This window comes from Lepidothrix coronata, unplaced genomic scaffold (genome assembly GCF_001604755.1).
Source record: "Lepidothrix coronata isolate B3197 unplaced genomic scaffold, Lepidothrix_coronata-1.0 Scaffold123, whole genome shotgun sequence".
Lineage (NCBI taxonomy): Eukaryota > Metazoa > Chordata > Aves > Passeriformes > Pipridae > Lepidothrix > Lepidothrix coronata.
The window spans coordinates 127,831-199,661 of NW_016690303.1; the positions used below are offsets into that span (position 1 = coordinate 127,831).

The 71,831-nt window shown below is 41.5% G+C and overlaps 2 protein-coding genes and 1 long non-coding RNA gene across 5 annotated transcripts; 1 reads left to right on the top strand and 2 right to left on the bottom strand.

The window, feature by feature from the left end:
- The first annotated feature begins 8,629 nt into the window (after nucleotides 1–8,629).
- Nucleotides 8,630–10,198, top strand: LOC108502695. Of its 2 annotated transcripts, none has more exons than XR_001876568.1 (3): nucleotides 8,630–8,663; nucleotides 9,530–9,667; nucleotides 9,996–10,198. It is a non-coding gene; the product is annotated as an uncharacterized LOC108502695 (long non-coding RNA). The 2 variants fall into 2 exon arrangements; XR_001876567.1 differs by having other exon boundaries at nucleotides 8,646–8,859; nucleotides 9,607–9,667.
- Nucleotides 10,199–28,763: 18,565 nt separating this feature from the next.
- Nucleotides 28,764–45,350, bottom strand: LOC108502693 (p53 apoptosis effector related to PMP-22-like). 2 transcript variants are annotated; one of them, XM_017825854.1, is made up of 4 exons: nucleotides 45,288–45,350; nucleotides 44,884–45,199; nucleotides 30,915–31,058; nucleotides 28,764–30,676 (listed from the first exon to the last, which is right to left on the bottom strand). In XM_017825854.1, the coding sequence occupies exons 2-4, from the start codon at nucleotides 45,086–45,088 to the stop codon at nucleotides 30,462–30,464; spliced, it is 564 nt and encodes a 187-aa protein (XP_017681343.1). In that variant the 5' UTR covers nucleotides 45,089–45,199; nucleotides 45,288–45,350; the 3' UTR covers nucleotides 28,764–30,461. The 2 variants fall into 2 exon arrangements, with proteins under 2 accessions (XP_017681343.1, XP_017681342.1); XM_017825853.1 differs by lacking the exon at nucleotides 45,288–45,350 and having other exon boundaries at nucleotides 44,884–45,263.
- Nucleotides 45,351–52,736: 7,386 nt separating this feature from the next.
- Nucleotides 52,737–63,733, bottom strand: LOC108502727 (p53 apoptosis effector related to PMP-22-like). The gene is made up of 3 exons (XM_017825946.1): nucleotides 63,405–63,733; nucleotides 55,795–55,938; nucleotides 52,737–55,178 (listed from the first exon to the last, which is right to left on the bottom strand). Exons 1-3 carry the CDS (start codon nucleotides 63,613–63,615, stop codon nucleotides 54,943–54,945), a joined length of 591 nt encoding a protein of 196 aa, XP_017681435.1. The 5' UTR covers nucleotides 63,616–63,733; the 3' UTR covers nucleotides 52,737–54,942.
- Between the last annotated feature and the right edge of the window lie 8,098 nt (nucleotides 63,734–71,831).

The following is a 71,831-nucleotide window of genomic DNA, read 5'->3' on the forward strand; positions in this document are numbered from 1 at the left end:
TACTGCCTGACCTGTCTGCCATTCTCCATTACTCTTTCTTCTTAACTGCAGCAGTGCATATCAGAATCCCCATGAGTGACAGTAACCAGGAAATCAGCCTTGCTGGGCAGAAAAATTTTTGGTGCCACAGTATTCTTCCAGAAAACCCCAGTGGTCAACCCAGGGCTTTATTGAGTGCTTACATTTCACTGTTTTATGTAAAGAAATAGGAATCTATTTAAAAGATTTTATCAGACACAGATACAGAAGCGAAGTTTTCCTATCACTGGGCACTCATTATAATGCTTGGCAATTGGGACACAGCATTGCTTCAGCTCAGGCAGAACTGCCTTTAACTTTGGCTCCTCTCTTAAGATGAACCCAAAAATTTCACATTTTAAATGTGCAAAAAACTGTTAAAGTCTTTCTATTAAAAACATAATACTAATTACTCTTCTTTTTCTAATCTATGTAGAAATTAAAAAGCTGGTTTACAAGGAAAAAAAAATCCTTAAAACAGGTAATTTAGTTGCCTGGCCAGAAATGCTTTTTAAAAGAATTTGATTTCTAAATGGTAATAGAAACAAGCCAATGTTTAATACACAATGTTTCTTTCTCTATGAGTGTTATACTTCCTTTATGGAATGGATCAACGTTTTCAAATATGGCAGACTAAAGCTAAGTATGTATATCCATGCATACGTCACCTCTGAAAATGCAAAATTAGCATTTATTTCCCTCAAAGAAGATGACTGCACTTATGCAAAAGAGTAAAAATGGATGTTACAGGGCATAGAAATCCTCATTGACTAAGACATTGGCACCTCTGCTTTCACACACACACAGAGTAGATATGAGGAGCCAGAGAAGCACTTAAAAGAGAGGAACGTATTTTCTGTTAGTTCTTGACAAATGAAATGGCAGATGAGAAAAGTTTCGGAGGATGGTAGCACTTTGCTGCAGTCAAGTAGCATATTGGAAGTTTTATCCTCACTCTGCTGTCCAGGGACATTGTGTTATTATTATGCCTGGAGTGCATTAGAGTTGAACGGGACTGTTGTAATTTATGACCTGGTCTGAGAGGCATGACCTGGCAGTCACCACCTGACAGTCACCTCCTCTGCCCTGGGGTGCTATGCCCCTTGCCGTGCTTGTGATTGGCTCAAAGCAGTGTGGACATGCTGCCAAGCCACTGGGAACTATTGAAATAACTCACCTGTAGGCAGCTCACCTATACAGTAGGCACACAATTTCATTTTCATCAGTCTTAACTTTCTACCTGCCTGATTGACTGAAATCATTGCATCATTTCAAGTTTTGTTGCAGATATTTTATGTTCTTGCTAAGTATGGACAACATAACTGGATTAAAGTTTTACTTTCCAGGTTGCAGTGGCCAGAGATCTCTTGCTACTGACTTCCACTGTAAGTCTAACTGACCACAACAATAATTTTGCTGTTGACAGAACTATTTTGTTTCGTTTCTCCAAGAACAAAAGCTTGCTGCGAATCTCTAAGTGTGAGTCATTAGTATGCTCTTGAGAAGTTTTTGGAAGCACTCCTAAGCTATTTTAACCTTGATTTGGCATGAGGTGAGACAAGCCTTGGTCAATTTTGGGGAAGAAGTGTTTCAATAGCAATGCAGACATGGCCAGTGAAATAATACTGCATTCCCAGATTTCACAGGAGCTAGTATGGATGCACCAACTACATCCACATTGCAGGCCTTTCCCTTCTTTGCCTCAGTGTCCACTTGAGGTCTGGTCTCAAATAATACCCAGTGAACAAATTGCTTTGGCAGCTTTGAGAAGACCCCTCCATCACACTAATGAACTCCATAATGTCTTTATCAGATGTATCCCGTGGGTCTTCAAGGCCGCTCAGGCAAGTGGCCTTACCCACAGCTGCCTTTTCTGTCATTGTAGCATACAAAACTGAGGAACACGGAGCAAAGAAACAGCCAGATCTACAGAGCTTCTGTACATGAGGCTGGCCTGATGTTTTATGACTAGGGCTGTGAATCTAGGATTAGAGATAGCAAAAGATGCAAGCCAATCACCCCTTGATACATGGCAGATTGGTAAAGCTGACAATGATCAACATGGGATTACTGAGATAAAATAGAAAAAATTTTTTTGTTTACTTATGTCCACAGAAGTGTAATAGAAAAACATGGACAACCATCTTTGACCTAGGATTCAGGACACAAGTCTAGCTTTAGCACTGTAGAGCCATGATTAAAAAGTATTCTTGGTCACTGTCTGCTAAAGCATACAGACAGGGGATCCCATGAGAGACAAAAAAAGGCACCTCTTAGCTATCAGCTAATCAATGGGGCCTCTCTAACAGATGCCATGTCCAACAGCTCCCTTGCTCTGTTGGCAATGATGGATGAACACCCCATCAACTCAGGACCATCACCAGCAAGCAACGGCTGCAGGGAACCTTCCCATTGGCCTGGACCATGCTTCCTACAAGCTCCACAGCTAGCTCCTGTTGGCACGATGCTTGGAGCTCTGGCTCTGTGTGCCATGACTTTGCCAGGCTTTCATAAGAGCCTAGGGTTGGCAGATTAGCATTTCTGCACACCCACTCAGAGGCATTGAAGAAAGTCCAGATGTGCCCAGGCTGTTCCTATGGCAGTAGAAATGCCAGAAGCCCTTTCCAGTGCACCCAAGGGCAGGCCCTTCAAAATTGATAATTGAAAGAACGCTCAAAGCCAAGTAGACACACTAGGTATTTCTTTTCCATGATTTCTAGTGGGAGGAGAGACTGAGGAGGAGGTAAAAATGAGGGAGAAGCAGCAGAGGGAACATCAAGGTCAGAGAAAGGAGGAAGAGATGCTCCATGTGGGACCCCATGCAGCTGGCCAGCAGCCCATGAGGGACCCACACTGGAGCAGATGAATATTCCTGAAGGACTTCAGATTGTAAAAAGCCCATACTAAAGCAGATTTTTCCTAACAGCAACTGCAGTTCATGGGCAATTCACAGTGGAGCAGAGAAAGTGTGAGGAGGAAGGACTGGCAGAGAGAAATCACTATATGCTCACCATATCTGCCCATGCCACCCTGTACCACTTGGAGTGGGTAGAAGAGTCTGGATTGAAGGAATTGGGTTGAACCTGGAAAAGTGGGGAGGAAGAGTGTTGCTTTAATGTTCTTCTTTTCCCAAATCTATTTTAATTGGCAATAAATTACGCCGATTTCCCCCAAGGAGCCTGTGTTGCCCATAACAGCGATTGGCAAGCAATGTTTCTGTCTTTATCCTGGCCTATGATCTTTCTCATCCTCTTTTCTCCCTGTGTCCTACAGGAGAAGGAGGGCAGGGAGGAGGGAGTGAGCAGCTGAGTGGGCATTTGGCTGTTAGGCAAGATTAACCACCATAGCTTTCTTTTGGCATCCAAGGACTTCTCCTTTGTGGGAAGCAGCAGAGGTGTCCCACTTTTGCCTTACCCTTCCTCTGCCACCCAGAAGTATGGCTGGCACAGCCATCGACTGACCAGTGCTCCATATCTGGGACTTCTAGCGGCATCTCGGACTGAGTCAGGGGTGTCTCCCCTTGGTCCTGACAGGAAATATCATCCTTGACCTCTGTTAGAATTAGGCTCTGTCTAGCACTAGAGGACAGCTCAGAACCTACATGTTCAGGATCCATGCTGACCAAGCTGTCTTGCTCAAGCTGGTTTTGTGAAGAGCTATGACAAAACTCTGCATGGCACTGCACCCTACATTCCTCCTTGTCTGGGGTAGTAGCCCAACTACTAATACACAGAATAACCAAGATTGCTAACATAACCAATAAACTTATCAGGGTGGGTTGTCCTGCCTCTTTGGCCTGTCCACATAAATTTGACCATGAAAAGGCTAATTGAACTTATAAAAATAATACTGCATCTATAATACAGATTATAGCAGAAAAAGGAGGTATGTGCAGCCTTTTGTTACTGAATACAGCCATCTAGTGGTTAATTTTTGTTTAGTTTTCAAAAGAGAACAGTGCTGACAAGAGACCAAGAGAACAAGGGTGCACAAGTAAGAAAATTCCCTTCCTCCTTGTACATCACATAGGATTACCCTTGAGGTCTTGGCCCTCTTGGCTACTTGGCCATCTCAACTTGTTGTTATTGGTAGGTTTTCTAAAAAGGAGCCATAGTGAGGTCTGAGCACTGAGCAATCAGCGCTACTAGATGGGGTAATACCTGACAGAAATGGCAACAGTTCTATTGCTCCTTGCATTAATTCAGTGTTTATGTGATTACATATCTACTAAAATCCCATACCTTAAACAAACACTTAACATCTTGGTGTACTTTTTATCCTTTCCTTTTACACATAACTAGGACATTTCCTAAATAAAATATTTTGTTACTTATTTTCTGAAAAAAATCCCAGGCTATTTTAGCATTTCCATTACCATTTCAGAGAAATGCTGATTCAGGACTCTTAAAGAAATGCATGAAAACAGAAATAAAAAAGTATGTAACAGAAATAAAAAAGTATGTAACAGTTTTATTTCATATCACTTGCTTCACACATCCTAAACAGGCTGTGTGGGAATACTTACAATGTAGATAATAGTCAAATAATGAAATAATAAAAAGAAATTGTAGTAGAAACTGAAGAAATATCTAACAGTAATCTAATTCATATCACCAGCTGAATACTAGAAAAGCTTGCTGGTAGGTCTGAGTAGAAGCTTCTACTTCCTGTTAAATTACTATCACAAGGTAATAAAATTCAACTATTTTTCCACAACTTATCACTTCCCCTTCCAAGAGGATGTCAGCTCGTCCCTGATGTGGGACAGGTACCACCCACACACCAATCACTCTCCCTTGCACTCAGGAAACATTCATCCATGCACCACGCAGAGGATGGAAACGCGGGAAACAGGTTTATTGCAGCAAAAGAAAAGAAAAGGAGGTTTTGATCACTTAGGTCTATCCATAGGTCCCCCAGTTAGATGCTTGCCTATGTGCTGTATGAGCTATTTAGGGGCCCCATATAGCTGTAGCTATGTGTGAAAGGAGGCAAGACTCCCAGCTGTGTCTCTTAATGCTGTTTGCTTTAACCAGGAACATGCATTACAGCCAATAAAATGTCAATAATAAAATGAAACCTTTAGCATCTATGTTTGTATTCTCATACTAATGGATTTTGCTCTACTTTGTGTGGCAATCTGTCTACAGAAACAAATCAGCATTTTAATACAAAATACATTCAAATGAGTCAAGTCCTTTCTTAGCAGGTGACAGCCACATTATGAAGGCAAGTGGAACAGAGAAAGTGTGAGGAGGCACATGTTATTAACATAGGAGAACTGGAATCACATCAGCACTTTATTTCACTGTTAGGCTTTGCTTTGACTGTGACTGAGTGTGAATATTATTACTGCAGTGGGCTGGTCCTCCTGAGCTCCCCATTTGAGCTCACACACTCACAGGCCAGGCATGTTTCTGCTCCCCATAACCTCACAGCCCAGGGATTCAGCTGCCTGCAAGCCAAGGCCCAGGTTTGCAAGGCAAGATTGCATGACTTTGGTGCAACTTTAGTGAGGAGCTGTGGGGTAAATAAGCTGTGGGGGATACTGATGCTAAAGTTGTACCACATAAGAGAAGTAAAAGCAAAGACAGGAGTAAAGGTGTTCAGGCAAGATTAACTCCTAACAAGAGGACTCAAGTGACAAGTGGCAATTTGAAGCAGTATAAACCCCTAAGAAATAAAGTAGAGAGTCAAAATGGCTCAATAAGACCAAAAATCAGCCTGTTCCAAGGTCTAATGGAGGCTGCTACATCCCCTTGGCACTGAGAGTTGCCAGGCCAACAGGGAAATGTCACAAGTCTGCATCCCAAAATACAGTCCAGTAGCACATTAGCCCCAGCAATCTTCTGTGTATTTTAGTCACTAGGTTATCACTGTATACTCATAAAGTTGTGCATAATCTGCTTACAAAACTTTTAGGCAAAATAGATGACTAAGAAAAAGCAAACCAGTGAAGAGATAGTTACAAATCATACTGAGCTGAGAACATCCTACCATCCTACTAGGAATGTAATATTGATACAGCATGATCTTTGCATCAGGATTTCCAGTAAGAAGGAAGGGTTCAGGGCCTTCCTGATGAACATTCTTTTATTTTTGTGCTATTTGGTGTCACTGAGCTTTGGAGTATTATAGGGCTGGCTGGGAGCTGACCCCACAGATGTGTGTGTGTGTATGTGTGCTCAGCACCCAAAAAAAGATATGCCACAAAGCTGCAGGAGGGGTCATAGCCCACCGCTCCTCTGAGGACAAGGTTCAGCTGCAGTGGGCTTCCTGGGTTTTCTTCAATCAAGTGGAACTCTTCCCATGCAGCAAGCCTACGACATCTTCCTCATCTTAGGCAGAGGTCACCAATCCATCTGTCTGTCCCCATCTGGGGAAGACCTAGATTTAAATCCAAGGTGTTTCTGGGAGCCTGTCCCAGGTTTCATATGAGTGGTATGTGGCAATCAGAAAAGGCAGTTTCCAAGCTGCGTGAGGCAAGAAGGCAACCTAAGGTGTTGCCTGGCTGCTGCTAATTCCTTCTTTTAGGCAGATGAGGAAGGTGAAGCTGGGCTTGCAGGCAGTCGCTCAGGAGCCCTGTGGATGCTAGAAGGAGGGCGGCTCCGCCCACGCCCAACGTGCCGCAAGCGAGGGAGCTCCTTCCCCCCGGCCACAGGCCGTGCCGGTCGGCTCTGCAGCAGGAGCCTCCCGGCCGGTCCCCTCGTGCCGTTTAACACCTCACAGAGAGGCGAAAAACTCTGCCCGCCCCCCTACGGCCGTGGGAAAGCCCCAGCCCGGGACGAGTTCTCAAAGGCCGATTGCCCAAAGCGGAAAGGTATCTGTCAGCCTTTGTTCTGCCTTTCCCTTGCATTTCAGACTCGCCCGCCCGGCGAGGCCTGGCCCTGTCCCGCCCTGCCCATCCCTGTCCCGCCCTGCGGGTCTCGGGGAGCGCCGGGCCGGGCGCCGGTCCCGGTTCCGCTCCGCCCCCGCGGCTCCTGTGCCGCCGGGCGCCGCCAGGGGGCGCGCGGGATTGGGAGACAGTCCCGGTGGGAAGAGGCGGGGAATCCCGGCGGGCGTGCAGCAGCACCCCGGGAAGCAGTTCCACTGTGCAGTGAGTGCCTGTAGTAAAGTGCTGCTTCGTCCTCGTGGCAGAGATATGCAGACACTCTCCCTCCTTCTCCTCTTCCCTTCCCTTCTTCTCTCTCGCTCTCCCCCTCTCCCTCTCCTTCTCTGCTTCTTTCCCGGGGCCACTGCAGCATTTTCTCACAAGCCCTTCCCAGGCCAGCCCTCCTTTCTGCACTGCAGCTCTCTTGTGTCTGAAAGTAAAGGTTTGCTGACTGTCATGACACTGGCTAAAGGAAACAGTCAGACTCTTGTTGGTCTTGGGACAGGACAAAATTTGCCACCTCTACATTATGGCATGGTTTAGTCTCAAAGACACCTGGTCAGCTCAGGCATTTAGGAAAAATTTCTTCATTGAAAGGGTAGTCAAGCATTGGAACTGGCTACACAGGGAAGTGCTGCAGTCGCTGTCTCTGGAAGTGTTCAAAATATGGGTAGATGTGGTGCTTAGAGACATGGTTGAGTGGCGGACTTGTCAGTGCTGGGTTAATGGTTGTACTCGATGATCTTTGAGGTTTTTTCCAACCTTAACGACACTATGATTTTCTAATTTTTCTGTGCAGTCACTCCTAATTTTTTTAGTCCCTGGGATCTCGCTCTTTTAAAAGAAGCACCGTGTCTTTATCACCTAAAAAGAAGCAGGCATGAAACAACATAATTCCAGAGGTACCTTACAGGCTTGACGTTCAGCAATGCCAAGTGCAAGGTCCCGCACATGGCTCAGGGCAATCCCAAGTACAAGTACATGATGGGGGAAGAATGAATTGAGAGCAGCCCTGAGGAGGACGTGGGGGTGTGAGAGGATGAAAAGCTTGATGTGACCTGGCAACATGCACTTGCAGCCCAGAAAGCCAACCACAGCAAAAGCAGCATGGCCAGCAGGTCGAGGGAGGTGATTCTGCCCCTTTACTCTGCTCTCATGAGACCCCACCTGGAGTACTGCATCCAGCTCTGGGATCCCCAACATAAGAAGGGCATGGACCTGTTGGAGCGAGTTCAGACAAGGGCCACAAAGATGATCAGAGGGCTGAAGCCCCTTTCCTATGATGACAGGGTGAGAGAGTTAGGGTTGTTCAGCCTGGAGAAGAAAGAGAAGGCTCTGGAGAGACCTTGTAGCAACTTTCCAGTACCTAAAGGGGACCTACAAGAGAGCTGGAGAGAGACTTTTTACAAGGGCCTGTAGTGACGGGACAAGGGGGAATGGCTTCAAACTGAAAGAGGGTAGGTTTAGATTAGATATAAGGAAGAAATTCTTTACCGTGAGGGTGATGAGGCACTGGCACAGGTTGTCTAGAGAAGCTGTGGATGCCCCATCCCTGGAAGTGTTCAAGGCCTGGTTGGATGGGGCTCTGAGCAACCTGGTGTGGTGGAAGGTGTCCCTGCCTATGATGGGGGGGTTGGAACTAGATGATCATTCCGATCCCTTCCAACCCACACCATTCTATGTTTCTATGATCTCACACCAAAAAAGGATGTCATTTTGCATGGCAAATCTCCCCATGGTGTCAGTCAGAATTCAGTAACTATTTCAGCAAAAGGTGAAAGTGGCACTTGCTGCAGTTTGTGACACCTTCAAAGAGCAGCTCACCACCTGAGTGCCTCACTGTGATGGGCTTGCCAGTATCACATAAGTTCACAACCTTTCAGTATATTTATACCTCCAATTTGCTCATAAATATTCTTTGAGCTTTTGCATGAGAAATAATGTCGAGGACTCTAAGCTGTGAGCCTGAAGTAATTATTTCTCTAACAAACAGAATCATTAGAATTAAGTCTGGCAAGGACACTGTCCTAAAGTAGACAAAGCCTTGCATGGGGAAAAGTAATTCAAATTAATTTGGCGAATGACCAATTTAACCATATTAGGGATAAAATTACATATTATCATGTAAGCCCTTAGGGTCACCATTTTAAGGCAAAGGAAATAATATAGGTTTTTTGCCAAATTCCACTCTGGGTGGCTTCATCCAGTCTACTGGAATTTCCCCTGTGGGTTCAACCACTGTTGTTGCTGCTAATGCAACATACAGGTACCTTCCTACTTCTACCACTGCTGTGATATGCTGTAGATCAGCTCCTTTATTACAACCTAGGCAGTGTGGAAAAGTAACAAAAAATATTCTTGTACAAAGGGGTGATACTGAATTCCCTTTGAAAGAAAGCTGCTATAGTGAATACATTTCTCTATGTTTTTTCCAAAGAGATGTGCAGGTACAAAATTAATCCCCAGTGCCAAATCCAGGCTACCCTATTCCTTTCCTGAGTCTAGTCTAACTCCAGAGTTAGGGCCCTGGAGTGTAACTGACAGAAAAGTGAGATGAGGAAACAGTATTTCAGTGCGGAGTTGCAACTCTTTGTATTAATCCCTTTGATCCTGTTCTCCTTCCTGTATGGGGCGAGGCAGTGTGCTGTGAGTATGGCTCCAACAAAAGGAGGCAGAGACTAATCTCAAGTCATTGAGCCACTTTACCTTTTCTTCAGCATGTGAACGTGCCTAACAAATTTGAGGAGATGTCAACTTCCACCAAGGATAAAATCACAGGTAATTCCCTCAGTGCAGAGAAGCTTAGGAGTTGGAAATGAGGAGCTGGAGACCTGCACATGATTTCTGCTTTCTGTGCATGTGGGAAGACAGGATGGGCAGATTGAAAGGTGCTTTCTGGCTGAAACCACTCCGATTTGGGTGGAGCAGGCTTCACACAGCTCCAGCTGGCAGTTTCACTCTGTCACTAGGCCAAGAGAAGCAAATTAAACTGCCTGGAGTTGCTACGATTAGATATTAATCTCTGCCTTGATTATTATTAACTCCTTTAATGCCACACTGCCTACCAAAACCTATGTCTACTGTCATAAACATGGGTCTCTAACAGCTTACTGCCCCTCCTGCAAGCACAGAAGCAGGGACTCTTCTTCCCAAGTCAATGGCTTTTGTTGTGGACTTGTCAGAAATGGTACCATCTCCTCACCCCAGGATTAGCACAGAGCTGTCTGGGCCAGAGACAGCAGCTGGAGAAGACACCTGCTCCAGGAGAAAGGATGCATCCAATAGAGATGGAGATCTCCATCATGGTTCTTAAAGTGCTTTCAGAATAAAGACAGTGCCTGCCAGTGCCTGCCGGTGTTTGTTCATGCTTCTTTTGTGCCTTCAGGAGGCCTGAAGCTGATTCCCCAAGCAGCAGATAATCAAAATGGGGCTATAATATAGTTAAACTTTTCAGTAACTGGAAAGGAGGCAGAATGTTTCTATAGAAGCTAAATTTGTATGGTTAGACATGATTAATGTTGTTCTTGCATTGGTGGGAAAGGAATCACTTAGGTAACTACTTTATCCCTAACTCAGAGGGCATGACATGTCAAGTGGTTTTGTTCGTTATTCTGACGTCTATAATTTCACAATCTTTCAGTATGCTTATGCCTGCAGTTTACTCATAAATATTCTCTTCTCACTCTTTAATATTGGGCAGAAGGATGGAGATCTTGAAAAGACATAGGTGATGAATGGTGCATTGTCAGAATGAAGCGCACATGTTCGGATCAGCAAACCCCTGTTTAGCTGCTCTCTATTCCTGAAGGTTTCTAAATACAAGTGCCTTGTTTTCTGACAGATTCCAACAGGTAGAGTAGTCACAAGGCCTAGGGGGCCTGAGGTTCAGCTGTCTCCCATAATACATGGCTATAGCCCCTTCTCTCACATTGAGTCTCGTGACTTCACATCCCACCAATCTGCAGAGGTAGCACAGTTCTGCAGCACAGTGATCAAGATGCTTATGTGGCAGAGAAGGGAGAAAACCAGGGAACTGGATTATAGCCACCTCTGTCTATGAGCATGAACACAGGCACATAATCATGACTATACAACAGTTCTTAAATGTATAAGCACTTTGAGAAAAGGCAGGTTTTCCCAAGCTCTTCCCTTGAGTACGCCATGCTAATCTCTGAGATCAGGACAGTGATCCCTTCCATCTCTTGCTTTGTTGTTTTACTTACCTTTTTTTCTTCCTTGGTGTTCGTGCCTCGAAAGGGAGTGTGAATGCCACCTGGCAGAGAGATGCAGTGTTTAAAACCATCCCCCCTCCTCATCCTATCACTACATGCCCATGTAAATAGTTGCTCTCTCTCTTTTCTGTAAGCTGCCTTTAAATACTGGAAGACCACAATGAATTCTCCCCAGAGCCCTTTCTCCAGGCTGAACGACTCCAGCTCTCTCAGCTTTTCCTCTGCTTCAGCCCTCTGATCACCTTCATGGCCTTCCCTTGGACCTGCCCCAACAGGTCCATGTCCTTTTTATGCTAAGAACTCCAGCCCTGGACACAGTACTCCAGGCAGGGTCTCACAAGAGCAGAGTAGAGGAGCAGAATCACCTCCCTTGACCTGCCGGTCACACTTCTTTCGATGTAGCCCAGGATGCAGTTGGCTTTCTGGGCTATGAGTGAGCACTGTTGGCTCATGTCTAAATTGGGACTGCCCCAGGTGCAGCACCTTGGACTTGTTGGACTTCATGAGGTTTGCATGAGCCCACTTCTCAAGCTTGTCCAGGTCCCCTTCGATGGCATCCTTTCCTTCTGTTGTGTTAAATGCACTGCTCAGCTTACCTGCAAACTCCTTGAGGGTGCAGATGATCTTTAAGGGCCCTTCCAAGCCAAACCACTCTATGATTCTATGATTTTTACTTCTGTTATTTCACCATATTTCACTGTTATTTCACTGAACTACCTTAACCACTTTTCTTCCTCTGAAAATTTGTGCAGACAGAACTCCTATTTGAGCATGATGCCCTGCCAGCACCTAATGCCATCCTGTTCATTAGCAGCACCAGTCTGACCACATCACTATTTGTGTGTTTGTACCCTTACAGGTCACACTCCCCATCCACGCATGTGCAGCATGTTCTGCATCAGCAAGTTTGAAAATTGAATCTTCCCTTCTCTAATTTGCTGAATAAAAGTGGACTGTTGAATGGCTTCACCTACCCCCAAGAGTTTAATAGCTATAAATGTGTCAGCAGTGTCATTGTCCCGTGACATAAAAGAGGGATACAATGCTCTCATCTGTTGAAAACGTGTGAACCTTGTAAACAATGCAGACACATGCCCGCCAAGTGGCACATGATGACATCTCTTGGCCAGGCCATTAAACGATTCACTGTCAACAACTTGAAACCAGATTTGAGCAACTGAGCTTTGATTTCAGTCAGAGGGTCTAGCACTTTTGAGCAGAATCCTACACTGGAAAATGTCTCAGAGAGTATATGGATGAGGAGATTTTTTTAACATTTCTCTGTCTAAACGGTTGATGTATCACAGCTCTGTATGTGTGGTCTGCTTCTGGGCTGAATCACATGAGGTTTTGCTATGTGCTTGAGTGTGGACAGCATGAGACCAAATTTAGACATATTACTCACAGTTGCTCTGTTTTCAGGTTTTAGGCCTCTGGGGACTTCCAACCTTCTTGCTTACCATGTTCACATTCAAAAAACCCTCAGTTCATGGGATCTGCAACTTGGGCATGGATAGCAAAAACCATCTGCTACCATGGGAGGCAGAGAAGCCAACGCTGTAACTACAATATTTTCTCTATTCCTTCCTATATAGGGGAAGAAATTATTTTGTTTGCATACAAGGAACCAATTCTGTGTTATAGAACAACGAAACTGAACTGTTTGCCAAATTTATTCTCAAACTTCAAACTCATTAGACCATCTGCACTAATGTTTACAGCTCTTCCTTCCAATAACCAGCACACCTTTATAGTCACAAGGTTTATTTAATCAGCCCTGTCTGCTGAGGAAACAAACTGAGAGCAGATGCTTATACTTTGCCAGATAATCCCTGTCGGGGATTACAGCCTCCTTATTACAAAAAATAACTCTCTAGAGATGAAATAAAAACAGGTCAATGTAGCCACTAATAATAAAGAAAGCTAAGGTTAGCTTTCCAAGTCAAACAACCGAGAAAAATATAACTTCAGAAATCAACTAGCCACCACATCAAAAACTAAGTTGTGGTCCTCAACAGAGTTTTACATGAGATGACTCACCAATCAATTTTAAAGTTGTTACAGCCTTACGTAACAAATTATTATTTGTCCTACATAATAACTAACTTTTTACTTGCAAAATGCTGTTACAAGAGTGAAGTCCTCCCTCCTTGCCACAGATACAGAAAGGCTAAAGCTGCTCTCATGGTTTGAAAAAGCAAATCAAGATGTAAAAAAACCTGAGCAAAATGCCCAAAGCAGATCATTGATACATCAACATTTACTTTAGAAGCTACTATTCTGGCTGTTGTATTCAATCTAGAAAGCAGACTACCTCTTCCAGAGCAGTTTCAAAAGGATAAGATCTTTGAGATTCTTGTGAGATATTTTTAAGAAAGCCATTGAAAGTCCTAACACTTTTCTACCTGGAAGCTAAACTTGCCTTGTACAATAGGATTAATAAATATGAATCCTTTGTGCCTTCTGATTAAGACCCACACCCATCCACAACTAATTATTACTTACTTGGAATTGTTTAGGATAAACTTCAAAGAACTCCAGGGCATGATAAACTGCAGCTGAACTGGTGACAGTCTTCCTGGAAAAAGTGCTCCTAAACACTATCTTTTGACTATTTTGTGCCATAAAACAAAAATCTCCAAAAAGTGGAATAGGTCTGCTGGTACTGTAATATAGGTGCAGAAGGTTTTCTTATAAGCCTGTTTAATAACAGCTTTGCACCTGAAGATTGTTTTTACCGATATCAGGTGATACCCCTGCCATTAAGTAGCCTTTATGAATGCTGCAGTTAATTCTTTCTCTTCTGTGCACTGTCCCCTACTTATTGTAATACACAGGGCAGGGGGGACTGAGGGGGTGTTTGATTTGGGGTTTTTTTGTGAGGTGAATGGAAAACTCCATCCATATGACTGGTTAAACTCAACGGGGCATAAAGCAAAGAACAAAAGTCAAGAGCTCCTGTGCTGTGACTGTGGCTGCAGGTTTAACTTCAGTTACATTATGGAGCTGTGACTGCAGAAGGCAGGAGCACTTCATCTCTGGAGAGGGAGATTTTAATGAACCATTGAGCTGCTAACCATAAAATGCAGTCGGAAGGGATTTTACAATTCCCTTTCACTGGGAAGAGGCTTACAAAAAGCTTCAGGGGCCAAAAATACAGAAACATTTACATGCTAACCCACAGGAGTTAGCACTGCTGTACTTCCTGGCAGCGTGGTTGAAGTAAGTTTCCTTGGCCCAGCTGCTGGGGAGCAGTGTAGAGATGGCTCTGCTGGAACCTAGCTATGTCACCAGCTCTCAGGGATGCTAGCCTAGAGATCCAAGCGGGAAGGCTTCACCCCACTGAGTTGAACCTATAGATCTCTTAGAGAAAATATTCATTCTAGTCTTATGGCTTATGACTTCAGGTAACACAGGACAAGTTTTCCCAGTGAAGCCACTGAAACCAAATCTTTTGAGTTCTTGCTTTGTTTTACAGGCCTTCTGTGCCTGAGGTCTGCTGGAGGCTAATGACTGAGCCCATTCCCTGCAGAACAAGTGGAGAGTCATCCCTCCTTCCTGGCAGTCCCTGGTCCTCAGAGGGTCACCCCCAGCTTGTTTCAGGAGAGGTGAGCCTTGGCCTGTGGAGGCTTCTCTGGGTCAAGAGGTATCAGCAAAGTGTTGGGTCGTAAGGCCAGGATCTGTATGAGAGCTCAGTCTCAAGCTGACTACAACTTAGCAGTATGGAAAAAAAGCTGTGAAGTCTGAGCACCATTTTCTTCCCACTTTAAAATGATCCAGGGATTAGAACAAGCAAAGAGGGTTTGCTTGGGCTTTGGGGTTTTTTTCTCCTATTACTTCTTCAGAAGAGTAAGGATTTAAAAAGTTGAAAAAGTGATCTCACTGTTCTGACAGGTAAACTATAAAGGCTGAGTTTGGCACTACTGACATTTTACTCATTAAAAAATATTTTTGGTTGTGTCATGCAGGAGGCAAGACTGTAGTGGCAAGTCCCTTACAGCCTTGAAATATGAGATCACTAAATACATGAAAATTAGATAAACATATAGATTGGTTGACCTCTCTTGGGTGTCTACTCCAGAGTTGCTCAGCCTGGGCTCACCTCCTCAGAGGAGGAGAGCAAGAGCAGATGATTTTCCTCAAACTCTGCTGGCTATATTGACTGTCAAAGGAGGCTGCACTGCAAATGTCTAAATTTTTATCTCAGATCCATGTCAAAGGTGTGTTCTTAAGTTTCCATTTTTTTTTGTGTTTCCTCACACTTATTTCACACGAAATACACACAACTGACAGTTGTGGTAGAAGACACAATCCTCCCTTCATTTACCAACAGCTACAGCATAAGAAGCAACTATGAGATCTTCCCCAACGCTGATTTAGTAGTCCTTTCCAACTCTGGATTTAAGTAAGGAGAAAGATTGCTTCAGCTCAGTCAAGTCCTTCCTCCTGATGGCGCCGATCAATTAATTCCATTTGTATTTTTGGGACTTGTAGAAAACAATTTTAATTTTGGTTCTCTGCTTCAAATGAGAATTTTTCTTAGAGTAATATCCCAAAAATGAATCCCCAAACCAAGTACAGATCTGTGGTACTCAACATATGACTTAGAATATTAATATAGACAAATGGTCTTGGCTTTGCTTAGTTAGTTTGGGTTGTCCATTATGTGTACTGATAAAGCCAGAAGATCCTGAGCCCTTGTAGATATCTTACATGTCCACTTGAAAATATCTTGATCATTTATGTGCTGTTGTATCTTTATTTTTCCCCGGGGTGCAATGGATTTTTCCTTTGAAACCAGAGAAAGCATTAATGAAGAATGAGCTGCACATGTGGGCTACAGAGAATTGCTTTATATTGTTACTTTATAGGAGTGTTTCTAAAGGAGATCTGTGGGATTTTGAAGGAAGCAGATTAAGAATTAAGAGTAGTTTGGAAAAGAATACTCACATCCACATACTCCTAAAGAAGGGCTTACTAAAGACCTTGATGAAAACATGGTTGGGCCCAGCTAGAGAAGCTTTCAGAGAAGCTCCCTATATTGCAAAGACATAGGTTCTCTTCTGGATCCAGTGACTGCAGAAAAAGTGATTCTCGGCTACTTTTTTCTTTCACAGCTTTCTTTCTGTTAACATCACAATTGCAAAAGCATTTTCTAATTCATATCACTGTTAATCAGCAAAGCTAATTAATATAAATCAGAGGAAATTAAAGACTTGGTGGAAAAAAGTTTGAAATATTCCAACTGACTGTGTCTGAAACAAGGTAGGGAGCACTAACACAAGTCACTCTGCAGGCAGATCAGTGAGGTATAACCTGTGGCAGTAGGCAATGACAACTAATAAAGGGAGTAATAAGAAATTTAATTGTTAGGAGATCCTTCTCTTCACCTTTGAAAGACTGTCACAGCCATTGCCAGGTTCTGGGAAAGCAAGAGTTCAAGTCGCATCTCATTTTCACAGTGCAAAATTGATGTTTCTAATATTAGCAAATGAGAAGGCTTCTGATGTGAACAGAAATCCTTATGGTTCAAGGAAGCTCAATTTAGAACAGGGATTTCTAAATGTCTGGGCTCAAACTCAGTCAAGGTTGATTTATGTTTAAAAATTAACAACAAAATTAGTGGTTTGAGATAAGCCTAGTTGTTACCTGGTGTAAACGACAAGTTTTCAGTTGGTTACTTTTACATTCCCACCTGGAGGCTCCCTGATGAAGAGGTTTGCCACAGCTCACATACAACTTAAACCAAATGTATCACTCTTTGCACAGCCTCTCATTAGTGAAATTATAGATTTACATACATATTCACTCAAAAACTTCATTTCATGGGTTGGTTTGCTTGTTTATTTATGAGACTTACCAAGTTGTATAATTAAGACAGGCCCACAATTCATTATTTCCTGGTTTATTAGCAGGGAATAGGAAAATGTGCATAATGCTTACTATAGAATATTAACTCTCATAAATCTGTTAAAAGTTAAAAGAAAAACTGATTACAAGAATCCATTCCTTAAGTCTACATATGTTTCTAAAATTGGTACTAAATTTCAAAGCTTCAAACTCTGCCAGAAGCCCTAAAATCCATTAAAGACATTTCTTCCAAAAGCTGTTTCCTGTATCCTCTTAGTCTTTCTATTCACCTTCACACACACACACACACACACAAAATATAATTTGGTTTCTGGTCACTATCAGGCTGCCTGGCACCTCTGGCTGTGAAGCCAGGGGATTTTTCCTGTGAATAGACTGCTGTTTGTTGCACCGGGTAATCCCTGATCTGGACAGTGACAACGTTAGTGTTTTCCTGCCTTTGTACAAGATTTATTAGATTTCCTTGTTCAGTGCTTTCTCCGAGCCAAACCCTGCTGAGCCTGAGCAACACCCTCATGATTCATCCTCCCCCCCCCGCCATGCAACAGCAACATGTTGCTCAGTTACAAGAACAAACCAGCATCTGCAACACGGCATCTTCCAAGACAGCCAAGATAATCACTGCTGTACCATAAACTGGGAGGGGAATGACAACTCCAGCACTGCTGATGCCACGATAATGGTTATTCTGGTGTCCTTGGGGCACTGGAGTAAAAGCAGTACCAGCACTATTGCTGCTGATCACAGAGGGGTAGGCTTCAACCTCTCTAACCTACAAAGCTTGAACTTTTAACCAGCTCTGAAAAAAAAGTGTTGCTGGTTTCTGCTAGAACATATACAACTCCCAAACAGTTTGCAGGCTGCTCGCAATCAGCCAGAAAAGTTGAAATATTGAAAACAGAAGACTTAGTATGTTGATATACTTCTAATGAAGTTATTTTGTGCTGTCACAATTGCTCTCTCTCTAAAACATGGGAAAGGACACAAAGGGCAGTATTGCTTCACCTGCTTCAATCACCACCATGTCTGATGTAGCAAATTGGGATGTGAGAACACAGAGTACTAAGAGGAAGGAAAGCAGCAGCTTCCTTTCTTTTCAGATCAGGGTGTTGGTAGTGTTGCCTTGGGTGTTGCATTTGAGGAGTGTCTGTGTTGGCATCCTGAGGAACAACAGGCTCAGGTTCTTTGCTAGCTTTAGAAATCAGTAACAGTTAAATTCAAAAACATCCATAGTTTCAGTGTACTTCTCAAATATTAGTCTTTTTAACAATTCTACTAGAGGTTGTCATCCCTATTTTGCATAGAAACAGATTTTCTGACGAGGTAAGTGGCACTGGAGGATTACAGCACTCCGTTACTGCACTCATTGGATTATTGGATATGCTTTTCTGTTCATCCCTAGTATCCACACATGCAGGAAAAACTGAGGTTCCCACTAAATGAAACAACAGCTAAGATCAATCCCCTGTAGGTCCCCTTTACTCCTAAACCCTCACCACAAAAAACTGCTGAAAGATGATGACTTTCCTGAAGCAAATTATAACATTGAAAGTCCAGTTTGCACATGCAGGTTGCTAAAATCTTTTCTTGCAGTACACCCTCATGGATCACTAGCTGCAGCAGTAACAAGATGCAATTGAAAAATAATATGAAGAGCAATCCCTTGCAGTACTTGAAATATTGGTATTTCATATCAGGATTAGCTGCCATTTCAAACTCTTCTTGAGCTGCTTCCTCAGTGACATGTTTTTCTTAAAAAAGACTCTCAGTATGGCCTCCTCAACACCACTTGCTCCTTCTGTGGTTCACCTACTGACCTGACTAATAACAGTCACTCTGCATTTCCTGGGGGAAAAAAAGGAAAAAAGAAAAAAGTAGCTCCTTATCCTTTCTATCACTCCTGTGTGGTTTCAGGGTTTTCTTCACTAGGATACTTAGGGAAAGTTGTCTTTGGAAGGACAAGTTGTTCTGAGTTTCTACTATCAGAAGACTTCAATTGTAACCAGACAAGAGTGGATAAAAATGTGGGTTAATAATAACTCATTGAACTGGAATGCAGACTCTTGTCATGAGCATGTGCTTTTGTCCTTTGCTCCCACCTAGTCCTTGATGACTGAAAGAATTCCAATTAGTGCAGCTACTGATCACTCAATCAACTTTTTAGGCCAGGGTAGCTCGAAAAAGCTTTAACATTAAAGTTTCTGAAGAGCTATGAGCAAAAACTTTGTCTTACGCGAGGTATGGCTCCTTGTTTGTGCTGCTATAAAAGCTCTTACTAAATCAGTAACATTTCAACATAAATCATTTGCTAATTATACAATTAATAGTCTTCCCTTTGCTTGTAATCTATCTTGTACTACACAGGGAGCAAAGGAAATGTCATGGATGCCACCCTGGACTGAAGAAGAAGCCAATACTTTACAACACATCAGCAATAGCAACCTCGTTGGTCATAAACTGGTTCTGTTGCAATACCTCCCATTCTGAAGAAAGAGGCAGACACAGAGGCAGCTTAATCTCTAGATCCACTGGTGTGTCCCCCACAGGCTTGTCTCAAGATTTTTCCTCATATAGATCTAAGTAGACCCATGTGCCAGGTGCTTGATGGCTCGAGGTGAGCGGCGCAACCAGTGTTGGGGTGTCAGTCTGAACATGGCTTTGCTTTAAGGCAGCGTCTGACCCAGCCAAAGAAGCTGAAGTCCCAGTGACAGAACTTGAAGTTTAGTACTCACTCTTCAAATGAACAGGACATTCACAATGCCCTCCAGGATGGACATTTCTTCTACCTTCTAATTTCATTACATCTAACTTCAAGAATATTTCTCTTCTCCACAGTTATTCACATTTCTTTTTGCCTGTGCAGAAGTTCCTTAAAGTGAAAAGTAAGTGTCCTGGTTATTCACCAGAATCAAAACTTTCATAAAACTCATCCCTAAAAATTCAATTTATTGACAGTGGTCAATGAAGAAATTTCTTTTCTAAAATTTATGTTTTAATATTTTTATATTTCTACTTGTTGTGAGACAGATTTAAAAAATCTACAGGAAAAGTTATTTAGAAACATAAACTAAGGATTTACTAAAGTTATTTTCATTAGTCCTTTTGTTTTGATAAGATTCAAAATTTCATCTCATTAAGCACTGCTTTTGTTGTTCTACAAGAATAAAAAGAATATCAAAATTAAGTGCCTAAGGCTGTAAATGAAGTATTACAGTCTTATTTTGTCCAAATCTGCTTTTTTCCAGTGGGAAAGGTTTATATATGAATTTTTTTCTTATTTTCATTTTTAACAGCCACACAGGCTCTTGTCAGCTGCAAAAACAAACAAGAAAACTGCAATGTCTTGAAACAGAAACAGGATGGTAAAGGGTTCAGTATGAGCCTATAAATCTCTAATTATATAAATTATATTTGTAACTAATAATACATTCTGCTAGTCACAGATGATGGAACAAAGACTGGTTAAAGTTTAAAGGAAACTATTATACAGATGAAGAGAAAAACATCCTTTTAGCCTCCTATTGGAGATATTAAATTATTATCATTATGATGAGCAAAGTTGTTGCTTTGAATGACCCTCATGAGGTTATAGTCTTTCCTTAATTTAAACCCTCATGAAAAGAATGGACGCTGTAGAGTTGTGAAACCCTCCTTCTTCTGTCGGTGAATGAGGAGGAGAGAATGTCAGAGGATAATCTGTGTGTTGGGTAAGTGATGTTTCCTTCCTGGTTGCAACCTACTGACCAAGTAACATGACCCATGAGGGGAGGACTACCTGTTCAGATGTGGTAAAACAGTGGTTTTTTAGCAGTTACCTTCATCTTTCTTCCTCAGTAAAGCGGGTGCTGCTGGCTTCCATCACAAGTCTAATATCCTGGTTTCCTCTGTGCCATTTGGCATTCAGAGCAGCTTAGTGATCATTTAAAGCCTCCAGAAAATTTCTATTGACAAACTTTTGGAGACGAAACTGTAGGTCTTACACATTCTGAATTTGAATCGGGAGTTGCCAACACTTGAAAAATATATATATAAACCTGTAGTAGTTTATGAAAGCTATGAAACTGTTCACAAAACTGAAGTGAAAAAAAATTTTAAAATACTATTAGTTGTACCGTTTTGATGTTCCACCTTTCAAAAGATCATGAGATTCTGAACAACATTGGTTTCTCGGTTTGGTATCTGGGTCATCTAGGATGAGGTAGGGATGAATGCAGGAGTTCTACAGAGGAGACACTGTCTAATACCTAGATACAATTAGGGAAGCAAACTAGTGAAAGAACATCCCTTGCTGACATGTCTAGCCTAGCATTTCACTTTAGACAGGTCACAGTTGGCTGACAACAGAAATAGCATGGAGACTGAAGCATTACAGAGTTTTTCTGCTGCCTTGCTGCCTTGCTGTCTCATCTCAGTTTCTCCTCTCCTTCCATTCCCACCACATCTCCATTCCACTCGCCATCCATTTTTCCTTTTGGCTTTAAATACACCAGTGAGTTTACAAGAGAAAATTAATTAAGTGACCAAGCCGAGGTGGTGCTGGTTTTGGCATAAAATAATTTTTCCAAGTTGCCTCCTGCTACTGATCTACAATAGAATGGTCCTTCCTGGCCTCCTCCTCCTGTTTGCAGGATGTTTGCAATCTCTGTTGGGAAGGATACAATGGTTAATTGGAAATTAGGGCAAGAGGGCGGAGGCTCCTAAAACATAATTATAAAGCACCATGCTCTGTCCCAGCACTGCCATGGGAAAGCAGCTTGTAAATTTAATTTCAATGCTGTAGTGGCTTCTCTGCCAACTGTCTCGCTGCCCTCAAGCAATTGCAGAGGAGCTGCTCCCCAGCACCAACTGTTGGATGACTGTGCCTCCTGTCTCCTTGCCAAGGAGGTTTGGAGCAGCCCAGCCCTAGCCTGAGGGGCATTTTCTGCCCAAGAACTGATACTGAATGTCTCATCGCCGGCGCCTCAGCCCAGGGTTTTCTGCCAATTCAGCTCCTTAGGACTGCACAGTGTATTTCCTAATCTGTTGTGACAGTAGAAATATACTGGTGCCCTAAAGCTGGAACACAGCCTTTCTGTTGCCCAGATCAACTGAATCATGCTCAGCTTAATTTCATGTGAGTAGATGTTCTAGATGCCTGCTATTTGCATGTATACAGTACTTTTTCAGTCCCAAAGCCTGACAGCAATTACTATTTGAGGGGTATTAATTCATATCTTTTTCTCTGCAAGAGGCAGACTGTAGCCCTACTTACCATCGCCATGGGAGACCAAGGAAGCATGATGATAAACCTCTTGAGACAGACACAAGCACTCCCTTTTTGAATGGCCCCTGAATGTTAGTTCATTTTTTTTTATTCGCTAGGCCAGACTACATCTTTACTTTATTAACACAGATGAAATGGAGCTCCCTAACACAAGGAAACTAAAACATATGTAGAGCTGTAGCAGGGCGCAGATGACATTTCTAGTGGCAGGAGCATAAGGCAGAGACAATGTATTATTTGGCATTCCTCTGTCTTCAAAACATTTTTCACAGGCTGTCAACAAGTCTTTATGTTTGTATTTGACTTTCAGGGACTCTCAAAACCAGACAAGTGAGAAGAAGCCCACGTACAAGCCCAGTCATCTGTAACTTGGCTTAGACTTCTGTGATCTCTCATCTGATAACCTTCAAAGCCGTGCCTTTCTCAGCGTTTCTCTTGCTGTTTGGATGGTATTGCTTGAAAAAAAGACTTTCTTTGGTTTATGTTAGCTTTACATTAGCCATACTACTGTTTTTAATAACAAAGCAGGTACTGTATTTATAGCAACAGAACGAGGCCAGTTCTGAGGCAAATAGATTACTCACTGAAAAGCAAATCAGATCCCAGCTTGCCTTTAAACTCTCGGATTTGTCATTTGTGAATATTTTCATGCACTATAAAATAAAAATTAACAACTAAAATGTCATACCTGCATACTTCAGAGGAAAATTTAAATTTTTCACTTCAAAATTTTATAATTCTAAAATATGGAAAAAAATACACTGGGAAAAGGAAGCTGAAATAAGTATTTTGGTTTGGGTTGATGTTCATGAATGTGAACCAAATAAAAAGAAACCACAAAATGTCCTAAAGAATCAGTCATTTAGGCAAACTTAATACTAAAGTTCTGAATTTTCTTCCAGAGTAAGATACAAATAAACACAGCTCAGATTAAAGCTGTTTTGATTACACAAGGTTGATGAATATCAAGACCCATTTCCAATATTAATCCAAGCCAGCACCCCACCTGTAACGTTTGCTACATTAGAACAAAGCATCCTTTTCCAAAACATACACTGTATACTGTCTGTGTAGTATTCTGTGTAAACTAATATGTAGGAGATGATAATCCACTATGATGCCTGAAGCCATCTTTCCTCCTCAGATCTACTTTTGTCTGTTTGCTTTGTGTTAGTTACAATCCTGTTGCAGATTTCAGAGCAATCTTGAGTTGCATCGCTAGGAGGAAGGGGAAATGTATGTGGAGAAGAAATCTTCCCACTTTCTTTGAACCTTTAGAGGACAAATTCCTGCAAGCACCACAGTTCCCAAGTGCCCTCTGGAGCTTGGGAGGTAAAGGCAGAACATGTCATTTCAAGTCCACCACTGTAGAAAGTTTTTTAGCAAAAAGTTATTGTGCCCTTATTTGTCTTAACTGTGCAGATGGAGAAACAAAGAAGTTTCCTTTAACCTAGTTCTTCACTTTTTTTGTTTAATGCTCCCTCATGCTGGCCTAAATGCTCTTTAAGCATGCACTGCCACAGAGATGAGCAGGGCTCCCCTCCACCATGTCCCTCACATGGACAGGGTGAGGAGCATTCCTCATCTGGCTGCTGCATGGCCAGCTCAGAATAATTATGCTCTAGTTTTGGCAAGAGAAAGGAGGGACTTGAAGGATGCCCAATACAACCCTTGGGGTGACAGTAATTGTCTGGAGTGGTAGTCATGGGAAAGGAGGCAGCAGCTGGGACAGGAGCACGGATTTGGAGAAGGATGGTTTGAAAGGGATGGAGCAGACAAAATAAAATTTTGCAGTTGAAACAAGAAGTTGTGTTAAAGTTCAAAGGCGATAATACTGCCCCTGGGTATTGCCATAGGCAGTGCCAGAAGGAGAGGTACTGCTTTTGTCTGGCTAGTGATACATGTTGGATGGAACTCAGAAGCTGACTGTCAGATGATATTTCAAATCAGCCTCCTATGGCAGATGGATGGCAAAGCAGAGCTGGAATAAGATAATGAACAAGACGATAATCAATTTTCTCTGATAGCCAGCACTTGGTGACTCAGGATGTCCTCACTTGTGCTGTGACTCAGGGCAAAGTGTAAAGTTTCAGCTGTTTGTTCTCATCCTCCTGTTATTAATCCAAAAAGTATTTCTTGGTGTCAAAGCATCAGGCCTAAGAGTTATGAGGATGAATAGGTGCACCTGTTCCCTCCCTTCTTCTCTGTATCATACATGGGAGTATCTTAAGGAAGGTTGTAAGTCTTGACACAGTGAATTTTTGATTTACAAAATTCTTGGGCTAACCACTGTGAGTTTCCAAATCTCTAACCTTCCTCTGCCCCCACACAAAAACATTTCAGATGAATAAAATGGCAGTTTCAACTTGCTAATAACTTATTTGGGACTGTAGGTTAAAAGAAAGGGAAACTTTCACTCAAATGGACAACCATCCTGCCATGAAGACACCAGCCATTTACAAGGGCCAAATGAGTCCTTCAGGCTTCCTCCCTAAAACTCCCTTCCCTGGGCACTGTAGGAGGTAGAGATGATGGGCAGCTACTCCTTCTGCATACTGGAGGATTCAGAAAGCAGTGCCCAGAAGATTTGTTAATGTTAGTGAAAAACAGCAAGACAAGAGAGAGTACACACTCACATGAAGGAGGGGATGCAAAAGTAATTTGGTTGCTAATCACCCCAAATCATTTTATTGTTAGGACTGCAAGTAGATTTTAGGATGCCATTTTTGCACTGGAGTGGGTTTTTCTCTTGAACATCAGTTCTTGTTTCTTTCTTCTTTTGAGGATTAATTCTAAAACAGCTTAAGAAAATCTTCTAATTTTCCTAATGTCTACAAGATATTATTACTTCAAATCCTTTTATTTAAGAAGCAAAGAGGGAAGGTTAAGGGATAAAAACGTAGTTGTATTAATGTTTTGTATAAACTTCAGATATGAGCATGGAAAGCACGAATGGGCTTGTCAGGACAGGGTGTGGTAAAACTGGGACAGTTTACCAAAAAAAGCAGTAATGCTTTACAGAAGAAGTGCAGTGAGAAAAATTCCATATGGGAGAAAAGAATGAAAAACTGGAAATAACAGTGCAGCCCCAGCTGTGATTTACACAACTTTGGTCCATCCTCACTCACACTGAGGTCAACTATAGACTAAATGGTGATACTAAGTATGTGTATATGTATATGCCTTCATGTAATATTTTCCCTTCACCCTTTTTCTTGTTTGCATTTTTACTTATTTGTTTGTTGCTATGCTAAGGGCAAGGCTCTAGGGCACCAGTTACTTTTTAAGAAGTGGGTAGGAGGGCATGTAAGCCCGGTCTACAGTCAATAGTTGAGTGAATTTGCTTCTCTTGGGTTTACATTTATCTGTGGAAAAACCCTACAAGCAACATCTGCCTCTCTGTTTGATCTGCATTTGAACAATCAAGGGCTATTTAAAGTGCTCTATGATGGATTCTCCATGGATACCTAATATAATTTCTTTTCAGTATAATACAATCATTAGAGTAGGTTTTCACAAAACTGCTTCTACAGAAGAACAGATGGCTTGGGCAAACAGTGGCACAAGTAAAAGGATGTATCATGAAAGCTATCCAAGAGAGTACAGTTTGATTTGCTCTCACCACATTAATCTTAAATAGTAAAATTATTTTGCAAGTTTTTCCTGTAAATTTTTCTTATACCCGCCAGTGACATGCAAAATCCTATGATGCATCCACATTTTCACTCTGATCATGAAAAATGAAAACCAAAATCGAAAAAAATTGCTGCATCATTTCATATGCAGGAAATCTGTGGAACTAACCAGTGTGTGCAGGTGAGCATATGAGCAGTATTTTGACAGTGTGGAAAAACCTAAAGGAAGATCCACCTGACTGTCTCTCCCCATTATTATCTATATAGCAGTCTTTTGATTCTCAGGTTTGAATTTCCAATATGAGCCAGAAGTAACTCTTTGGCTGTTCAATCATGGTTTTATTCCTGCTTTCTGACAGTGTGAAAATGGGCCAATTCTATTTGCCCATTATCACAAGCTTAATAATTTCATTCTTTTCTTAAAACTACTCATCTTCAGACCACATAGAAATCCACTGGATATAGAAATGTGCAAGGAAATGTTCCAATAAATTGAATTATAAGAAGTAATAACTGTCGCACAACTGAGATGTGTTAAAAGGAAAGATGCATCTTTTTACTGTGACCATGTTGCATGATATACTTATGACTCAGATTCTGCTAATCTTACATACATTGAATTTTCCTTTGTTCTGGAAATTATGCTGTCTGCTGTAATGCTTGTTTCTTACCTTATACATACCAATGTCCTACTCAAGAAGTAAGAAGAGTTGCTTACTTGGGCATCCCATAGAGACACTATTGATTATGAACACATGATAAAAAAAGGGTTTGTGCTTCAATGAGGAAATGACAGCCTCAAGAAAATCAATAAGAGTTCTGCAAATGATGTAAATGAGGTCAAACCTTCACTTTTGTCATTACTTCATACAACAAAATATGCACAATTTAAATACAGCTGCAAACTAGATTGCATTTGAATTATTGATTAAGCAGGTGCTTGAGAAATGTAAAGTGAAATATGGACCTTTGCAGAGAAAATTGCAGTAAAGACCAAGATGCACATGTTATACAAACTGACGAAATGCAAGAACTTAAATTGAACATATTAACCCACCTGTAGGAAATTTTCATTATTTCTTTTGTTTCAGCATATAACTGTAGGGCTGCTTGACACTCCACTTGTTTTCAGTACAATTTTTCCTTTGCTTTTCAGTAGTACAGTTGAATTAGATATAATGTGTTTATTGGTTTATTGGAAGATGTTTCCCTAATTCGTGATTTGATAGGAACAGTAGCAATGCCTTTGGCAGTCTTTATTTCTGTTGTTGTAGGAAACCTAATGTCCCCAAAAGCTTCAGACATCTGTTCTTTCCTGCTCTATCTTTAGCATTGCCACTGGGCACAATGAAACTTTAAGTCTTTTATTTTGCTGCTCTTAGTGTTTAAGTGCCCTGTTCTCCTATAGGTAAGGCTTGGAGCAAGAACACTGCCAAATGGAGATGCAGAACGAAATGGATGTCTTCTCTTACTCTAATTTCTCATTTGCTTGAAAATCCAGGCTTTCTGATTGTGACTTAGCTCAAATTAATTTAACAATTTGGTAGTTAATATTGTACTTGACCTTACATTGTAGACTATTCTAATAGTTTAGTTGTTAACCTAGCAGTTGGTAGTGTAGCTAGTTAATAATCTATTAAGTTGAGGCACATCCTTGGCTCCTGGATTCAGCTTCCTTTCCTGTCAGCACCAATTGTATTTTGCATGCTGTTTTTGCCATGCGCCCCTGTTGCAGCAGTCACAGGAAACATCACTGGCATCTGTAAAACAGTTCTGTACTTCTTCTCACTGTTTTTCTGCTTCAGGGTTTAGGATGTGTTTTTTTAGGAATCTGTGGTGAACTGGTCTGTCATGACTGGAAGCAAACTACCCTAAAGGCAGGCACTTGAACCCTAGTGCCTCTGATGCTTCTGCTTGTTGGATACCCACCTGCCTTCCTTGTTTTTTAAGGGGAAGCCTTTCCCGGGAAGGGCCTGGGGCAGGAAGCCAAGCTAGAATCCCTGTTGCTGTGCTGGGGTTAGCAAAGTTGCTTCATTCCTCCTCTCTCCCAGAAAGGGGAAAGTGGCAGTGGGGAATGAGGACTGGGGCTGTGTCCTGCAGAGCCACTGCCTCCAGCCCTGGCACTGCTCAGACACCCTTGTGGAGGAGGAGGAGCAAAAGGAGGAGAAAGAAAGAGAGGAGGTGGTAAAGCTGCTGAGAGCAGCAAAGACAAGGAGGAAGGAAGGGGGATGATCGCTGGAGATTTTGCTAACTTTTTAATTATGCTCTGCTCTCTCATCAAGGTTGGAGTCACACTCCTAAACCTTGCTTTTTGCACCTTTCCCCACCTCCAGATGTTTTGTCAGTGTCCAGCTAAAGTTAAAGAAATTGTAAATACAAATGGTGGTTGCTTAAGTTCCTTTTGCTTCCCCAGGGGATTGACACATCTGTTGGAGCAAACACATTGAGCAGGACTGCTCTGGCTTCCTATGTGGTGAATACCAAATGTGTTACCATCCATGCCAAAACGAGCTGTAGCACATTATAGCACAGAATCATGCATATAGTTACCTGACAGCACGTAGCCCATAAGCAAACAGAGCATGTGCACTATTCTCATGTGCTTGTACAAAAGGTCTTGGGAGACAGTCAGAATAGGACTGAAGAATAACACAAGCTGTTGTGATGCTAGATGTGTAAGTTACTCTTCCCTCTCAAAATCCAGCCAGCATACCCAGGTGCTCCAATGTGGTGCTTGAGAAGAGGAGGCTTTGGAAGAGTCCACAGTTCTCCAATCTCAGTAGAGAACAAAAGTTAAGACTCATTTTTGAAACAATACATAGATACCATCATTTATTAGGTGTAATAAGCATAATGAAAATATTTATGATTTTTTTTCCTGAATGGATAATATTACACAAAGAATTGCAAGTTATTTAATACAAACTGTGTTCTCAACTCTATTCCATTTTGACTTCCTTCCAGCTAAGAAATATCTTCTGAAGGTATTTACAAGTCCCTGTCTAATTATTCCTTGTTGCATTTATTTTCCCCATTGGTCTTATACATCTCTTATGCTTATTGATCAAAGTTAGAAACACTCCATAGAAGTGAATGGAGTTAATTGCTTAAACATACGAACAAACAAAAGCCCCAAACAACCCAGGTGAAGCCCTGTGCCTTTATTGATTTCAGCTACCAAGAGGTTTTACTAAAAAATTTTCTACCTCTTATCCTTCGGAGTAAACAAAACTTGGTAGGGCACTTTTCATAAAGCATACATAGTTACAAAAATTGCAGATGTGTTACAAGCTAATAAACCTCCGTAGCTAAGTGTTTAGATAAGACTTCTTTTCCACATAACAAATTATCCTTTTTTGACCTTTAAGAATAAATGGAATGTTATAAAGTTAGGTTTAACAAGGCAGAAACCAGCAGAATCTTGAGTATACTTCATTGCTTGCAATATGTCTAGGCTTGAGGCACTGTGGAGTATAAGATGCTGAAAGGTGTTTTATGATGTGATTTTCTCTTTGAGAGCTTTAGTATGAGATGGCAAGGCGTATTTATGCATTTTACAGTTACATATGACAATGTGCATTTTCCACTTTTAAAATACTTAAGAACAACAAATGAATGAAAAAAGGGCCTTTTATCAACTGTTTGATATTTACACTCACACTGCTCCAGCTCAACTCCTCAGGTGCAGGGGAATCATACCCAACCTTTCTACACTGGATAAAAAAGCTGGACCATATTACAAAGCATTTTAAAGCCATAGGTTTTTTGATACAGCAGAAAAAAGTGTCAGATACCCAAGAAGAAAACCACACCAGGAGTTTTATCAAACCAGGTCTGTAGTTTGCAGGGGTGGCTTGAAATCCCCTCTGCCTCTGCCCACTCTGTAGTGGCACCAGCAATGGCATGCCAGGATTTTTAAGGGATTACTGATGGTCCTTGCTTACTCTTGCTAATATTTAGAAATAAATATTAATAAATTTAGAAATTCCATATGGATGGGTAAAAGTGAAGATCCTGGCTTTAGTAGGTGACTTTAATCCTCTTTTAACCTGTCCTTATAGCTTAAGTGAATGAATGAAAAATGGAAGCAAAGTTATGAAGTGCTGGCTGATTAATTTACCACTTAATCAGTGGATTAAGGTATTTTACTTCTTGAAAAATGTGCAAAATCTTTAGTTTAAAGATGATACATATAAAATGGGATTTTTTTGTGAGTTGCTTTCCTTCAGGAAGGTGAAACACATTGTTCTGTTAATTGCCAGTTTAAAAGGCTTTTCTAAATTTAATTAAAAATATGACTGTATTGAAGATGCAATGGAATCCACATGCACCCCACTCATGGGAATGAATGAGGAAAACCTACATCTTTTAACATTTACAGTTTATCTAAGCAACCCACATCAGATATAAAGGTCCAAAATAGAGTAAATAACTTTATTGCAGATGCCAGTGCCATTTTTTTACATTTGAAAAGTTTCCAGCCTTTTCTACTAACATCTGATGACAATATTCTGAAAAACATAGCTAGTCTGTCAGATATCTCTGGAATATGAAAACAGTTTTCCAGGTGCTTATGGGGAAGAGTAAAAATATGTGGGCTTGACGTTACCCAAGATCTGATCTTCATAGTTAGGAAGGCAGCAGAAGAAGAATCCCAAGCATATTTCCATAATGGCGGTGGTCCAGCCAAAGCCATAAGCCCAGCTGAACATATTAATTCCTGTCATTTCCATTTCAGATGAGAACTTTACTGGATAAATGACCAGGCCCATGATGGAGAACACAGCTGAAGAAACAGGAGAGAACAAAAGATGTTTAACATCCAGCCCATTCCATAATACCTGCAGCTAAAATCACCCACATTTTGGAGGATCTAAAAATTGATCCACTGCTGTGACAGACTTTTTTCACAGAGAGCTCAGGTGCACACAGGCAGAGACTTGAGTATAGAATCGACTGAGGGAAATAATCAGTTCTAGTATGGATATATCTGCATATATCTGCTTAAAAGCCTGACTCCTTACCAGCCACAAAAAGTAAGCCTCCAATCCCACGTATGAAGTTGAACCGAAGTGTGTCAATGGCAAATGCTATGATGGCCAGAGCAAAACAGATGACTAGAAGTAGAAAGCCAACCAGGTATGTCGCAGCAGCAGCTCTTCCCCAAGCTGAAATCAGAAGGGAGATACATTAGAAAGGAACAAAAACAATAAAAAAAATCCTTTGGATTGTTTTTCTGTGGTTCATAATGAAAGGTTCATTTTAAAAACTGTGAAAAGAAGGTTAGCTCCCAAAAAAGAAAGCATGGGATTTTTCTCTCCTCTTAAAGGTGAACATTTTAGTTCCACAAAAAATCATGCATTAAGTGCAGAATGCATAAAAATGCCAGTTTTGTCCTCTCACACAGATTCCAATGGGGCTTGCATGCAAGCTTATTCGTTAGCTTTAACAATGAAGAATCTAGACAAAAATGGCTTTAAAATGTAAGAATGTAATAACAAATGTTACCTCAGCAGATGCCATAAAATCAGCTTCATTTTGCATGGATAAGGGGAATTAGACTGCCCTGAAATGAATTTAATTCTTCCTTTAAAATGAAAAGTTCATACAAGCACATGCAAACTTACAGGTGTGGCAGTAGCCCACAAATGTCAAAATTCAGAGATTTCTGCCTTTCAGCCTTTGTTTAGCTCTGTGTCTTAAATGGAGTTAAGGATTTGGAATCTGTTTTGTAAAGAAATTTGACCTCTAATTTTGGTACAAATTTAGAACCACTTCATTTTGACAAGCTTGTTCAGGATATTAATTCTTTAATTTTCAAATTATATAACTTTATGTTATAACATGTCAAAGCAAAGCATATTATGTTGGCATAATAACTGGAAAAATAATATTTATTTAATATTTTAAGACTTGAGGAGCAACTACCACTCAAAGAGATCAAAGTGTCTCCTCTTTTAAATGTAAAATACCCATTTTAACACTTTTTAAATTATGTTTTAAATTGAGTAAGCAGTTGAAGTCTGCTACGCATCTTCAGACTTCATCCCCTCACCTATACAATATGCATTTGTAAGGTTTTGGCTTGTAACCAAATATATACAGCAGCAATGCCAAAAAATTATCATATCTCAAACAACTCTGATGATAATTACAATTCAACTTAAATGCAGTGCACACTGTTCAGTAAAAGTTGCATCTGAAATTGTGCAAGTTAAGATTTTTGATATCCAGTGACCTGCCAATTTGTTTGCTTTAAGCATGCAAGTAATTAAATGCAAAGTGTCCTGCCTTTCCCATGACTAGAGTCAGGTATGCATGAAAGCCATTGCCTGTTTCCAGTGAGTGACAAATCGCTCTTCCCCCAGGCCCCATACCACCACTATATTAGATGAGAAAAATGGATCAGGATTTTCCAGATATCCTTTTCTTCCCATAAGTCCATCAAAACAAATTTCCCTTTCATCCTCCCTGATTTATGATCCCTGCTTCATTCTAGCTATTGCAGTGTATTTTCAGTGTTATGTCATGTCCATTTTCTTTCTTATGCCAAAAAACTTTCTGTCTGCTTATAGGGCTTTTCAGCTGTATTTTTCTCCTGTAAACAGGCAGCTGCCTGAGAAGACTGATAGGGACAGCTAGCATGTTCTTACATCTCATTTTCTAGCCCATTATCTTAGCCCAAACTCTTCTCTCTGGGAGTTTACAGTAGGCTTGAATGTGGAGGCACAGGTGGGAGGACAGCACCTCAGGCAGAGTACTAGAAGAAACACTCAGGAAGAGGAATTTATTATACTGCTCAATATACCCTGTTGAAGACGCTCCTGCTCCCAGCCACTCTGTTACCCCTCTAAAAGGCAAAAAAGTGACACCTGGCCATAAGAGAAGTCTCTCAGCAGTTGTGACCTCACTGCCATCCAGCATACAAAATCTATAACTTTTGTCAGAAGGGTGAAGTGACAAGGACATGTAGAGGTGATGGTTTTTCTTAGGTGCACAACTGGTTCCGGTTAGGTACAAAACTCCCAGGCAAAGGAGTGTCCTTTCCTAGAGCAGACTCAACAGCTGCCTGCCCAGCAAGTTCTGAGGCACCAGGAGTCCTAGGCATTCCGTCTCGCCCACTGCCAGTCTGCCAGAGGTTAGCCTTGCTTCCCAAGAGCTGACGGAAGAGCACCAAATTCTGGGGTGGGAGCATCACCTGGGCTGGGGGCTCAGGGAGCCATGGTTGGTGTCTGCAGCCATGTGTAGTGGCACCTTGCCTATGCCAGCATCTCCCTCCTCTGCCAGGCTCACCCAGGTGTTTTTCCTGAAGAAGTGTTACAAGTGCTGTGACTGTATGAAAGCAGACTGGGCGCACGCCCAGCCTGCTGGGCAATGGCTCTATGACAAGAAGAGACATGTTTGTTGCAGGATACTTACATCACTTGGAGGCATTGCTTAATCACTTAACAGCCAATTTTGTGACTGTCACTTCTACAGAAGAGAAAAAAATTAACTCAACGTTGGAAGAAAAAAATATGCAGCTCCAAGTAAGGCAATAGGATTGCATGGAAGAGTCTTTATGGGGTATTTTTGAGGAACTGACTTCATTTGTCTTTTACAAAAAGCAGCAGCTATCAGTAGTCTAAGACTACTAAGTCTGAGTGTGTAAACACCTTACCTTTCTAGGGTAAAAGGTAGCAAAAGCTTTGTGCAAGAATAATTGCAACTGTTTCTATATCCAAGATGTTTATTTTTCCTTGTGCCAGCCAGGAGCACTGAAGTAGCTTACTGTCTTTACCAATAGAACTTAAAATTCCTTAAAAATATCAGAATTAGTAGAATTAAATTGATCAAAAACCACTGACAAACAAGTGGCTAATTTGGACCAAACATTTTCTTATCTTTCTTATCTTATTGCGGGGTTTTTTTGTTTTAACATTGAGCAAAAGCATAAATAAATTGTTCTAACTGCAAAGCTTTTTCTTAAAAATGTGTACTCCAGGCCAAAGAATCCTCACCGGTGCGACACACTGAAAGTATGCTTGGCTCTGGAGAGAGGGCACCTGAAAGCTGAAAGGATCCAGTCCAACTGTCTTCAAATCAAGAAGAGAAACAGAGGGAGCAGCAGTTACAGGTTACCAAGCTGAGTCTTTGAAAATATTCAGCAATTTCTGAGATGCGTTTTCTCAGCCCCAAAAATGGTGGTGATGTTTTGGCTGTTTAAGAGTTAAAATGTGCTTGTTAGAAAAGAAATAGGTGTTTATGCAAAAGTGTCCTTGAATACCAGCAGGATACTGTAACACTTTGGTACCAGTCCTATTTCTCCCTTTTTTAGTTCCTCTGTCAGCTGAAAGAACACCAATGAACACTTCGTAGGGTTTGTAGGCAGCTACACACCATCCACTCTTCAAAACTCCTTCTAACTGGTAATTTTCTGAGCAATTTTGTCTTAAAACAAGACCTTGCTAACCCAAACAGACAGAAGGAACCCATGTTTTTATGCCTATCTCAAGCAGAGCAAGGACAGTGCTTCTGATAATAGTGTTTTGTATGTCAATCACCAATGATTTGTGGAAGTCTGGGCTATCCACAGTGAATACAGTAATATGTGACTACTGGAAAATGAAAATAAATGCCTGCCTTCTAAAACTCCCTACAGTGTGAGAAGACCCTTGAGCTAATTTAGAGACCAGAAAGAGCCTGCCCAAGCCAGGACAGAACTCATGGTTTCTTATGAGCAAGATAATGAACTGAGACAGAATTCAATAATAACGCAGCTTTATTACTCTGCTATTAAAGCTAAATCAGTTTGGAGGTAGCATGACTACCTCTTGGATTGCACCATATAAACACATTCAGAATGTCCTGCAGCTGGCTGCAGCCATGGGGAACCTGATGGACTTAATTAGAGATCCAGGACTGAGTGCCTGCAGTTTCCCGCCTTCCTGATTTTACTCACTTGCTTTTACAGTTTGCAAAAGCGTAAACACTGTTTGTGTTTCACACATAAGGAAACAAACTTCCTTGGTCAGTAGTAAGTTGAGCCAAAACTTCAAACAACCAGACCTAGTATTTCCTTAGCCTGCCATCTTTCATGCTCCAAATGGTGCCCTCAAAAAAGAGCTGTTGTACCTTGAAAATAGCATGGGAAGCTGACTTCCCTCATGACAAATGCAAATGCCTGTTTTCCTGGTGTACGTGTTTCAAAACATGGGAAAATATTCACAATAAAATTCCCTTGTTTTCCTTGATCTGGCACGCCCAAACCACACAAACTATCGAGTCTCTCTTTTGGTCACATTTTCTGAAAGTCACCCCAGAGAATTCAGGAGTACTGTTCCTTGTATAATCAATAAGAACATATTTCTCCAAATTTTCTTCCTGGCTGGAAGCTAAATACACAACTATCACTGGGAAGAAAAACAAAGGTTTGTTGCCACCTTGAAGACACCAACAATTACCTACAGGTTCTTGCTGACTGATCATTTTAACACTGCAGTGAATTGTGCGGCAATTTGAGGAAGGATATCTTTAATTCAAAAGGAACAGGGATCGGGAGGAGAAAATGTAACAGACTAATATTTTTCTCTATTATCCTTCATACTACCAAGGGAAAGAAACACAAACGCTGAAGTTGTATCTACAATCTTGCAAAGCAATTCTTACAAGAACTAAAATCTGCAATGGTGGCAATTCATTTCTCTGTTGTATGTAATGAGAATGTTTCTGGGCTGAGTTTGCAAAGCTCAACCTGTTTTACATCTCTTTGATTAAAGGGAAAGAGTATTATTTTGGAAACAGAGCTGAACTCACTTGGGTTTCTCAACCTGACATTCTTCTTCAGGGTGTGGTGAACACTACAGAGCACATGCTTCACTTTGAAAAGGGACTGCTTTGGCCAGGTTTTACCCATTTCCCTTTGGTTTGTACTCCTCAAGAAAGTTTCTATGTGAAAGTGCCCATGTTTACAGCAGAACATGTGATTTCTGAATCTTAAGATGGTCCATCAAACTCATTAACACACCTCTGTCAGCTGAAGGGTTACAAGCTGCTAGTGTATGTGCAAGCCACTGTCATCAGGACTCTGGATTCCCCATGTTACCTGTGCAACACTAAACAGTGCAATATCCTGTCTCCTGGAAATCCCAACTCCACAACATGCCAACTATGGGAAATTTCTGTGCTCTTTATGAAAATAAATGTACATTGAAATCTCTGCAAGTGTTTGCTGATCACATGAGCTGGCATTGAAATATCCATGTGCATGTGTTTGTATACAGCCAAGATAAATCCAAAACTATTAAAAGCAGCTTATGGATAAATTGCATGTGCAGACTGAAAGCTATTGACCGAAAATAGTTTCAAAGGAAATCTGTACAAATGAGGAAAAATCATATGTTAGTCATGCATAATTTATGAACAGAATAAAATGAGAAAAAAAATCAAAGGCATGATTGGATGTGCACTATTTTCTGAGTTTCTGTCTTCATTATATCTTGATCATTTTTGAAGCAATTTCACTTTCTGTGTATCTTTCCAACAGTAGTCAATACTGGATGATTTCCTTTGAATTTTTTTTGTGTGAGTTTATAACCTTTGGAGTGGAATACATAATTTTTAGTCCTTCTGTGTGGCTCCCTTTTTGGTAACTCCATTCTTAATTCCCCTAGCATTACTTATTTAGAGTTCATTGGCAGTTATTATGGATTTCTCATTTAATAGCAGAGTATTATCTCATAACATGAAAGCCATTTTTATGGGACCTGGAACCAGCTTTTAGCCTGCCACTATTTAAGAGACAACCACGGAAACAGAGAATGACCTATTTAGGCTCACACTAAGATAATGTCATTGCAAAAGTTTCTTGGTGATCAGTAACAGGTCCCATATAAACAAGAAAGGATTAGGACTTTATGACAATTACCCCATAATAATGATTTTAGATGACAACATTAAGGACAAGAACCTCTATGCATATGTCATCTCTCAATAAAACACAGTACATATTAGCAGAAGGCAGTCTTGACCACAGCTGAGTGCTAAAGTGATAGTTCAGTGTGACTTGTAGGGCTTTAATTCCTTTAAAGCAAAAACCTATTAATTCCTCACTACCGACTTCACTCACAAACAAACACAGGCAAAGCCTCTATGTAATCGGCAACCCTCCCCTCTTACTGAGGTAAGCAATTAAACTGAGAAGCTATTCCGACTTGAATTTGAGGGGAGGAGCAGTTACATCTTCAGGGAGTGGTTCAAATTCATCTCATAATAAGCTCAGACATGTACAGACTTGACTTAGAAGCTGGCTTCTGCAAGTGTTCTATTAATAAGAGCTGCTTCCTGATGCTTACTTAGCGCTAGGAAGGCAGAAGTGGCAGAGGGTGTAGAGCCATCATCAAAGTGAGCACCAAGGGAGTAAGTTAGCTATTAAAAATAATGCACACATAGTGCCTCAAAATTAAAGGTTTGCTCATGAGAGTCAGGGAGTACCCCTATCTCACATTATCTTGAGAAGCAGTTGCATACACTGAGAATATCTCAGGATTAAAACTCAGTCTCATACACTTTAATGCTATAACATTTTTTTCCTTCTGTTTTTTCCTATTTATTTTAAATTAAAGCAGGATTACTTACACTTGGATGTGTATATGGGAGTTGGGAAGATAGGTAAATGAAACAGGTAAGGCATTGATTAATCAGTTCATTTACATAAGCTCAGTTAATGAGAATAGCAAGATGTACCTGCTCCCTAACTACCCCTGAGTTAAAGATGGGCTGAAATATCGAATGTGAATTAAATAGAACCAATTTTCATAATAACACAGGCTATGAACTAGGACTTCTAATCAAAACAGCAGAGTGGAACCTTTCCAAAAAAGTTCTTTTAAAGTTTTATATTCCCAGAGACATTTGAGACTAAAGAACACTGAATTTACATCTTATTTCCTTATGCACCAAGTATTGTTCTCACTCTTGATCTGAAGTTTTTATGCTGTGAGCAAACTTTGTTCTGGAACCTTGCTGAAAGTTGCCTTTTGCACTAGGGAATTTCCCTCTAACAGACAGCAGCTGTGAATCTGGACCTGATTTTCTCTTAGAAGCAAAATTTCACCATTTGCAAAATAAAACCCCAACATATAGGCAGAAATGGTACTTTATGCTCTTAAAAATACATTAATTCTATTTACTGTTCTTACAAATTAAACAGTTTTACAATGCCTCCTGAAAATTTTCATCACTTGCTCCTTAGTGCTAATGGCATTGTTTAATGAACTGCATAGAGACTTCCTGTATTTGGGGCCTGATTTGGGCACAGTGTGCACAATAGGTGACATTACGTTGACATATGTCAACATAATAGGTGACATCAGATGTATTAAATTGCAGATTTGATGCACCTGAAGTGATCTGAAGTGTGATTTAGTACTAGTAGAAGGAAGCTAGATACCTCTGGGATATGGGCTACTGCCATCATGCCACAAACTACCTTGAGTTCCTGGGAATTTTTGACCAATGAGATATTTTGTAATGGTACTTAACCAAGAAGAAACATAGCATTACAACACTCACTGAGTCAATGTGTTTAAAATTGCTCAGAACAACACAAGGGTTGGTCTCTTCTCCCAGGCAGCTCTCAGCAAGACAAGAGGGCATGGTCTTAAGCTGTGCCAGGGGAGGTTTAGGTTGGAAATTAGGAAGAAATTCTTTACAGAGACGGTAATCAGGCATTGGAATGGGCTGCCCAGGGAAATGGTGGATTCTCCGACCCTGGAGGTTTTTAAGATGAGATTGGATGTGGCACTTAGTGCCATGGTCTACTAACCACGGTGGTAGTGGATCAAGGGTTGGACTTGATGATCTCAGAGGTCCCTTCCAACCCGGCTGATTCTATGATTCTATGATTCTAAGCTGCCAGTGAGAAGTGACATAGAAATGTGAAAAAATGTTTTGAGAGTTTCATTTATTTTCTTACGTAACACTTTTCCACTTAAGCAATCTGACTGTTTAAACCTACAGTGAAATTGTGAGTGCATCTTGCCACCCTTATTACTGTTCAGACTATGGAGAGGTTATTACAGCTCTGCTGTATCAGATTGCCTCAGTAAGCCAGAGGAAGAGATGAGGTGAAGAGAATTGAGAGCTTGGCCACAAGTTTCCATTTGCTTTCAGTAGAGATGACTCCTGTGTGTGTGTGAGTGAATGGAATCCTCTCTCAAGCATTTCAGGTCCTGAACACAGAGTGTTGAGGATCTTCACAAAGTCCTCAACACCAGCAGTTCATATTTCCTGATGGGGAGATGAGAACCCTCTACATAACTGCTATTTTTCCACCCAATCTAACTGTAGTTATTAAAGGGAGGTTTGTAGAATTAATTGCTCAAGAACATAACTATTATTTAGAAAAAACTCTGATTAAATGAATCTGCCACTAAAATTATAAAAGGACAAGCTCTTAAATTACAAGGGAAAGCATGTTAGCAATTGCAGATGAGAAATGAAAAATGCCATGGTAATTAAATTCTCTGGGCTTGATTCCCTTCTCTTATAACTTTTTAGAAACAATGAAGTGTCCCCTACAAGATGGGGAAAAATAGAACTTTTTCTTTCGTTATTGCAGCAGAGTTCCTTAAATACACCGTTGTGATATTTTCATTACTCTGTATGTTTAATTGAGATGGTATTTTCTATCATTCTGTGTTTTGAATAATTATTGAATATTCTACATTATTAAGTAACTAATCTTGTAATGTCATTTCTCACTGGTTAGTCCCAGGTAACGCTAGACTTTTAGGAGACTGATGACAGGAAATTGTGTGCTTCTCCACACATTGTCATTAAACTACAGGCAATCACTCTAGACAAATATAACCATTTCATGCTACAATACAGTAGGAATGGCAAGAGGCTTTCATTTTCAGTTCACCCTGTGTCAAAGGAGTCAAGGCTTGCCCCGTAATCTGCGCCATTTATAGGGCATAGAGCTGGGGTCCATCCTGAGGTCTCCCACAGGCTTCCTTGGACTGGTCAGAAACATCCTGAGCCTTTGTTTTCCAGCTGCAAGGACACTTTCACAAATCTACTTGGATATTACCAGATTCTGAAAGCTGTTAAATGCAGAACCTTGACTTTGGGGAAAATCTGCAATAAAGGCACTGTGACTTCAGCTGGTCCCTGCTTCAAAAGCACAGTTATTTGCTTGCTTCATTTCTGTTCCAATGTACAGACACTCTCAGATGCCAAAGAGCCACTGGGACCGCTTGCTTCTCCTCCCAAGCCCTGCTGTATTCCATTCTGTCCCTCTGGGTTTCCCCACACCTGGAATTAGGTGCTGGCTGTCAGATGCTATGGGAACGTGGGGAAAGGCAAAACAGTTTTACATAGGTAGCGTGGCAATGGTGAAACTTGGTGCCTGGTCTGTCCTGCACCCCAGGTGTGATGAGTCACTGGTCTGACGGAGAAGGTAGTTTTCCAGAGGGAGAGAGCTGTGTGGCCAGCAGTGCAAGGCCAGTGGCAGGTGTAGTACCAAGAGAGGGCCTTTGCTGCTTGGAAACTGATCCCAACCACACCATGAACCTTGCTGTTGTATCATTCCCTGAGGATTGTACCTGCTGTTGCATCATTACCCTTTTATTCAGTGATTTCCATTTTGTTCCTCCTCCAGAATAATAAAGAATGCTTCATCATAGCAAAAGATTCTCCAGAAATAAGAGCCTGATACAGGCAAAACAGGGGAAGCAAATCTACTCATCAAAGGGGATGCAGAATATTTCTTTCCTCAAGAGGATTATTACCTTTGCAACATTCCCTTCTTTCACTTATCTTGCAGCCATACTCATCCACTGTCATATTTGAAGTAATTTTTTTCATTATAATCATACTATACTAGCCTTCCTATCTTGTAGTATTGCACTAATATTCAAAGATCAAAATAAAACTGGAATTACCTAGAATACAGTTGCCAGTGATTTGCCTGGAAGACAAGCTGCAGGAAGGTGTCCTTTCCACATGGCAAAATCATTCATCCCTCCACTAATCTCCATAGCCACTAAAACCTCCACACATCCTAGAAAAAGGCTATAATTGAATACTATGCTGTGAAAATAACTGAGGAACTGGATTCCACTTGCGATGTGGAAAAGCTTTTTCCTGATTTTTTTCCCCAAGATCTCTGTTTGCACTATGCAAATGAGCTGATAACTTCAATTTAAACTTCAAGCTTTAAACTTTCAGTTGTTTTGATGGCAGCATCTGCACATGGAAGAGCTGCAGGGCTGGGTGGAACATAAGATGGGACAAGTGTAATCACAAGTTTTTCACCCCATTGTGCATCACATTGAGACTAATAAAATCAGTTATTTTCCCCCAGACAAACCTACACATGTTCAAACATCTTCAAAGCCTACAGTGGAATAAAATTACATACTGAAAAAGCGTCTCAGGTCTGCAAGACACACCTTGTTCAAGAGAAGCAATATAGCAAAGATCAAGAAAAACAAAGGAGTGCTATACCAGCTTCATGGTGGGGTTTAACCTCTGCGTTTTCTTTGTGAACTTAGCCATGTCCCAGACAGATATATTCCATATCATGCTCATTCTCTATCCAAATGTCTTCATCTCTCTTCATAAAGACAGAACAATGAAGAGCTACTGTTTGTATCTCTCAGCTCTTCAGCCTAAACTCAACGCATTCTAAGTGTCCCAATGCACTAGACATTTTTACCTAGAAAGTTCTATTTATTTGAACTAAATACGCTTGAAAAGCAAAAGACTTCTGATAAAGTCTACATGAGTGTCATATGGTTAAAGCAGATGATCTGAACTCTTGGAGAAGATAACTGTATAAACTCTTCCTATTCTCACTTTTCACAGAGCTCATAAACTTTGCAAAAGATCACGGGTGAACAGATGCTTTCACAACAGACAACTGCACAAGTGGAGCTACTCTACTGGCTTTCAAAAAAAAAAAAAGTCTTCCCTGTGACCCTGTGAGGTTTTAATTCTGCCAGTTTAAGCAGCTATTTGGAGACTCCAAACTCCACTGGTGCAGCCAATGAAACATTCAACCTGCTTCCCTTCCAATCTGACCAACCTCAATGATGTTGGGTTTCTGTCTTCTGACTGTGTATAAACATATCTTAACCCAAACAGCAGAAATTCAAGGGGAATTATAAACATTGCACGTGCAGCATTTGATTTGAATTTGCACATTATAATTAAAAACTTGCAAGAATGTTACAATTATATCTAATTATGATATGATGAAGATGTCTGAAGTGGATTAAGATAACTACACTGTCCAAGTCATGTTGACAATATTTCTTGGCAGCTGCTGGAGTACACATGCATATCACATATATCAGTGAAACCATCCCCGCAGGAATTTCAGAACCTACCCAGCTAGTGGCAGATTAGACAGGGAAGCTGAAAGTAAAGATCAGAAGAAACAAGATGGAAACTGTGGCATAGAGGGGGGAAAGAGATCTCATCTCAGGAAGGATGTAAAACACTTCTGTCATTTATGTTTACACCATGTCTTTTGTCTCTGCACTCAGGAAGGTGGATAATTACACTCTGTTTAACCAGCACTGTATTTAGCTTGGCACAAAGTTAAACATCCCACATGATGCTGACTGCTTGTTTTCCAAGGCCTTTCTGGAGTACAGTGGATAAACACAATCCCAGAATTGTTAAAACCCTATGTTTAAACACTGAGGCAGGCAGAATCAGGCTCAATACAAGACCTGGATGTCACAAGTGAGATGCTGTCTCATGGCCTTGTCTTTTGGTCGGAATCCAAGACCAGCATCAGCCACCTGTACCCTGCATAAGAAAAAGCAGGAGTCACAGAAGAAAAATCCCAATCCCACACCACTGAGCAAAGAAAAACAGAGACCAGGATTGGATCTGAGCACAACCCACCTCTGGAGAAAAGATGTCTGAGGGAAAGGTCTGGAAAGATCAGGACAGTGTCACGAGATCGCATCTTTAAGAGTCAATCTACAGACCTCTCATGGGCTAGGAATAACTCACCCCTGTGAAGGACAAGATCTGCATTTTAATGGCATAATCTTGCAGAGGCAGAAGCCTGGCAGTGTAATCCACTGTCACCTGGCCTATGCACCCATTGTTTACATACAGGCTTTACATATTCTCCCACAGGCTAAGTGACTCCATTGTCCCAGACATATTCTTCTCTTCTACCTAGAAATTTTGTCCAGGAGCATTTTGAGGATTTGCTTATGTTTCCTGGGTATTTAGTTACTGTGAAGAGGTCAAATGATGGATGCATGCCCATTGGGAGCATAAGGCAGTCATGCAACTTGTGAACAGCATTTCTAATGCTTTCAGAAACATCATTAGAGTGTCCAACGTAGCCGCCATATAATATTCTGCATATGTGTACCAAGTCCAACATATCTGTGTTAAAAGTGCTGGACTTACTGTGGATATGATTCATGGCAACCCCAGACACTGTAGGATAGTCCACATAGAGGGACTGGTTTGTCTGTAGATGCTGTCCAGTGGGAAACTGCATACAGATGCAGAATTCAAGGCTATCAGAGTGAGGCGGAATAAGGAAGGAAGTGAAATGCCAAACAATTATATAGGACCTGGAAGCAAGGTGAAAATTCTCTTATATTATCAAGAGAAGCAAGGTGAATACCAAGGTCTTGGTGTTCTCTCCAGTTAAAGCAGGCATTTGTGGCATTTTCTAGGGCCTAACCTGGAGATCAAGAGGACGGCTTACTCTTTGGGAAGCCTAGGAGGAGAAGCTTAGGGAGAAGCCCTTTGCTAAGCATCATGTTCTCTCTCCTGCACTCTAGTGCCATGTACCAGAGGCCAATTTGCTGGCTTGACTTATGCCCAGCCACACAGCTCATCGTGGAGCCCTGAGAGCGGGACTGGGTGTGATGCTCAATAGCACTGGTCTTGCCCTGGAGCCCAGCACTCACAGAGGCCTGCTACAATTAACTCATTACAGCCAAATTTTGTGCATAGAAGGTAGAGTTTGATGATGTACAATAAACTTTCCGGAACAATTTTGAAAAGCTGTGATAAATGATCCCGGAGACTGCTTCTGCAAGTGTTTTTACACTCATTTTCAACAATAAAAGCTGAGATTTTTAGCCTTGGAGAAAATGTTCTTCCTTTTCATTTGAATTATCATAAATTTTAAGAACACTTGAACTTTCCTCCTGGCTCAGGCTAACAGCCCTTCATTCACAATTACTTATTTCAGACCATGGCCAATAGCAGATATGCCGAAAGAAAAAAAAAAAGGAAAAAAAAGAAACAGGGCACATGTAGAGTGACCCTTCTCTTGGGCTCTTCTTCCAGGCTCAGAGGTTTACATCTTCTCAAGCTGAAGATTGCACCTGGGTCAACAACATGTTTAATAGCATACTTAACCAAAACTTATTACAAACAAGAAATCCTTTCATCTTTTAAAGCTTTCTTTCATAATCACAAGGAGACTTTTTCACACGACCCACCTGCCGGAGCAGTTTCAGGGCAGCTTCTGCACCCTGACACTCCCTGGGAATATTTTCCTACCATCTTACATTTTTACCTCCTCATTTCTTGCTGGCACTCAGACTTGCTTGTCACACTAATGCCAGGCTTACCCACACAACCTGCTGTTTGGATATTTGATCAGCAGTAGCCGTTAAGTTTTGAAAAGTAGTGATTAGTGAGAAGAGGTTACCAGCTTCTTCTAAGAGAGGAAGAAAATGCTGTAATATTTTCTGCACTGATACATTACCATGTGTGGGGGTTTTTTGTATTATGTAACCCATCAGTTTTTTATTTCACAGGGGTGAGGGCATTTTATTTCTTCACCCGTTTAGCCAAAAGCCTTGATGTATTTCAGTGACAATTCCTATTGCCCATAACCTCATATATAAATGCCAGATATTAGGCGATACAGTTAGGAGAGCCGAGGGAAGATGAGTTTGGAGATGTGACCCGCTGCTTCAGACACTGCTCCCCGCCACCCTTGCAGGCGCTTACCGTAACCCATGAGGGACTCGCAGCTCCATTCCCCACCCAGCCTCCTGCAGTTCTGCCATAACGACGCTTGCTGCACGTAGGGCAAGGTCTGCGACTCCAGCCAGCCCCTGCCCGCCAGCGCAATGATACCAAAGATGACTCCTATGCCTAGGAGCAGGGGTAGGATCCATCTGCACCGGGTGTAGTCGAGGCCGTACTTCACCATTGTTCAGGGCAGGGGTGGCTGGTGGGACGGGAACAGCTGTCTCTGCCGCAGACTCAGCAACGCAAAGCAGTGGGTACTTCTGCAAAGCTCCCGGAAAGTGAGTTCCGGTACCTACGGCCGCATGTACGGATGTTTGAGAAAAGTCAGGAGAGACACAGCAGAGAGGGAGGGAGGAATGGAGGGAAGAAAGGAGCTCCACCTAGATTCAGATGAGTAAGAGCTGCCGCTGAGCAATAACCAGTTGAGCTGGGGAGAAGCTCCGAGGCTGGGTTTATCTGTGGGATCTTCTCTGCCGTGCTGACTAGGTAACAAATTGGGTGCTGTTTACCCTCAGCATTTAACACTTTCCTTCCCGACATTCCCACCAGCAGAGGAATCTCACAGCTGTGCATACACCTTTCTATCTCCTAAGGGATTTGCTCTATGGCGGGTGAAAACAGAGACAAAACAGGGAACTATTTGCATGAGAGGGTGATTGCTTCTGAAACTTGCCACCTGGAGGCTGAAAGCTGCCTTTCTTGGACTCCATTTAAAAATAAAACATCTCTTACTTTTTATAATTAAAAAAATTCCCATAGCTGCTATAAAGCTGAGACAAAAAAGAACATGGGACTGTCCTCCCTTCCCCCCTTTGGCGCATAGCTACAGTATGATCTGGATATAGCCTTAGTGGGAGAAAAAAAAATGAGTTTTGATTTGACTGAGCCTTACGAACACTCCCTGTGCATGGCTCTGGCTGTACATGCACTGCCTGGGGCCTGTCAGAGCCTGTCTGCAACATGCTGAGAGTGATGCAGAGATGAGCCCTCACCTCTCTGTGTCCCAGGAGGCCACCCAGCCTACTGCAGGGTTCTGTCTGTCAGCTCAGAATCAATATAGCTGTGCTCCCTGCACTCTCCCTTTGAACTAACAGCTGCTACAACCTGGCATTTTGGTAGGACCCAGATGCGTTTACATCTGAAAGCAGCTGCAGCCCTTACAGATCAAAGCTGGTTTGTGTGAAACACAGTTAAGCCCAGAGGATGCAAAGTATCCCTTGCTCCCATGTTGAATTTTGTCAGATGAGGCTACATCCAAGTACTGACTCCATTTAGTCACAGAAATTTGCTATTGTACTGCAGATCATGGTGCAATGTGACAGCCACACTGAACTGCAAATTCACAGCATTTTTCCAAATTGATATTCATAAATCAATAATGGCCTAAATAAAAGAAATTAGTCATTTACATTGCATTGATACACTGTACATAAAGAGGCATGGAGCTTGCACAGAACCAAATTGGAACATTCACAGTAATGAGCTACAGCACAGTGAAGGAGTACTAACTCCATCATGAACACAGTTTGAACAGATTAATATGACACTGTGCGATATCTCTCATCAGAGATATCTTACTAGCCTGGTGGTAGATTAGCAGTGGTGTGGCTGCTTTATCTCTTATTCTGTCTAGCTGAAGCATCCTGTCAGCAGCTGCCCTGTGGCTCAGACACAGTCCAATATTCCTGTGGCTGTGAGAGGTCCATCAAGGGCATCCATCAGGTCTCTGTGACAGCAGGAGACACTTTTACAGTTTTGGCTACTGAATTTTAATGTCACTAAAAGCTAAAGACAACCATGAAGACATGTCAGCTGCTATTCTGAACTGAAGTTAAGGGACAGTCTCACATATTTTTTTGTAAAGTAAACTTTAGGGAACAGAATAAGCATTTCCTTAGAATAGAATGTAACTCTCATTGTAGTCCATATTTGTGCTATCCACAAATTCAGTTATCATTAACCTAATGTTTAAAATACCATTTACCAGTTCTATAGCACTGCAATGTATCATTTTTATGCATTATTTTAAAAACATATTTACATTAAAACTCATATCATTTGATGCTCACCCTTAGTACAATATGCTGGTAGATACAAGCTGTCCAAGTCTGTTTACACATATTCTTTCTGTTGCCACAGCTGAGGTAGAAATAGGCACAATAGAATCCAAAACATTGAGAGAACACAGATTTGGATATGAAATGGTTTTTTTAAAGATGACTTCCAGAACACTCATGAATGTGGCAGTAGAGTGTAGACAAGCCCTTACTCAGCTGTCTATATCCAATCTCTTGCCGAGTTTCAATCTTCCGCAAAATTACAGCTTTCTAAGGAAATAGCCAAATCAAGTTAAAGCAATTTTGTACTGGAAATCTAGTATGAAGTCAGCACTTGTCATCACAAGACAAAACTGATATCTTGTTTGTCATCAACAAACAAGAGCCAATATTTGTTGAGGACTAAAATGGTCTTCCCTGCATTTAGAATGCTCAGCCATGTTTCAGGTAGGCACTTATGACTGAAAGATTTGTCATCAGTTTCCGCTGTAGCTCACCCGTGGATGAATGCATACTGTCACAAATGTTAGCATTTGCGAGGTGATACCATAGAGCACATTGTCAAGCTGTGAAAGAAGGTGAGTAGTGTTCAATCATCATGGGTGTGTCTTGCCCATTTTTGTCATCCCTAAGTAATTTAGAACTACAAGCAATCTTCACGTTCAGTAAAAGGGTATTTTGTGATATCTGGAAGAGCAGAGAGGGTTCATCATTCAAAGGTGATGAAATGATGCATCTATCTCTTGTAATTCTGATAGTTCTATGACAAACAGGGGAAAATGGTTGGAAACTAAGTGATTTGAAGTGATGATGTACCCTCACCATGCTTTGTCTTTTGCAATGTACAAGCTGGGTGTTTACATGAAAGCAAATGCTTTTTCTCCTTCTCAGGTATCTGTGGATAGTCCCTCCCGGCATCATCTGTTGAAAATTATATATTATCAGTGTTAAAACTGTTTGTTAGATTGTAGTGCACTTTCTGCAACTAAAAATATTGCTAATGACTCTTCATTCTTATTACTTGAAATAATCATTAGAGCTAAGAGGCATTAGCACTAAAAATAAAAATATGCCTTTTTCAGCCAAGACACAAACGATTTTCTTAGCAGAAGAAGAAGCTTAGAAATGATTGGCAGCACATTTTCACTCACCTTTAGTCTCTGACCTGGTCAGCTAAACTATATAAATTACTGGATTATCATAAGATGATCAGGTGTGGTGCATGTTCATGACTTTTGCAGCAAGCATATTTTCATTCTCTATTGCTCACACTGCTTATAAAAAACAAATTCCCAGAGTCTGTATTTTAAAAGCTTTGCTAGGTTTATTTTATTATCTGTTCTCTTGTGTGTTATCTCACATCTAACAAGTCACTCTGGGCAACTGAGAAACATATTTGTCATGAGCTATTGTAAATCTCCTAATTATTACTGTTATCTTTATTAATCCATTTACAACTATCAGCCCTTCTTTCTAATAACGCCAATCTACCATTTTCCTTCGGAAAGGGCTGCACTGCAGTTATTGTTACAACAGTGATGCAACTCAGTCAGCCAAATTATACCTTGTGGTCACTGCCCTGCATCCCCTGGGCAGTAAGGCAATAGCATTCTCAATGTGACTAATATTTCATCCACAGTAAGCACATGTAGAAAATACCTTTAGACATCAAAAGTGTTCACAGGGTAATCCAAACTGCAATTTCTTTATGTTAATTAGAAGGATACTGAAAATGCATTTTGAATAGGACTTGATTTTACTTCTTTGCAAAATAAGAACATCCTCCTAAAAAATGAACTCAACTGAGATCTTGTAGTTTCCCCCACACCAGCCCTTTCTGAGGCACTCTCCCGTGGTAGCCAGACATTGTGACTCCTCCACGACTCTTATGATGATGACCTGGGAGTGGTCAGTGCTCAGTCCTGCTGCTATATGTTTGGGAAGGCCTTCCTCTATCTGCCCCACGAAGCACAGGAAAGTTCTGCAGATGTTTGATATTTCCTCTATTCACTGACTGCTGAGCTCGGAGGCAAATTCCCACAGGGTTTTGTTAAGATTTTTATCAAGCGTCATCCAGGACAAACTTGCTGTGGAACCTCCGAAGCCTGACCCATGTGCAGCACTGGCTGGCTCTTGTTAGTAAAGGAGGCTTGCCTCGACAGGACAAACTCTTAGGCTTGAAAGGACTTTCTTCCTTTCCTTACCAAGGCTACATGTGCAGACCAGTAAATTTTAACACATGAGATGCAAAGAGGGCAGCATCCAGGATTGTCATTTATGTGAGCAATTCAAGACTGTATTAGGAAAACACAAATAAGGAAAACACAAGATTAGGAAAGTACAAAGACTCTGTGTGTCTGAGCATGGATTTAATTGTCAGCTAGTTTTTGCTAAAGGACATGATAAGCTCTATACTGGAACAAGGTTTAATCAACAGGTATTTCTTACAGATGCTCTGTAGAAGTTTGATGAATTCCATCAACTTCTCCAGACAAATGGCTGAAATAAATGGGGCTCTGTAAATCCACTACACAGTTAACAGCTGAGAGGGCCTCTGGACATTTGTAGCCATTGTGGGTGTCTGAATTTTCCTTGTGTGGTTGTCAGGATCACAAGCTCTCTGGTGAGCACAAAGAATCATAGCATATTACATACAGGGATTTTATGAAGTCCTGTGTAAGCAGTTACAGCGGTACAACATAGTCCTCTTCTACATATGAGAGAATTTTACTTAACCTACTTTCTTTGAGCTCCAAAACTTCTCTGTGGCATAGGTAGGTTGACTAATACTTGTCCTATTGTAGTGGATCATAACAGTAACTCCGTGCAAAGCATATAGCTCAGTTGCCTTAGAAGAGGAATAAAATTAGCTTTACTTAGGTAATTCCCAGGTGCCACAGCCTTGCTACTTACAATTTTCTGTCAAAGGAATGGCTTTTATTTGCTGTGCCTTATAGGTCAGTTGGGAGCAGCTACTTCTTTAAGCACTCTGAGACCTACAGTTATGACATGAACGCCAAGTATATCTTTTAAGATTTTTGGCCAGGATTTTCACTTTGAAATTCTCCAGCCAAAAGTAGGATTTTGCTTAAGCCAATATGTTATATGGAAATGACCTCTTCAGTTTTAAATGTCTGATGTGAAACTGATTTGACAAACAGGCTGAAATGAAACTGGTGGTCTCCTGGCAACATTTTCAACTTCTCCTATTGTCTTGATTCAAAATGGCAATTATGAGTTTCCAAGTTTTGTTTTGAGAGTTGTTTTGTTTTTCTATTCCAAATCAGAGAAAAAAGTTATTTTCAAATTGCTTACAAAATATTCTTCATTAACAAAAAGCTCTGTTAAAAATAGTATGTGTTGTCCACATTCCCATAAATAAATAAAAAGCAGCAGTCATACCAATTCTTCTAGTGTTATCCAATCCTGCAAAGATGAACCCATGAGGAATATAATTAATTTCTATTTATTAGATATTTATTTATTTCTATTAATTATATTACACAGTGAATAGTTCTTATCATACATTATTATTTATCTTGCTTATAGCTGTAACGTTGTAAAGCTCTAGGCATGTCCACATGTTTTCTTCTAAAGTCTTTATTATACAGTCTTATTAAATTTATGAATTCAAAAATCATAATAAAAAACCCCTTTGGATTATTTTGACAACTCCCAAGTAACTTAAATATAAGTTTCTAGAGGCAAAATTTGAGGCCATTGGATTTTTGCCTGGGATTTCTAGATGTCAAATTTTGTAACTGGAGCAGCTTTGCCCACACCTTTGGACACCAGGAAATCCCAGACTAAAGGCTGCTTAGTGTGCCAGTGCAGACCTGCACCATGGATTCATTGGACCTATTTTATAAATACGCTGCATACACACAGGAAAATCGACACATTCTTGTTCAATGGGATCTACACATAAAACTGCTGCACCTGTGCAGTAACATTAGCATATACCAGGTTTCTGTGAACTATTGCACATGGATTTCACTAATCCTGTATAGACAACTGTTACAGTAATCACATTCAGAAACTTAGCATCCCTATCTTTGACAAATACATCCTCCAGACTTGATTAAACTTTATTCTGGTTGTGAGTATCATCTCCCAAGTTAATTTAAAAATCTGTGCAACTTCACCTACTGGAACAGAATAACCTGGTTTTTCAGGGGCCTGTTCCACATTGGCAGTAACCTCCACTGCTCTGAGTTGTGAGACCAGCCCTCTCAGCTGTCGTGCATCTCCTAAAGCATCTCAGTTTCCATAGATATATATGCTTAGTTCATCATTAATTCGTAAGTGTTCAATGATCTCAACAACTCTTTGTGTGTGTGTGTGCACAGTATTTTCTTTTAGTATATGGGTGTTTTTGTTTCTAGAGTACTTATCACCATAACAACCCATCTCCTCCTAATGATCTGTTACTACACTCTTGATTTATGTATGTACTCTAGGTCCAAAAGCCCTTGTATGCAGGATGTAAAGGTCAGGTGAATACTCTTTTAGGATTCTTCCTTGACAATGAATTGTCTAAAAATTAGTCACTTGTTGCGTCAACTAAAAATACAAAATCCCAGTGGGGTGTGGCAGCTGTTTCCCATATTCATGAGATTTAAGCATTAATCATCCCATTCAGGTCATTTAGCTTTCCCTAGCACTCAGTTATGCACATTTTTGATTGCCCATAACTCCCCATGATACAAGGGCAAAGTGTGCTCATATTCTCCTGAACTACTCTCTTTTCTCCAGGGTTGGATTAGAAGGAGTGACACTGCAGCCTGAAGCTCACTGGAGCTGTTCAGGGGATTTTAGCAAGCACAGATTTAGGCTGCAGCTTAATACAGAATTTTAGATAAACAAGAGTACAAATTGTCTTCCTGTCAAAAGACGGGCACTATAGAAGCCCTCCAATTATCTTCAGAGCATTTAGGAAAATCTAAAAGGAAACAAAATATTTTCCCCATTTGTGTATGTAAAAATTAAGACTAGTTAAGAGGGAGGAGGCATGGAACCAAAACCCAAAAAGAAATCCATGCAAGGCACCAGAATCCAGGGTAGTAACTGTACTTAAAAATTAAGACATTTACGGAAGAGAACAGATTAAAAGAACCAAACAGGGAAATAATGAGCCTGTCTTTCCAGAAATCAGAAGCCATAAGCTGGTATAAGACAGCAGTGACTGACAGATTCACTCTCTGTAAAAATGCAGAGGAAAAAAGAGTTGTTCAGGATACAGAATGACACTAGCACAGGGCTATAATGTGGACCTCACATAATCTGAGGTTAGAAATGGGAAGGTTTCTAATCACAAGAGAAGTGCAGCCTTCTGCTGAAAATAGCAGGCCAGTACACCATCTTTTTCTCACTATTTAAAGTTCTTGATCAGTATAGGAAAGGCACTTGGAACAGTTTTGATAAAGGATAGACTTCCCACATCCGTTCCTCCTGTAGACTGTTGTGTACTTAAAATGTTTAGAGTTTCCCCTTAAGCTGTGATGCACTTAAGAGGTTTTGGCTTAGCAAAGAACATTCTATGCCTGGCACTTCCAAAGAAAGTGCACAGACATGTTTTGCATTGTATACCTAAGCTTATTTGACTGGAAAATGAAGCTACCACTTCCTGGACACGAGGTCATTAACTTCATTTTATTAACCCGACACTTTATGGATACCGATATTCATGTTAAGAGATGGTAAGAATGACTACTTGTTTGAGTTTATGAAATTAACCCATGAACCACAAACACCACCAAGTTTCTACAACTGTAAGTTAAAACATTTTTAATTAAGCCACCACATTTGAAAGGAGTGTCATATACATTAGTATCACTTCAAAGTAATTAATGACTATTTGCAATAGCTTTCTCTGGAACATCTTAATTGTGTAACATGCTGGTTGTGCTTCTACCACTCCCAGTACATTCAGAGCCAAGTTTATTTTATATCTGTGCTTTTTTGACAAGTTACAACGATGCTTATAAGAAAGCATACAAAAGACTGAAATTATGCTAAACCTGACTACCATACCATCCTCCCTCTCATTAGGAAAGGTGTCCATTTTCTTACATTTTTTTTACCTCCTTCTCAGCTTTAGCTGTACAAGAATTTTCCAGACTTGGGATTCTCTGCTGTGTTTTGAATTTGATAGAAGTAATTACTATCATTACTTATGATACAGGTAAGTCTACACAATATTCCCCAACAGCCAGTACTGTATACAGAAAACAAAAAAAAAATAAAGGGACACATTTGTCACAGAATTCTCTTGTTCAGAAAGAATCACAAATACACTTGATTGTATATGCCAGAACTGAGCTCATAACACAATTCTTAAGTCTGCAGACATTTATGCTCTGTAAAATTATAAAATACAGGCCTTGGAGGGACCTTCAGGAGTCACATGACTTTTCCAAAACAGGATCACATTCAATATATAGTATTATCAAGTTAAAAAAGGTGTTACAAAATGGAAAGCTATAAAACATATAGTACAAGAAATACTGGGCATTGTAAAATATTAGTTGTAAATTACTTTAGCTTTACAGTATGTTGGTTAATGCTTTTTAAGTTCTATTTTGTACATGTCCATGAATACACATACCCATACACTTACCCTCCCCTAAGTACTGGGTTCATGAGAGCAAGAAGTAACAAAGTAATACACAACCTTTGCTTTCCACCCTACCTGTACCCCCCTCAGTCTGTCTTTGCTAGAGCTGCTTCTCCCAAAGCTGGAGGAAAAGCTCACAAAATAAGTTTCTTCCTTCTTCCCCAGATGAAGAAAGCCCTGATAAAGATTATAGACCATAATTAAATCTGCTGTAAGCTGCTGCAGTCCATGGCCAACACAGACACAGCTCTGCTTTGCCAGAATACTTATTTGGAATTGCTGACTGCAGAAACACAAACTAGGAGCCAGCCAGATTACTCCGACACAGATGTCTGTATGAAGTTTGCATACATAAATTGCTCACAGAACTGCTTATCTATTTTTGCCTGTTACCCCTAGTGACTCATGCAATAGCCCCAAGTTTACTAAACTGAGGTACCTACAGTGTTACAAACGTTTGGAGGTTTTCAGATACCTTATGCTAAGATTTCCCTCCAAAGTACACTGATAATTAAAACACTGCAGTTTTAAAAAGGTAGACAAGTAGAACAGTTTATGTTTCTACTCAAAGATATTTTCTAGACCAGCATCCCTAAAATACCATGTAAAAATATACGTAGTTTTAACATCTGAAATTTTATTGATTGTCTCTATGACAATATATATTAAACACATATCTGTGACTCCATCACAAGTCCTGCTGTGGCCACAAACCCACCAATGTTACATTAGCCACTGTTACCCACCAGCTCCATGCTTTAGAGGAGATCTCTGTCTAACAGCATCAATTGGTGGAAAATAAATTTTAATTTAATTTTCCCCTTAATTCAAATAGCTTTTAATCAGTAACAGTACAGTAACAGAAACAAGAAAAGATTTTTAGGTGACAGGTGACCATGACAGTCTCAGGGAAGTTCCTTCCTTGGGACTGACTTTGATGGAAGAAAAACATTCTTTGGAAGGCTGCTTTTTTTCTAGGTCCGTTTAATGTAATTTTGTCAGAGATGAAAAAAAATATCTTGCAGGACCCCCTAATGGGTTGTTTAAAATCTATCCTCTTCCTTTCTACACTTGAAACACAATCCTCTTTATTCATAAGCAAATGTTTGAATAATTAGTTGGGAAGGGAAGGAGCAAGTAAACCACCCAAACAGAATTGACATGAGAATACATAACTGAATACTTTAGGTAAAAGTTATTTGCTTAAAGATGCCAGTGTTTTTCCTAATTTATTGCCAGGGATAGTAAAAAATAGTCTGGTGAAATAAGGTGGTTTTTTCCAGTCTCCTACAATCACATCGGATGTACATCATAGGTACTCCTCTGTTGTTTTGACAGTTGACTGTACTCGGACTTAATCTTTCAATTTAAGTATGGTGCTCTCTCTGGGGAGGAGTAGTAATAGGTAGGCTTGATGTTTCCCAGGACTTCATCTTCCCAGTTGGGGAGGCAGCAGAAGAAGAAAGCACAACCTATAACGACGACAGTGCTGGCCCAACCAAAGCCATAGGCCCAGCTGAACATATTATCTCCTGTCAGTAGAATATCTTCCGTGAATTTCACTGGGTAAATGACCAAGCCAATGATCTGGAATGCAGCTAGAGTGAGAGAAAAAGAACAGCAGGAGTAAATTACAATAAATGTATTACAGTTCCCACTAAGAAAAATACCTGGAGATAACTGCATATTTAAGATATGTAAGGACTAGCTTCAGTCCTGCAATCAAATCTGCATTCTTACAGAGGTATGTGACTTCTGGCCAAGGCAGATCCCCACGCCTACCTGATTGCAGCAGCTACAGCTGACATTGCCAGGTTGCTAAGGCACATATCTGCATGCCATGACCAGCCCTGTCCTACAGCAAGGCACAGTGAACCCTGCGGAGCCAGTTACCTCCCATAGTCCCGTTGTTCCTCCTCCCATCAGAAAGGTGGGAAGCACCCAGGGCTCTCAGCTCCTAAGTCTTAGTATGTGGTATGTCGGGTCAAAGGTGTTGGCTGTCCCTGTACAGTGCTTTTGGGAAAGTGCAAATTGACAAAACCCACTGGATAACTTCCCTAACCATTATTCTCTGAAATCAACCTTTCCTTGTTTCCCATGAAAATGAGTCATAAATGAGACAAAGACAGCTAATTTCACAAGAGAGGCTCCATCTAGCATGTTTTTCTGCTGATGCCTGTTCTCAAATAACCTTGTCTTTGTGCCCAGCCTTACCTACAACAAAGAGCAAGCCTCCAATTCCTCGCACAAAGTTGAAGCGGAGTATCTCGATCGAGAACGCGATGACTGCAAGAGCGAAACAGATGACCAGAATCACAAAGCCAACGAGGTATGTGGCAGCTGCTGCTCTCCCCCAGCCTTGAAGAGAAAACAAGAAAGATGTTATACACAGCAGTACACTGCTGTAGGTCATTGCATTTCCTTGGTTTTCTTTAATCATTTTTTATTGAAATCTTTTACTGTAAGAAGCATGTCCTTATTTCAAAGCAATACTGAATGCCTCCAAATCACACAGCTGCAGAGCAGAGAGGCATCATCATTGCTGGAGCAGCACAGAACTCCCTGTCCACTAACTTATCTTGCTGAAAAGAGGGATATAGTGCACCACATAATAGAGATAGCACCATCAAACTCTGTATCTGTAAGACTCACAGATAGGGCACAGCAGAGCAGATAGGGCACACAGCTGCTGACAATGCACTTTATTGTTACAGCTCCTGTTCGATATGCAAGTTTACAAAACCACTTGCATGCACAGGGAAGTGTGAAAGCAGACAAGAGGGTACCACCACAGTCAATAACTTCTGGGAAATAACAGTGCTGTCAGCATACAATTTCTTCCTGTTTTTTTATGACAAGAATAGTGCACCTGTGGCAAAATTAGCAAGACCAAAAAGAAATAAATTTGGAGTAGCTGAAAAAGATGACAAAAAGAAAGGTCTTGAAGATAAATATCTATTCACAGCTAAAACATAGCAGGTGGAAGAGAAACAGCCAAATCTGAGTTGAAAGTTGAAGAGTCTTCTTTGAATCATTACTTGATGAAACATTACTGATGGAACAGGTTGGTGGAGATTCTTAGGATCAAGCTACTGCATGCTGGAGAGGCTCAGGCATGAAGCAAGTGGCCATATTCCAGCAGAGCAGCACTAGCACCCAGAACTCACACACCATAGGCCAGGGCCAAGGCAACAATGGTAAGAAAACCTCCTAGAAAAACAGCCAGCAGTTCCACTTTTGAAGTAACACAGACTTGCAAAGAGGACCTCACAGACCCTGTCCACTTCAGAAACCAAGTAATTGAGGTGAACCCAGTGCAAACAACTATAAGCAAAGGTGTTCCTGCCCTGGAGGCAGGATACCTGCCCACAAGGGCTAAACTATACTGGCTAGTGCTTTGTTTTCCAGTCAGCTGTCATCACAATTCAATTCCCACATCTACATAATGTGGGTTTCTGCTTTCACACAGACAGAGGTAGGGCCAGATCCTGAGCTCCCTCTAATGTAGGAATAAAGATGGCAGTGAGATCTAGGTCAGAACATTTTAAAAAAATCTCTTTCTTTAGAGCTGTCCATTCCAACACAGTTGAAGTGACTTTGGAGATATCTTGCTTTCATTGTGGCTTCCATTCTTTCTGTGCAAAAAGTAAGCAGAAGAAGGAGGTAAAATAAATTTTTCCTAAAGAATTATAATCCCCCACCTTAACTCATGTACTGTATTAGTTGCACAAATAGGGAGAAATAGTAATTTGCGACAGAATGCAGTAAAACTATCTCAGACACTTCCACTACATACATCAATTTGCCATCTGAAAGCAAAGCATTGTTTTACAGCTATTTTAATTAGATCAGTTTGAACTGGTTTCCTTCCCCTCTATTCCAGCAGCAAAAGTTAAATACAGCAGGTATCTGTCAGCTGAATCTCTGCCCAAAACTCCCAACCACCACCACTACCACCTGAACACAATAAAGCTGACATAGAAAAGATAAGGAAAAGGGTTTTCTCTTCCCTCTCCCTTCTTGGAGCTACTCAAGACAGCAAAAACTTTTCAAATTGGTTCTCCTTCAGCTAGCTGTGCATGTTTCATACCCTTTGCCTAAGGGAATGCTGAGGGGGAAGGAAGGAGGGAGAGGGAGGGAGGGAGGACACCTGATGAGTGTCTGGAGATTACAACTATGTCAGCAGTCTGATAAAATCTTTTCATACAAAATATTCTCATATATACCTAACAGAGGCATTGAATATTGTCTCCACAATAGGATTTCTTCAGTGATAACTCATGTAAAGAGATATGTAACCATTACACACGGCCGGCCCAGGAAAACCGATTCAGACTAAATGGTCTTGGAAAGCTACTTATCAATATTTACCATATTAAGAAAAAAAGCACAAGTAGAACACTTAGTTATCATAGCACATTCCCTTTCAGATGCATTATATATGCTGACAAGATATAGGAAGACAACTCTGGCATCTGTTTGATAAAACTTAGGCTGCAAACTCAAATACACCCACAGGTTAGACACCTTGAGGTTTGGTGCAACAAAAACACAACTAGAGGAGTACAAGCCAGAATGCCCCCAGTGCTCTCTCTGCCATTTTTGTGTCATCTGTGCTTACTTTACAAGCATAACAAGCTTTTGGATACAGGTCAGCCTCAGCTCTGCTCAAAATGATTTATTTTCTTCTCTCTGGCAATCTGAAAATGACAACACATATGGCTGCGGGAGATACCTTGTCAGGAAGATTAATATCAAGCTCAGCTTTGTTTCAGGTCTTCAGAAACAGGGCAACAGTAGGCACCATCATTACGAAATTCAGCAAGTTTTGTGCTCATGTGTGACAGAGCTCGGTGCTGGTGATCCCATAAGTTCCTCTCTTTCTCCTGCTGGATTATCTTTTCCAACAGCAGTTAACAGCAAGTTGATACTGACAAGACCTGGTAAGACTGAGACATATGTGCTAGCCACAGCACTCGATGCGGGTGCTCTGGGCTGGACTAGTGCAGTAGTCAGCCAGTGAACAACCAGCCTGCCGTTTGATCCCCTGTGAGAATCAGAAAAAGAGCAGAAAAAGGCTCTAGACTTATATATACACACAACGTAAGAAAAATCTCAAAAATTAACTGTAAGTCTTCTAATAAGTGACTGACAAGAGAGATTGGGATGGGAGCCTGCATCTTTCCTGAGCACAGGGTGCAGCCCTGGCATGTTTCTTATCCGCAAGAACTGTTGCTACCCCCACTAACATGGAGAGGCTTCAGCAGAGGGGCTGCTGCAGGGCTCGGACTGAAATTGCTGTTTCTGCATGCAGAATTCCCCTCATCCCCATACCTATCAAGTCAGGCTTTCCCAGCTCCTTGTCCTTCTAAAGACTTCGGAGAGCTGGTTGAGTCCCCACAGGCACCCAGTTCTCCTGTCTGTCTGAAAGATCTTCCCCCTACAGCTCCCGGGAGGAAGGAGTGCAAGTTTACCCTCTCACCATTTTCTGCCTTAAGAGCTGGAGAGATCTGCTCACGCTCAGAGAAGGACAGATCAGCCCCAGTTTCTAGCTGGTTTGTGCTCAGAGGTACTTTGTAATCAGAAGATATTTAGCCAGGATTTAAGTTTTCCATAAAAATATAAAATTTTCAGTTCCATTCATTTGGCAGAGAGAGTATTGTAGACAGAAATATGATGTCTGTTTATGAAATCCACCAATAACATCACACTAATTAGGAGCTGCATAAAATGAAAGGCAGAAGAATAGGAGAGCAGAAAAGCAGAAAAATAGTTGGAGATACTAGTGTTCCCAGGTTGGCTTGGCCTCAAAGAATAATCAAGTTCTTTGCATCTAATCAGCAGAAAAGTATTTATCAATTAGGTGGTGTTGAAAGAACATTAAAAAAACAACTGTTCAGGAGCTGAAGGTCTATAATTATTAGGAAAGATTAAGAGTTTTATTACATAGCACTACATTACACTAATGATTACTATGGAAAGGAACTAAGCTGCAAATGTTATCATGCAAATAACTAGGAGTGGTCAGGATTACTTAACGTAAATGATGAGCACCAGTAATATGATGAAATTAAAAGCAAGCAAGCAACAGGGCCTTAGCATTAGGTATATTTCCTGATTTCATTTGGTCATGCCTCAGCCTCACCAGGAAGAAGATGGAATCTCTACAGGCTAAAGGATTTAAATCTAGATTTCCTTTTAGAAAATAATAAAAGGGCTAGGAAAGTAGTCTAGCAGGGAGATGAACTTCTACAGGATTTGAATCAACAAGATTTTCTCATCTTCATTTACTTATTTCCAAAAGCAGAAGCTAGTTTGTTAGCTTGTGAAAAACTGGAATCTTAGGGTAGAAGTTTTTATCATGACATGTATAGATGGGGCATGTTTTTACACTGTAGCTTTAATATTTTTTTGTATATAAATGGCAGTAGCAATTCTTGTTTGGCCTTGAGAGCCCATTACATAGAATGTCAAAAAATATCTGTGTTTGTTAATGTAATAAAGGATTAGTGGACTCCAAGCAAAAGAGCACTGTCAGTCCATTTTCTTGCTCAGATAATGCGCAAACTTCCATGATAGCATGACTGGTGAAGGGAAGCTATGTGCATAACCACCACAAGACAGAAGAGCCCAGGATCAGAGGTTTGCTAGGAGAGCTGATTGGAAATTAATACTGGGAATCACAACTCTGTTTTGGCTTTCAGAGTGCAGGAAAAGCAAATGCTATAACATCAAATTATTAAAAACAACCCCTCTGGTACAAACTTGGCGTAAGTCAGTTGGCTCTGCCAGGAGCTGAGGAGAGGCACAATCTTATATGTTTCCAACTTTTAAAGTCTCTGGGTTGTTAGAAGTGGAAGTGCGCCTGCCCAGGAGCCAGCAAAGCGCACTGGCAGAGTCACAAGCCTCACCTGTTCACTGGGTTCTTTTACCAGGGAGTTGCACTAAATGTTTTCTCGGTGTAGGTAGGGACACCAACTGCTACACCTTTCCCATTAGCATTTTCCAGGTGCCTGCACTTGGATGACAGTATAAATGTTGTTAGTTTGTCTTGAATACATCATGGCATCGTAAATCAGACAAAAGCATGCTTGAAAAGAGGTGTACTGAAAAGATAAGTGTACATCTAACATTCCTCCTTTATTTACCTGGCCCCTCAGTGAAGTCGACACATGCACTCAGCTTCACCAATAATCTGCGGTATCAAAGTCCATGCCTCTAGTGAAATATGATTCACAAAGGCTGGGCTCCCAATTCTAGGTTCCACCTTTTTTTTTTCCTTGCCTTTGTTGTTTTGGTGTTCTTTTGTTGTTTTTGGTTTGGTGGGGTTTTTTTTGTTGTTGTTGTGGGTTTTTTTTGCACCAGGTATGAGTGTTTCCCTTTTTCTTCCTTGGTTGTTGTGTACTTAATGAACACCAACTGGCTGTTAGGAATATAAGAAAGAGTTAATCTAATGGGGTTACCTTTACTGCACACATACACACCCACTTTTATAGCGTTAATTCAAAGCAAAGTCGCTGGGATCAGCCATTCAGAACCAGGAGGATACAGCCACCCACAAATACTGCTCCTAAACGTACAGCCTCATCACTATAGAGACAATCACCCTCTCCAAGGAACACATTGCAAATAATCCTTGTCACAGCTGATGGTTTACTGATATGTTTTAAACACCAAGCCAACAGTTTAATCCTGCAATGGTCTAGATTAAGTCATCTTGAGTCATATTCTAGTGCAGTACAACACCTCTGCACTGCAACATTTTGATAATACACAGACGCTGCCAGCCAGAGTACTTCCCAGACGCAAACCAGTACAGAACTCTAAACAAAATCCCTTCCCTGCCTCCCTACCAAATGACATCCTACTCTTCTTTTTCCCTTTCACTTCTTCCCTCTCATGTGGCATTTACAAATGTCTATTAAGAAGCAATGCAGTTTATGAGACACTCTTATTTGCAAATCTTTATTTGTCTGTTCTCGCCCCTTTCCCCTCATTTAAAATAAGCAACTCAGCTGCTTTTTCTCTTCCTTTTCTTAGTACACATGCCACAGCTCAATTAAGAAGTTGTCTAATAGAACTTTCTGTTAATGGAGATCCACTCTGAAGTCTCCATTTCATCAAGAGAGGTGGAGGATGTTTAGTGCTTAGCAGTTACTGTATGCAAAACACAAGTTATGCATCTCAATTAGTTAAGTTTAATTTTCCTTCAGCAGTGCTGTAAATGCCTGCTAGGCATTTTTTCCTTTGTAAATGCCCTCACCTATTTTGCGACTAATTGCATTAGCATAGGAAAAAAAGGAAACAAAATAAATCAAACCTGAACTCATGTGTTACATCCTGTCTCTAGATGTAAATACTGTTTTAGTAGACAGTGGTACTGATGTTATGAAAATTTAAAAGAGGCAAATTGGTATAAATGAGCCAAGGATTTAAGTAAGTTTTGGGTTAAATAAGCTAGAGCTTAAATAAGCCAAGTCCAGGATACTATTCTTCTCTGTCAGCTTGTTAACTAGAAAAAACAGCAGAACATTACTTTTGCCCCACAACACTGAAGGCTGACGCAAAGCACACACCCATCAGTACTCAGGGAAGTGACAAGCAGTGTCACTACAGGAGAAAACAGATTTCAGCAGCTGTTCTGTGTTAGCACTTTTTCCTTTTGCAATGCAAATTTCAGCAACTCTATCACATTTTCTTCTCTGTCTAATGGGGGAGATGGACATATTTTTCTCACTATCCAGATTTCTTCCACCTAGGTGAGGCCTGAAGTCATCACCTGGCCAAGAAACAAAGCCACTTCTCTTACAGTATATTCAGGATTTAGCTTTCAAGCGCAAATGTTGCAATTAAAAGCTTCTGGAAGTCAGTCTGCCTTGCTCGGGCAGCAAGGGATCTGCGCAGGGAAGCAGTCCCAGCTCTCCCAGCTGAAACACACCCTTCCAGCTTCTCAGTCCCTAAAGAACCCTCATCCAGGATCTTAAGGCGGGTCTGCTTATTTGTCCAGAAATATTTTGGTTTAGGGAAAAGCAGATGTAATCAGACCCATGTGTTCTAGCAATAAAACAAGAAGTCCCCCAAAAGACCCAGAAACTGAGAGTGTGCAATAAGAATATTATGTTGTTGATGCCAGATACAGAAGCAGCTCAGCAAGTTAAAACAGAGGCGCAATTATCCCTGATTTAGGCCCCAGTGCAACAGAGAGGTATACAAAGGAAAGAGCATTTTTTTTTCCTGCCTGCAAACCCACATCAGGCCATTTTAAGCTGCAGGTCAGGAGGTATTTTAATAGCTGCACTGTCTTGGCCAGGCAGGGTTAAATTCAGGTGCTCTCTCCCTCGAAAGAGTCGAGGAAAGCCCATTTTACTACTGTCCAGGTGTGGTTCCGCATAGGACACCTCCCGCAAAGGTTTGTCAGGGAGCGATGCCGGTGGCCTCCCGTCTGACCAGGGAGGCCACCGGCACAGGGCGGGGGAGTTCACTGGTGCCAGGTAAGGCTGCTGGGACTGCAGCCTGCGGAGAGTTGAGGCTAAGCAAATTGATGAACTTGTAACCAGTTGGCTGTCTTACTTTGGCTGTAAAATAACTTTAGAAAAACCTAAAATATCAACACCCCGGTTTCTCAGTGTTGTACTGATAAAAAAGATCACTCTGAAGCAGTCTAGACCCGTGTTTCTTTGCTGGTTTAAGCCCCAAAACAGCACGAGTACTGGTTCTGCGAAGGAAACTTCATCCCGGAAAGCAACTGCTCCACAACAGAGGCAGGAAGGGTCCATGGCCATGGCACCCACTGTCCCGGGTCCCTCGGAGGGCTTCTCACTCACCGTAGTCCATGAGGGATTCGCAGTTCCAGTTGAGGTCCTCCTCGCCCCGCGTGCAGCTCTCCCACAGCGACGCTTGCTGCACGTAGGGCTCCGACTCGGACTCCAGCCACCCCCGGCCCGCCAGGGCGATGATGCCCATGATGATGGCCAGGCCCAGCAGCAGTGGCAGGAGCCACCTGCACCTCCAGCAGGCGAGGCCGCACACCACCATCCTGCGCGGCCGGCGGGGCGCTCAGCGAGCGTCGCGGGTGGGGTGCGGCGGGGACGCTCCGCTGGGACGGGAGACTGCAGGCGCCCCGGTCCGAGCGGGGTTTTAAGGCGCAGGGGAGGAGGGAGTCCCACCCACATTCCTCTGACTAAGCCTACCGCCGCTGGCGGGCCCCACCGGTGGGGCCGGCGGAGAGGAGCGGAGGGAAGGGGAGGGAACGCGGGGCGAGCCCGCTCCCGCTCGGCTCCGGCTCCACTCCAGCCCCGAGAATCCCTGGCCCTTGGCTCGCCCCGCCTGGGCTCACCCTTGCACTTATCCTCTTGCTGTCTGCCACCCTTCCGCACCCGCATCCGCTCCTCCGTCGTGGCCCCGCCACCGCAAAGTGCAACCACAGCGAAAAAACTTTCCGTTCTCGGGGTTCCACGAACCCTGCCGTCCTCCCAGGGACTGGAGCTCATCCTCCTCCTCTCTGTTCACTGGATGGACCGACCAGCATTACTCAACATTGATAATACCGATGGTGGTAACCACTTGAGGCACAAAAAGCTTGTAGTAAGTTCCTGTGCAGTTGAAAAAACACCTTAAAGGCAGATGTCATATGAGGATGGGAATGTGACTACTAACAAGGAAACTATCACTTGCCTCACATCAGGCTCAGCATTAAACAAATGCACATTTCCTAATGATCATCTAATCAATGTTCGATTGCAATTGTGCTCCAGCTTTCATGGGCACAGCCCAGCAGTGGTACTCAGGACCCATGCACCCTGACCTTTTCTCATTCCATATCTGGAAATGCACCCCCAGATGCAAGATGACCAAAATGAAGGCTTCCCCATCACATGGCATGAATGAACACCCAAAATTTTGGTTATGAGAGAAGTGCTTCTCTACAATAAGATCTGTGGGTTTCATGGAGGATGAGTCTTTATTGGACTGCATCAACTGGGATTTTGTCACCGCTATGTCACATATGATCAAACTGTCAATCAAATTTGTCAGTTCCTCAAAAGGTATTTAGGGGAGGTGTCCTGCAAGGAAGGATAGTCAACCTCATTTGAGTACTAATTACTGGCAAATATCAGGGAATAGATTGTGATGCTAAAAATCAGAACAATGGTATGATATCACTATAGACAAGTTGCAAAAATCTCAGACAGGTTACCTTAAAATATGTGGTGTTTGACCAGCCCTCCCAACATCCTTATGCTCATTCCCATTCTTCAGATTTCATTCCAAATTCGTAATAAAATAGAGCTCTATATAAATTTTGCCAGAACTACTTGCAAGTCTCAGTCATCAGCACACAGTTTTTTCATAGAGAAGTAATGGGAGAACTGGGCACCATAATCATCTCTTTGTCACTACAGCAGAACTTCATTTGCACCGTGCTGAGCAGTGATTTTCCAGCAGTCTCACTATCAGCACTCAAGTCACCTCAGCAGGAGATGCAGAAAGTACTTTCTTTAGCACAAAAAGTGTGAGCTGTCGTAAGAAGTGGGGTTAAATTTCATCCATTTTGCGAGAAGTAGAGAAGGAATGCACCACTCTGGAAAGTGCTCTCTTCATTACAAAGTCAAAAGTTAGGGAGTTCCCCCAGTTCAGACAGGAGCATAGAGCTGGCTCCCATTTTTGGTAATTGCATGACTTGGTTTCCCAAGGCTGTGCCTGCACCCAGAGTGCCTCAATGCCCAGATGTTTCAGTAGCATAATGTCAAGCTCTGAGATGAGTGTCCAAGCCCACTTCTGGCATTAGTGGCTTGCATGGCCTATTCTGCTTCTCCCAGTGACTCCATGAAGAGAGAAATGCCATCTTTTCCTTTCTTTTTAAATACTTGGCTTTTAAACAACTAGGAAATCTAGCTGAAGTTAAAAGATAATATACCAAACATTTCACTATGTATGACTGGGGGTCTACGACACAGTCAATGAAGTTATCTGCCTTCAGTCCCAGTGATACTTGGATTTAGTAAAGAGGAAATCTAGCAAACTAATAACCCAGTGCCTCATGCAGCAAAATAGGCAGCTCCAGTAACATATGTAGTTTTTCTCACCTCTGGGCTGTATAACCCACATCTTCACAGAGACCAGATGGTAGGAGTCAGCTCTGTGGGGCTGCAATGATACACACATGAAAAAATGTAGTGCTATGATCATGAGGAAAAGATGCCCTAATACATAACAAAACAAACAGGAGGTTTGCTATAGTAAACACCAAACCCACCTGAACCTATCTGGGCATTCTGGATCAAGCTGCTTTGCCAAATGTACAATATCTTCAGCCATGAACACAGCTATGTGTCGTTCTGTAGCTATGAAAATCTAGACACTTTCCCCAATTTTTTCTTTAACCACGGGAAAAAAGAATCATAACCTTCTTTCATCATCACTACCCTTACCTTCATTTATTTTATTATGTGAATAATAAAATAATTTCATAATCTTTGTGGATCTATAGAAATATTTTTCTCTGTAGTGTAATGAGGGATATGCCTCTCTGGTAGATGGTGCTTTATGTGGAGTAAATAATTTACCACTGCTGGCAATCATTCACCCAGCTATCGGAGAAATCCAAGTAGCCCTGAGTGAAGGTCAGAGATCAGTTCCAGCCCAGACGGGTATGGATGGGCTCTCACAGGCTTTGAAATGTGCCAGTGGGAATTTGCAGGCTGGTTGCCAAGAGTTCATTTTGGGGAGGAGGGGCAGAAGGGGGACACATGGTGGGTAGCACAGAGCCAAAGGCATCTCTGTGCCTTGCAGCAGGGAGTCACCTCAGGGCTGGGGTTTTATCCCACTATATTTTCTGACCTTTTTACCTCTCAGCTAAACCATTAGGAAAAAAAGCAACGTCCAGAGACTGAATACCTGTTGTAAATCCAATTATTTTGTAATTCATGGGTGTTGTCCTTCAGCAGCGTCTTATGCTCACTTTCCTCAATGTCCAAGTGCCCCAATTCTACTTAATCTCTCTTCAGGCATCACAGCCATAATACCTAATTAGCATCACCTAAACAGGATAGTCATTCAATCCATAAAACAGGATAGGGATGGGATGTACTTAGTGTAACCTGCAACAACCACTCCATCAGTATTTCCAGATCAAACTTCAATTTCCTCGTGCGTGCTCAAAAGCTGCCATTATCTGAATTTATAAGAAAGAAATTTTTCTGACAAGCTTTTGTCAGTAGCCCTTGGTTGAACTCAGTTTACATTAGAGACTCATCTGGAGCTGGCATAGATGAAATAAGCTGGCTCTCTGCAATTGATGTGCTGTTGAGCCTGCTTCGAGAGCCTTGTGAAAATACTAGGGCAACAGTTTGGCCTGCAGAGGTGTGACTAACCCTTTCTCATTCCAGCAAGAGACACCTTGTGTGACTCCATCAGCCTAAGATGACCTAAAATCTTAGAAATAAAAGGATAGTAAACAGTCCTCATTCTGTGTACACAGTGCCTATGGTTGCCATACAGACAGTCTTAAGGCTGCACGTGGGCTAACTAACTTCAGTTTTCTACACTTAGGTTTTACAATGGACTCTCTACTGTCCTGGAGTTGCACTGGGTGAAATTCTGTTTCTATTAAAGGAAATGGCAGAATCCCAGGTAGCAGGGATTTTACCTCAGAACTCTCTAGGGGCCTCAGGCTCACTTAGATCAAGCCCACACAATATCTAGGGTCTTCAGACAACTAAGGTCTATGGACTGGTTGCTGTAACTTTTCCTCCTTTACCTCATCCTCTCATTTGCATTTCCAAAATATAAAAAAGGAAAACATTAAATAAAGAACTGTGTCATCCTTGATATCCATAGTGATTTGGGGTTTGTCCATAAGTCTTTTTCCAATGTTGACCATCTTCATGTGTGATGTTAAAAAGTGCTAGCAATTGCCTGGCTAACACTGGAACTATTCCTGCAGGAATGTGGGCTTGGTGCAGCTTACAAACATTATTTCCTAGAGTTGCTATTACTTCTTTTTGAACCTACAAGAAAACCCAAGGTACAGTGTATACTTATTTACGAGGAGATGGAGGGTTTCACTGTTTTTTACTTTGTTTTCATTTAAGATAAACTTCTGTTTATTCAGAAGAATGGGAAAGACTCACTAATTCTTGCAGAGAGCATGCTTGTATCTATTCTGACATCTGATAAATCAAGAGATGTGACTTGTAAAAATATCGTCTTCGTGCAATATCAAATACAAAGCTGGAAATGGTTTTTCACACCTTTCTGAGTCCGGGTGTCAAATCTGAAACTCTCCTTGAGACCTGAAATTTCTACTCCCATGACACTTTTTACAAGCGCCGCAGGTGTCCGGGGGCGGCGGGGTGGGGCCGGGGCTGGCGGTCTCTCTGCCGCCAGAGGGCAGGAGTCACCTCGGGAAAGCTTGGAAGTGGGGGGGTTGAGATCCGGGGAGGGCAGCGGCGGCCTCCCACCAGAATCCCCTCCTCGAAGAGGGGCTTATTGTGTCCCGGGACCCTCCGCCTGGCACCGCGGAGCCTCCCGAGTGGCTTGGCCAGGTTCGGCGGGGCCCTCTCAGCTGTCCTTGTTTCTTCTCCTGTCACAACGAGAAAATGGCTTTCCGGCTGCAGTCGGCAAAAGCGTGGCCAGCAGGACTAGGGAAATGATCGCTCCCCTATACTCAGCACTGGCGAGGCCACACCTCAAATCCTGTGGTCAGTTCTGGGCCCCTCACTGCAAGAAGGATATTCTGGTGCTGGAGTGGAGCATGTCCAGAGAAGAGCAATTGAACTGGTGTTATATAACTGGGGTTATATACATTTTACTCAGTATTTTTTACTCAGTACTCAATATATTATTGTAGAAGATCATCACCATTTTTGGTGATGCACAACACAGGCAGCTCTTGTAAAACAATGTCTTGGTTCCCAGCAGTGGCATCAGGAGCTTTTGGGAAAAATTTGATCTCCAACTGCACATCCTGAAGCAGACATTTCATTGCACAGCTGCACATTAAAGCACCTGTTTAGCTTTTATAAATGACTCACCCAATAGCTCAGTCCACTGAGGCCTGATTTCTAAGAGACAGCCTGGTACTTAAGCACATGCTCGAATGAGGGATCACAACTCTAAATTAGCAACACATTTGGACATGACACTGGATTAACACAGCATGCATGAACGTCAATACTTTGAGTCATTATTTTCAGGGGCAAATTAGGGGTGCTGTTTCTGACGCAATCTCTCCCAAGCTTTGTTCCACCAGGAGCTGCCTCCGTTTTTCTCCCTGGCAATGACCCACTTTCCTCTATTATTTTGAAAAGCAATAGTTATAAATAGTTATAATTCTGAGTCTTCTCTTCCATCATGCTGGACAAATATGGGAAATTTCCATCTATTTGTCCTGCTGCAAATGATTCACTTTGTTCACATCAGCTTGATCACATTTGCAGAGTTGGCTTCCCCTTGCAGAAACAGTGTTGTACCTCTTAATTTTAAAAGCATGTCATTCTTGAACACCTACCTTGCTGTGAGAGAGAGTTGAGTGCAGAAAGATGAAAGAAGACTTTGCAGAAGATCATATTGTAAATACCTAAAAGTATGGGAGAAGAAATAATTTTAAAACTGCAGATGGAGTTAACACGAACGTGCATGACCAAGATTAAGAGCAGTAGGAAAGGGCTGAGAGAAGGAGGAGGGAGAACAGGGAAACACTGCTTGGGTGTTGACAAGGGTACTGCAGGGAAGCGTTTTAGCTCATGAAGTGTTACAGTATCTACCTGTTTCCCTCAAGTGCTTGTGCGCTTATTGTGTATATACTTTTGTGCTTTATAGTAGTAAACACTGAAATAGAAACACTGGATTGGATTCATGTAGAAAAGAGTGGAGATGAGGGATTTAATTTAAACACTGTCATCGATAAGAAGTAAGCACTGAAGATATGTGCTTACACAGAAAGAGAGAGATGGTAGGCAGGGGAAAAATATCCTCATCTCTTTGCTCCTCTCTTTGTAGTTTACACATCATACAGTAGATAGCAATTAAATTGAAATATAGTCTGTGGTATAGTATGATCAGTTGGAAAAGTGAGACCACAAGAGACTTTAATTGATCACACAATAACAGATGGGGTAATAAAACCTGGGACAATAAGGAATATTTGCGGAACAAATGAAAGATCAATTCCCCTTCTGTTGTAGAAGCAAGAAAACAGCCAAGTGTTAAAGAACAATCTAAAAGGCAAATTGATGAGGAAAAGAACATATGGCAGAGATAGAAACTGCTAAATACACACAGAGGAAAATGTATGTTTTTAAACTGTCTTTACAGCACGCTTGTTTCTAGGTTTTGCATGTTTGTTTTTTTTTTTTTTTTTTGCTACCATTTGTGAAGAAACAGTTCCTTTGATCTCAGTAGTGGAAAGCATGAAGAAACTAGGTAAAAAAATATAGGTTCAAAGTTTAAAGAAAAGCACAATAGGCAGAGAAAAGAGAAAAGGAGGCTTTACCATAGGTAATCTGAAAAAAATTCTACCAAGATTTTTTTTCCCACACATATTATTGTAAAAGAGATTATGCCATGTTTAGAAAATGAATGCAATTAGAAATGGATAGGAATCAGCTCTGTCTAGCCACTGACACTATACTTTTCAGTGCAGTATCTAAACAGCAACACCGAGCGTATCCTGTACTCCATTCTGCTGGGAGCAGAAGAAGCACATTAAACATGGAAAGTATTGATAAACTACTGAAAGACTGGAATCCTTTTCAACTACTTAGAGTCTGTTTGTACAGTCTGATGAAGGGCAGGTGATATGAAGGGCCAGTGCAGAGATTCAGCCTAAAAGGGCAGCTCCAGGCATAGCCAGAACTTACTCGTTCTCTGTGGGACATGCAGGGCCTCGTATGGCTGGCATCTCAGCAGCCCCACGTAGTCTTCAGTTCTTGGATGAGGCAGATGTGAGAAGGAGTGGTACCCAGGTCAGTGCTTGCTGCCATCCCCAGCCTGGAGCACTGAGAGCAGCCTGGATGCAGACAGTGGTCCTCATCCAGCAATGACCACTCCAGCACTGTCTGTGAGAAGCTCATCGCACATGCAGCACTGAGCAGCCTCACTCCCAACATGAGCAGGAAGGTTGCCTTTAAACATGTGCTGGAACTGCAGATTTCAGGGAGAACAAAAGTCCCTCTTGTTCCCTCACTCTGTTCCCAGCTCTTAGCTAGGAAAGTCCCACAGAGTTCACTGGGACTGTCCTATATTTAAAAGAAAGTCCTGCCAGCTATCTGCCAGTTGCAGGGATGACAGAGGGTGACTGGGCTGTGGCTCACACATGGGCACTGCCCACTCATGTAGTGGGATACACAGCAGAGACATATAAACCTTCCCTGGCCCCCATAGCTGGATCTAGCCGTGTGCAATTCTTTGCAAGGTCAAAAGTACAATTGAATAGAAGTGGAGTCAAACCCCTGGATTTAGAAGCAACACCTTTTTTTCTATATTTCTATATTTGTTCTAAACAAGTATTTGTTTTTCTTTATGCTGCATTTCCTCTTTCTCGTGGTAGTATGGAAAAGACAAGAAAATTAAATGGTGAAGTCCCTACCTATCCTACCTGCAGTCCCATTTGAATACATCATAGTCAATTTTGTCATTCATGCTAATATGAGAAGGACAACATAGAGACAACAGCAACACTGATGCTTATCTCCTGCATTGTGCATTGGGATATGCTGCAGAGCAGTGGGCTTTATTCTCAGCAAAGCTTTTTCTGGGTTATGACTCACGCAGAGCCCTGTTTTTCTACTCCTCTCCCATCCACTGTAACAAACAAGAGACTTACAGATAAATAAATTAATAACCAGCTACTATTATCAACTAAAATTCAATAAAGAAATGTAATGTATTGCTGCATCTCCTGAATACAGGCACATTGGGATCCTAAATCCAACATCACACTTGTGCAATGACCTGTGCCCTGTCCCCCCCCCACTCTGAAGCCTCAGTTGAACCTCTCCTATTTCAGGCCCTCTTCTCATTTGCAGTCATTTACCTATAGCAGCAGGCCAGCAAAGAAGGGAGGTTCCTGAGGACTCTACAGCCAAGAAAGAGTAGGTGGAGATGTTGGGAGGAAGAGATGAAAAGGTCAGAGGACGCAAACAGTAAGATAATGCAGAAGTAAGCTGGGCAGTGGGTGAGAGCCTACTGACAGCAGCTTTGTCACCTTGTTTAAGATCTTTGCAACCGTGTAGGTAGGGTTTGGGGTT

Excerpts from the sequence above, each read along its gene's own strand:
- LOC108502727 (XM_017825946.1), bottom strand. The coding sequence starts at position 63,615 with ATGGTGGTGTGCGGCCTCGCCTGCTGGAGGTGCAGGTGGCTCCTGCCA. Across the intron at positions 55,939-63,404 it reads CGAATCCCTCATGGACTACG|GCTGGGGGAGAGCAGCAGCT; the intron begins GTGAGTGAGAAG and ends TTTCTCTTCAAG. Across the intron at positions 55,179-55,794 it reads AGGCTTGCTCTTTGTTGTAG|CTGCATTCCAGATCATTGGC; the intron begins GTAAGGCTGGGC and ends CTCTCACTCTAG.
- LOC108502693 (XM_017825854.1), bottom strand. The coding sequence starts at position 45,088 with ATGGTGAAGTACGGCCTCGACTACACCCGGTGCAGATGGATCCTACCC. Across the intron at positions 31,059-44,883 it reads CGAGTCCCTCATGGGTTACG|CTTGGGGAAGAGCTGCTGCT; the intron begins GTAAGCGCCTGC and ends TTCTGATTTCAG. Across the intron at positions 30,677-30,914 it reads AGGCTTACTTTTTGTGGCTG|CTGTGTTCTCCATCATGGGC; the intron begins GTAAGGAGTCAG and ends CTGTTTCTTCAG.